Source organism: Macaca mulatta, chromosome 20 (assembly GCF_049350105.2).
Source record: "Macaca mulatta isolate MMU2019108-1 chromosome 20, T2T-MMU8v2.0, whole genome shotgun sequence".
Lineage (NCBI taxonomy): Eukaryota > Metazoa > Chordata > Mammalia > Primates > Cercopithecidae > Macaca > Macaca mulatta.
This window is the reverse complement of record NC_133425.1, coordinates 9,297,294-9,369,382: the sequence shown is the minus strand read 5'-3', so window position 1 is coordinate 9,369,382 and position 72,089 is coordinate 9,297,294. Positions and strand designations below refer to the sequence as shown.

The window sequence follows — 72,089 nt, the reverse complement described above, 5'->3', positions numbered from 1 at the left end:
AGAGGTATTTGTACACCAAATCCATAGCAGTAGGATTCACAGTAACCAAAGTGTGGAACTCTCATGAATGTCCACGGAGAGATGAATGGATAGACAAAGGGTGGTACACACATACAGACACAGATAAATAGTGGAATGTTATTTAACCTTAAAAAGGAGGCAAACCTGGATACATGCTACAACCTGAATGAACCTCGAAGACATTATTATGTTAAGCGAAATAAGCCAGACACAAAAGGACAAATATTGTATGATTCCCCTCCTGTGAGGTATCTAGCATAGTCAAATTCCTGGAGGCAAAAAGTAGAATGGTGGTTATCAAGGACTCAGGGTAGGAGAAAATGGAGAGTTAATTTTTAATGGGTTTTAGTTTCATTTTTGGATGATGAAAAAGTTCTAGAGATAGATAGTGGTGGCTGGGTGCGGTGGCTCACACCTCTAATCCCACCACTTTGGGAGGCTGAGGTGGGTGGATCGCCTGAGGTCGAGAGTTCAAGACCAGCCTGGCCAACACGGTGAAACCTTGTCTCTACTAAAAACAGAAAAAAAAATTATCTGGGCGTGGTGGCAGATGCCTTTAATCCCAGCTACGCGGGAGGCTGAGGCAGGAGAATCGCTTGAACCCAAGAGGCTGAGGTTACAGTGAGCTGAGATTGTGCCACTGCACTGCAGCTTGAGCAACAGAGCAAAAGTCTGTCTAAAAAAAAAAAAAAAAAGAGTGGTGATGGTTGCACCACAACATGAAGACACTTAATGAACTAAACTGTACACACTTAAAAATGGCCACAATGGCAGCTTTTATGTTATGTATATTTTACTATAATTTTTAAAGTCTTGAAAATGAAAGAGGTTAGCACAGAAGGCTCAAAAATGGTTCAAATCGGATTCCATGAAAAAGCAACAAAAATATGAGTCCTAAAGTTGCTAAATAGAAAGTCTCTAAGAAGCCAGAGATCAGAGCAACAGAGTACAGGTGGCAGGTATCCCATGGGGCTCACAGCACTTGCAAACAACTTGTTGGATTTTTACTATTTCCTTTTCTTTTCTTTTTTTTTATTTTTCTTTTCTGGAGTCTTGCTCTGTGGCCCAGGCTGGAGTGCAGCGGCACGATCTTGGCTCACTGCAACCTCTGCCTCCCAATTCAAGCAACTCTCTGCCTCAGTCTCCCGAGTAGCTGGGATTACAGGCGCCCACCACCACGCCCGGCTAATTTTTTGTATTTTTAGTAGAGACAGGGTTTCACCATCTTGGCCAGACTGGTCTTGAACTCTTGACCTCGTGATCCACCCGCCTCAGCCTCCCAAAGTGCTAGGATTACAGGCGTAAGCCACCACGCCCGGCCAAGCATTCTTATGATTTTCTAAGGGGAAAATAATTCTCACCCTGAAACGTGCCCAGAGTTAATATTTTCCTTCTACTCTTTCAACCATCAGCTACCCCTTAGCTCTAATATTCAACAGCTTTTATGATTAAATAGGGACAGGTTGAAAAGATGGCACATTAATTAATGATGAATTACCCTGGACCACTGCAGAGTTCCTCCTATAAGAGTCACATTAATAGCAGAAATCAGTTCTTCATTATTAAGGAGGAAAAGGAGAAGTAAGAACGAGGCCCTCATTTTCTGCTAGATATTATTGCCGAGTCGATTTAACATCTTGGATCCTAAGCTCCACTCGAGTTCACCGAAGCTTCACAACTATTAAAATGCTCAGGATTCAACGGAAACACCGAAAATAAAATGGAAACTAATCTACATAACAAAGGCAGAGAGAAAGCAGGCATCTCATCAGCCATCACCAGATCTTTGCTTTGAACAAGCACTGAAGTCTTATAGGGTGAATATAATACAATAGGCTGCATCATTTGAAGGTAAGTACCTGCTTTGGGCAATCAGGACAAAGTGGTGCACATAGAGATGTAAACACTCTAGGAGTGAGTGTGTGTGTGTGTGTGTGTGTGTTAGGGGGGCACATGGAAAGCAGTGGACTAGATGGTTTCTTTTAAGGTGTTAGTGTGTCTCTGTATTTACCATAGTGTCAGCTGCTCTCTGTTCCACACACGTTCCTTTAAGCCTAAAAAGATGCATTTTCCCGAATCCTTCTTGCCCGTGTAACCAAGTCTCAAATGTAATCTGACCTCTAGGCCAGGAGCTTAAAATTCCAATACTTTTAGGAGCCAGGAATGTCTCATAAATTGGAGAAGTGAGTCAGTTATTATAAAATAGAGAGTGGTGGTAAGTCTGGTACATATTAAGCATCCAGTAAATTTTTTAGGATTGTGATTTGGGCATCATAATTTCATAGAAAGAGAACTCCTTTGGTAATATTGTAGTTTGTATTTAATCTAAATTTAATCTCTACTTTTTTTTTTTTTTTTTTAAATACAGGGTCTGCCGCTATGGCCCAGGCTGGAGTGCGGTGGCATGATCTTGGCTCACTGCAACCTCCACCTCCTGGACTCAAGCCATCCTTCTACCTGAGCCGCCCAAATAGCTGACACTACAGGCACATGCCATCACATCTGACTAATTTTTTGTATTTTTAGTAGAGACGGGGTTTTGCCATGTTGCCCAGGCTGGTCTCAAACTCCTGGACTCAAGCAATCCACCCACCTGGGCCACCGATGTGCTGGGTATACCTGCCTTTTAAAAAAAGCAATGAGTTTATTGTGAAACCACACAGGTCCATAGAATAAAGGCACCTAGGAAGAGATCAATGAAAGGGGTGAACTAACGACTGAATTGGACCATGCATCTCGCTCTGAGCTTCCTGGTAAACAATAGAAAGTAGAAAAGTGATGCAGTAAAGGCTTTCATGGTCTGATTACCAATTTATTTTATCAGGTCTTCAGAAACATCATACCTCTTAACTGAGGTTTGGATATTAAGAAGGGACTAGCTATGTCCCAAAAAAGAGTACCATGGAGCGGGAACAGCAGAATAGAGGTCCATGGGGAGTCACAGTCTTTGAGTGGTGATGATAATGTAGATGTTGATATGTACTTCATAGACAAATTAGTATTTATTCACTCAGCAAAGATTTATTGAGTGCCTAATGTGTACTAGGAAGCATTCTAGATATTAGGGATTAATGAGTGAAGTAAGTAAAAATTTCTGTTCTCATTCTAACAGAAGTAAGAAAATATGCAGCCTATATAATGAACAAGGAGTTTAAGTGTTATGTGAGAAGTGATGTATGCATTAGAAAAAAAATAAAATGTAAAGTGGAGTAAGGAAATTCATGGATGATATGGAAATAGTAATGGACATTCTTCCCTTGATCTCAGGATATCTCTGAGAATCAAATGAAATCAGACAGTGAAAGAGTTCCAGAAACTATTTTGTAAAATAAATTAGTTAAGATAATTGAGAAGGCTGTTTTCAAAGACTTCATCCATCCATGCATGCACACACATACACATTAATATTTAGCTCTTAGAATACCCTGAAAGGACACATCTATCTCACTCTTTCTCCTGGTAAAGGATTATCTATTAGTGGTGAAATATCCTTGGTTCTTGGCCAATAGTAATTAGGAGATGGCATTTCAGAAGATAAGGAACAGAAGTGTGACCCCTTTACCTTGGTTGATACCTCTCTAGTCCCCATGCTACTGGTAATATCACCACAGGCACAAAGCCAGTAAGCCAATCAGAGCCTCTCTGCAGTTCACTGGGGAATGTCACATCTTCTTCCTTTTCTACTTGTTGATGATTGAGAGAAAAACAATCACACCATTTCTTTCCTCCATTGAAACAGACACATAATAGTTAAACACTCAAACTGACTGATATAGTGTTCATTATAACTGAAACCAGTGAGCAAAAACAAGTTTTAGGATCGAGTAGTTGCCAACAGAGTTAACCTAACAACTAAATACATCATGTAAAGTTTCTTTTGAAATCCTTGTTTCCTTACAGAGCTACATAGTCCTCATTCCGTCAAGTTCTGGGTTGGCAAGATGGCAGAACCCATAGGATTTTTGGTGGACTGGATGTGGGGTTCTTAAAAAAGAAAGGAATTAGGATGCGTTTATGGTTTTTTGTTCTGGGCAGTTAAAAGGATGGGATTGTTCTCAGTGGAGATGGGAAAGGCTGTGGATGGAGCAGGATTTGAAGGGTGGATGAAGAGTTTAGCTTTGGATATTTTGAGTTTGAGATGTCAATTGGTCATCCAAATAGAGGTGTTAAAAAGAGAAGTATATTTAAGAGTCTGGCATTTGAGAGAGAGTTCTAGGCTGGGAATCTAAATTGGAGTTATCAGAGAATATATCATGTTGTTTGAGAGCAGATGGCCAATGCTTACTAGGTCACATCATTGTGTGTCTACCAGTGTCAGTCAAGTGGTGGAGGACTAGAAAAGGGAGAAGAAAAACAACAGACAACTCTTTCAAGGTGTCGTCCTGCAAAGGGTAGTTAAGAAATGGAACAAGAGCTGTAACATTAAAATTTATAATTTGCTAAGTACTTACAGTATTTCTGATTCTGGAGTAGACTTCACAGCTTAACCTCAATTATCCTAAGAACCTGTGAGGAGGACTTGTCATCCCAATTTTACCAAAGAAGAAAGGAGTTTAGTGAGATTGGGTGCTGCTCAATGTCATATTGCCTTAAGCGACTGAGCTTGGATTCAAACCCAAGACTCTAACTCTATGCCCAAGTCCTTGTACTGTGGATCTATGCATGTGTCTTCTCAACATTGTCCCCCTTTGCTAACTTTTGGGAAGGGTGGGAGGTAAGGAAAACAGAGATTTGGGAATTTTTCTCATTCATTTTGTGTTTAACAAATTAATTCAGTGTGAAAAGTAAAATGAGCTCAGTGTCATATTGTGTCTGAATTACTGACAACTATTCGTATTCTAACCAGGAAAAAGCATCACTTGGTAAAATCAAAGCCCCTCACTTTCACTCTACCTTTTCTATTATTAAAAAAAAAAAAGCCGCACAATTTGGTACCTATTATTTTACATTGTAAAGTGATGAAGAATTAGAAAATTGTTAGATAGCAGGTGACAAATTGCAATCTGATGGGCCAACATGAACCTATAAAAATGTTATCAAGATGATATTAAACAGTCTATTCCTTACTTAGCATCCAGGCAGGAAATTGGAGCTATTCTTGCTGGGATATCTCACACTTGGATATTTTTCATTTAGATAATGCTATTTAAAATTTAACTGGATTACTGGTAATTTGTCTCTCAAAGTGATGTACCTGAACCCTTGGCTCAGAATATCCTTTGCCTAGTTTTTAGTGAAAGGCCTTTGGAATTTCTGAAACTTTTGTGTGTGTTTTTGGCAATGATGTTTTGTTTGTTTCATCTCCTTCAGGGCTCCTTTTCTTTAAAGGAAAGAAAACCATATTTTCTTTCTTATGCCAATATTTGTGTTATGTGTCAATTAGACAGGAGGTACGATTGGGTTCGTAAGTACCGTATGGCATAACGTGTGTCTATGAAGTTCATCATTAAATCCTAAGAGCTCAGTACAGTCCCTGCTGCGTAGTAGGGACTCAATTCACATTTACTGAATGAACACGTTTCATTCATTTATATTAAACCTGTACTTTACATGGTATCCAGCACAGAATAGGTGCTAAATTTATATCCATTACATTGCACTACTCAGGAATTTGGTAGTTAACAACTCCCCACTGCATGGAATCATCTCAACCCAATTTCACCTCATACCTCTTTTCTCACAGTCATCTTATGGAGGTTGAGGCAGCTCTGTCTCATAAGACTAGGCTGTTTTTCTGCATAAAGGAGAACACCTGTTACTGCCTAAAAGTAGAATTAGAGGTAGTGAAATTTAGGAGGGTGTTTGGAAAGTGGGAGGAGGATCATTGTAGGCATGATCACAAAATTGTACCTGAAGGCCAAAAATAATTCTCAAAAAAAAAAAAAAGCTCTATCTTATGAAAATAATAACATAGAAACCATCTGGGTTTGACTCTCAGATTGTATTTGCAAAGTCTGAGAAGCAAGGAAGACGGGATGAAGAAATTCCTTCCTTTAATAAAAAAAGTTACTGAGCCTGTGTTGGGTGCCATGCTTTTTGCTTGGTGCTGGAGCTGCAGTGGGGACAAGGAAAAGTACCTGATCTCATGAGTCAGGTATATAAGAGTTTATCTATGGGGTACGTCATCAAACAAAAGTCATACATCCTATGGGAAAGACAGATTATAAAAAAGTTAAAATGGACAGGCGAGGTGACTCACATCTGTAATCCCAGCACTTTGGGAGGCCGAGGTGGGTGGATCACGAAGTCAGGAGTTCAAGACCAGCCTGACCAACATGGTGAAATCCCATATCTACTAAAGTACAAAAAAATTAGCTGGGCATGGTGGTGGGCGTCTGTAATCCCAGTTACTCAGAAGGCTGAGGTAGATGATTGCTTGAACCCAGGAGGCAGAGGTTGCAATGAGCTGAGATTGTGCCACTGCACTCTAGTGTGGGCACAGAGCAACATTCCGTCTCAAAAAAAGAAAAAAAAAAAAAAAGAAGAAGAAGAAGTTAAAATGCATATAGTTGTGGAAATGAGTCACACATAACAAAATAGTTTAAACGATGCTGACTTGAGAAAATTAGTATTAGCCAATAATAAGGTAAAGAATAAGAGGTATGCTCTTTACATTATTGGAAAAGGCACATGGTAACCAAAACATATTCCCAGAAAAAAAGTCAGAAACGGAAGCCCTGGCCAGGCACGGTGGCTCATGCCTGTAATCCCAGCACTTTGGGAGGCCGAGGTACGTGGGTTGCATGAGCTCAGGAGTTCAAGACCAGCCTGGACAACATGGCAAAATGTCATATCTACTAAAAGTACAAAAATTAGCCAGGCCTGGTGGCACATGCCTGTGGCCCCAGTTACTCGGGAGGGTAAGGTGGGAGGATCACTTGAGCCCAGGAGGTCAAGACTGCAGTGAGCTAAGGTTGCACCACTGGGTATCAGAGCAAAGCCCTGTCAAAAAAAAAAAAAAAACTAGAAAGAAAAGAAAGGGAAGCCCTAAAAGCAAAACAACAACAAACAGAACAGACAGAAGACAGAAGGTAAACTGAGTGGCTTTTCAGAATAAGTAAAGAAATGAAAATCAAATGCAACTATTTGGAAAGGGAAATGACATAAATAGTTAAAATCAATGGGACAAGCCAAGTTTTACCTGAAGAAAACAAGCAAAAAGCAGAGTTGGAAATTCTACTTTTTGCTAAGGTAAGATGCAAAGCAAAGTTCATGAAATGCAACAAGGATCACTTTACACTGGTAAAACATGCAATCTGCAATAAAAATATAGGCCAGGTGCAGTGGCTCATGCCTGTAATCCCAGCACTTTGGGAGGCTGAGGTAGGTGAATCACCTGAGGTCAGGAGTTCAAAACCAGCCTGGCCAACATAGTGAAACCTCGTTTCTACTAAAAGTACAAAAATAATAATAAAAAATCAAAGCTATGTGCATGTGATATCAAAACTATGACTCTTTTTACTCTTCTTACTTCTATTATCCCTTCCATCGGAAAGACAGAAGATGAAAATGCTACCCATATTACAGAAAAATATGAAAGACAACCAACCTACATGTTTTAAGCACACTTGCAACTTTTAATCCACATGAGCAAATGCTGACCATTTTGTTACAAATCAATCCGATAATTTAAAGCAGGAGTTCTACAGGACTCATATTCAGTCACACATTGTGTTATCCTCTTAATAAATCTTTGTTTTTTGATACTTGTGGGCTAGAGGAGGTACCCAAATGCTGGTAGGACCTTGACCCCAGCTGGTGTCCAAGCTCTTGATGCCATTACAAGAAAGAATTCAAGAACGAGTCAGAAAATAGTGAAAATACAGACATGTATTGCAAAGGGAAAAGCACACACTCAAGAAAGGTGAGTGCAGGAGCATTCAAGAGACAGAGTAGCATCCAACTTTGGGTTTGGGGCTTCTGTCTTTATGGATTTCTCTAATCAAGGGGTAGAATATTCATGAGGATTCCTGGAAAAAGTGAAGATTTCTGGGAACTGTGGTGCCATCCATTGTTATACCAGAAATGGGTGTTCCCAGACCTGTCATGGTGCTGGTGGGTGTGTGGTTTAGTATGTGAATGAGTCTATCATGAGGTCCTAGGTAAGACCTAGGTCAAATCCAGTGCCATGTTGGGTCCAGTTGGTCTTAGCCAGCTTGGCCCACATCCTGATTTTCAGGGTCATTTCGGCCCCTAGATTCTGCAGCTATTTCAACAGTTTCCTTTTTGCTGGTCATGGGCAACTCCTGCCTCGAATTTTCTATTCTGTGACCACCCTCTATTTTTCCTGTCTCATTTCTACTAAAAAGTTGAAACCCTAAATCCTCATCTCTTACAATACTGTGAAAGGAAAATAAATCTTGGGACCCCAAAATCACTGAGCCAACAGAAAAACTCAAGCTGGGAACTGTGTCAGGCAAACCTGCTTCCCATTTTATTCCTAAATAAGATAGCTACAAAGATAGAAAAGCTACATACCTCCCTCACAGTCTTCCCACAAAGAAAGTTTTTTGTGGACAAAGGATGCACGGAACTCAAAGTCATCCCTCTGCTCACCTGAGACAAATGCACATCTGACTGCTTCCTCTGCCCTATTTCACTAAGCCAGACGAAGGTATCAGTGATTATTCCTCTACCCTCCTCTCACATGTAAATTGTGTATTCAGTGAAAGGCTCATCCAGAGACTCCAAAGAATGCAATCGATTCTCTCTTATGTACCTGTGGGATATGATGAAGTTTCTCTTCAAATAACCTGATCAATCTTTTATTCTTTAATTCATAGTACCCCTTCCCCCCTACCTTTTCTCCTTTGTCACCTTTTACCTTTGTTAGATGCCCAGGCATGCCACAGTACCAGGCATTATCCGTACCAGCTCACATTCCTTTCCTTATTTGGAAAGACAACTAACTTTCTAGTTCATTACAGACACCCCTTCCCCTTTCCTCTCCGCTTTCTTTTACATGCCCACCTTATCTAAAAAAAAATCAAACGTTTAGCCAACCAGGATTAGTTTAGATTGTACGAACCGACCCCAACCAATGGGGAAAAGACACAGGGGCAGGACTTGCATCAAGGATAAAGGCTCTTGAGCCCCTCTGTTCAGGTGTGCTTTCATGGCGACTGGCCGAGGAGGCGCCCCTCTGTGCAGACGTAAAACTGCTTTGCTAAGAATCCTTTGTACGAGTGTTCAATTTCCTTAGGATTTTGAGCGTTACTCCCAACATACCTATGACCCGGAAGCTCCCTCCTCTACTTCGAGTTGTTCTGCCTTTCTGGACCAAACCAATGTATATCATTCACAGATTGTCTCATGTCTCCCTAAAATGTATATATCCAAGCTGTGCACCAACCACCTTGAGCACATGTTGTCAGGATCTCCTGAGCCTGTGTCTTGGGCATATCCTTAACTTTGGCTAAGTAAACTGTCTACGTGGATTGAGCTGTTTCAGACGCTTTTGGTTTCACAATACCCTTTGTTGCTTTTGAGTGGCGGGCTAACAAGAGCAGAAAGGCTAGAGCCACACACACATCCCAGGAACCGACCCAAGGAACCCAGTGTCCCATGGCAAGCGATGAACAGGAGGAAGCCCTTTTTCTCCTTTGTCTTTGTTTCCCAGAACACAGTCCAGAAATCCTAAGGTCCCAGGAAGCAAGTATCGGTTGCATAATTTCCTCATGGAAAAGATTATAGCACTTTTTGAGAATGGAGACCAGAGAAGTTTGGCCTTTAGAAATGAGGGCTTCCAGGTAATCTAACCTCTTGAAGTGAATGTTAATATTTACATTATCTTGTTAACATCTTTATGCTTTCTCTTTCTCTGAGATATGAGCCCAAAGGTTCAAATATTTTAAATGTGTGTTCCTTGGAGGGAATCTGGTCTATCACAGCATTTTATAGAGGAAAGAGTATAGCCTCTGTTATCCACCCATCTCAGTTTGAATCCCATCATGGTCATTTATCTATTTATTTAGAGACAAGGTCTCACTCTGTCATGCAGGCTGGAGTGCAGTAGTATGATCTTGGCTCACTGCAACCTCCGCCTCCTGGGTTCAAGCGATTCTCATGCCTCAACCTCTCGAGTAGCTGGGATTACAGGCGTGTGCCAGCAGGCTCAGCTAATTTTTGTATTTTTAGTAAAGACAGGGTTTCACCATGTCAGTCAGGCTGGTCTCAAACTCCTGACCTCAAGTGATCCACCCACCTTTGCCTCCCAAAGTGCTGGGATTACAGGCATGAGCCACTGCACCTATCCATGGTGGTTTTTGCTGGATAATCTTGGGAATATAAGATACTCTGGGCTTGAAGTCTTTCATCTGTAAAATGGGAAAACCGTAGCCTTACTTGCTCAGTTCCTGAGTGACAAACTGGGATCTTTTATTGAAAGTACCTACTGCGTGGCACATAGTGCAAGCTATTATAGTTATTTTTGCTGTTGTTTTCATGGCTTATTCAAAACTGTTGCAGTTAGAAGCAGATCTGCTCTGATTTTCTTCACACTGTCTTTTAAAGATGCCCCAACATTGATAATATGAACACATGATGATACATTTTACTAGCAGCTTGTACTTTTCACAATGACATGGTACCCATTGTGACAGGTAAATCATGTGATGGTCATGAGTTCAGATGCCAGGCCAGACTATCTGTACTCAAATCCTGGTGTCACCACATTCTAATGACCTTGAAAAGATATTTAGCCTCTCTGTGACTCAATAGCCTCATCCTCTAAGTAGCGATAATTGGGGTGTCCACTTTATGGGGTTCTTACTTGACTAAAGTCAGTTATACTTGAATAGTTCTTGATGCCTGGCAAGTAGTAGGTGCTTAATAAACGTTAATGATTATTATTAGTTCATTGAAATGTGGTTGCCTCATGCAAATGACACTCTCATCTGAAACGCAGAGAGACTGAATCACGGAGCAGTTTATAGGAATGGCCACAGTCACACAGTGCATTTGCAGCCAGCAGTCCCATCACCCAGAACAAGGCCCAGGTGCTGGAGCTCCAGGCAGGATTTATTTCAAAGGCAGCTTTCCTGCACACCCTCCCTTCCCCCGCAACTCCCCACCACTGTTGCAGGAAATTATGCTTCGAGCCATGTATCTTCTTTGACACGCTCTGCTCTTGAAGAAACACTCCCAATTACTGTGGCTGTGTTCTCCGTGATTGCAATGTGTCATGACATTTCCAAGATGTAAGTTTCTTTGAAAAAGGCATTAGCACCAGGCGAGTGAAGCGGCTCATTTTTCAAACTTGGAAACTGTCGTTGGCCCCGCTCAGCGCTGGTGAAGCCTGAACACACTGTTTAGTGAGCTCCGTCAGGCGACCAGGGTTCACCCCGTGGGCATGTTCAGCTGCGTTCTTTTGGGGAGGCTTGCTGAGAATGTGCAAACGTGTGTGCACATCCACCCACACCCACCCTCACACATCCACCCCTGCCTTACACTACACACACTCAGTCTATGTCAGGTTCTCCCGAATTCCAGATTCCCTCCTGGATCCTAATCCCCTCCTCCAGCCTGGAGCCACTTGATACTCCACTTACAGACTCCTCTACCCCTGTCCACCACCATGAGAAAGCATTACACTCCTTCACGGTTCTCCATCTGTATCAGCCAGGGTTATTCATTCCAAGCAAAATAAACTATCGTTTGCTGATTTAAGCAGTAATGGAATTTACCAGAAGGCTTTCAGTTGGCCCATAGAATTACCAACCTCAGGAAACAGGCAGGAACAAAGGAAGTTAAGACAGCCAGAACCCTGGGCAAATTCATGCCATAGCACCAGTCCAGTGAGAGCACCACTGAGCACTTGCTGCCCCATTGATTGGCATGACTCTCCCGTTAGAAAGGATGCTGGTGCTGTGCCCCTTTTCTGGTTCAAGTCCTGTTGCATGCATCTGATTGGTTAACCTCAGTCACATGGCACTAGTATAGCTGCAAGGGAGGCTGAGGAAGTGAGGAATGGCTATATTGGTTTCCTACCATAGTTATAACAAAGTACCACCAACTGGGTTGTTTAGAACAATAGAAATGCATTGTCTCACAGTTTTGGCTATACTCCCTCTGAAGGCACTAGGGAAGGGTTGGCTCCACACCTTTCTCCTAGTTTCTGGTAGCCTTGGACATTCTTTGGCTAGTAAATGACTGTATTCTCCCCATGTCTGTTCACATAAATCTTTCCTCTATGTCTGTCTGGCTTTGTCTAAATTTCCCCTTTTGATAAAGACACCATCATTCTGGATTAGGGACCACCCTAGTGACCTCATCTCGACTATATATGACAAGACCCTACTTCCAAATAAAGTCAGATTTTGAGGTTATTGGTGCTAGGATTTCAATGTATCTTTCTTGGGGGACATAATTCAACCCATGCCATTGGCCTTTCAGTTTATTTGATACGAGGCAGGCTATAGTGGCTACCAAGACTTATGCATGGTAGTTAATTTCTTTTACACATACAAAGAGGTTCAGATGCAGAAGCCAAACCCTGCTGACAGAACATCTGAAAAATATCCATTATACCCTCACCCTAATAATTCAGTACTCTAGGATTAGATATTCTCTGGCATGTTATAATGATCCACATACCATTTCCTGAATATTTTGTAGCAGATGAATTGCTAAGAAAAAAACTTTACCAGCTGGACATGGTGGCTCATGCCCTAATCTCAGCACTTTGGGAGGCGAAGGCAGTTAGAACCAGGGTCTAACTTCCCTTACAGTCATACTTCTTTGCAGAATATATGTGGTGGTTGAAAGTGGAAACTGGGTACAAGGCCATGTCTTCTTAGGTCACCATTATTTGCATGGGCCCAGCCTTTTTTTTTTTTCCTGAGACAGAGTCTCACTCTGTCAGGTTGGAGTGCAATGGTGCAATCTCGGCTCACTGCAACCTCTGCTTCCCAGGTTCAAGTGAATCTCATACTCAGCCACCTGAGTAGCTGGAACTACAGGCATGCACTACCACACCTAGCTAATTTTTGTATTTTTTGTAGATACAGGGTTTTGCCCTGTTGCCCAGGCTGGTCTCAAATCTTGACCTCAAGTGATCTGTCCGTCTCCCTTCCCAAAGTGCTGAGATTACAAGTGTGAGCCACTGTACTCAGCTAGGCCCTGCCTTTTTCCTAGAATCACTTCCCCTTATCTTGGCTAATTATTCCCATCCTCCTGGTCCCAGTAGTCTATGCTCACTTCCCCTTCCTGGGATGAATGACTTCTTTCCCAGAACCTGGTGCTCTGTATATATCATGGAACGCCAGGGTTGCACTTACCTCTTTTCTAGTCTGTCTTCCCCACTGCGATCTTCTGGGGCCATCATCACTGTATTTGATTTCTCAATGTCTAGCACAAGGCTAGGTGCATAACTGATGCTCACTCACTGAAAAATGAAGGAAATGATAAAAAACAATGAGATGGTTGCCCCAACCTCCTGGACCTTGGGAATAGGTTGACAATAACTTGTCCAAGGAGGAGACAAGGCCCATCTGTAGCATAAGAACTCCCTGAGGGTCTCAGTTCCAGGCTGGGATTAAAATAGGGTGGTATTGTCCAATATGCCAGAGACCAGCCACGTATGGCTATTTACTTATTTAAAGAGAAGGTCTTGTTCTGTTGTCCAGGTTGGAGTGCAGTGGCATGATCACAGCTCACTGCAGCCTTGAACTCCTGGGCTCAAGTGATACCCTCTTACCTCAGTCTTCTGAGTAGCTGGGATTACATGTACATGCCACCATGCCCAACTAAAGCTTTTTGTTTTGTAGAAATGGGGACTTGCTATGTTGCCTAGGCTATTCTTGAATTCCCGGCCTTCAGTTATCCTCCTGCCTTGGCCTCCCAAATTGCTGGGATTATAGGCATGAGCCACTGCCCCTGGCCCACATACAGCTATTTAAAGTTAAATTTATATTACTTAATATTAAATAAAATTAAAAATTCAGTTTCTCTGTTGCAGTAGCCAGATGCCAATTACTCCATGCGTGAGTAGCTACCATGTTGGATGGCACAGGTATAAAATATTTGTATTGTCACAGAAAGTTCTATTGCACAGTGCTGTTATAGGGTTCCTGCATCTCTGTAAAGGGACTATATTATAATCTTAGTAACTGGTCCATTCCCTCCACTCCGCATTTATTTTTAACTCATATAAAATCGTGCACACACTCACACACACAACTACCCAAACCACTAATCACTTTGATTTTATAAAAAGAACATTTATTGATTTTAACTAAAAAGACACTTGTTGCAAGAGGAATTTTATATGTCATAGTAAAAATGTCCTGTTTGAGGGAAACTTTAAGACAATTGGATTTTAACTGGGCCATTTATTTTGTGCCATTGCCACAAGGATGCCACACGTTTAGCATCTGTTCCCTGGTGCATAACTTTAAAAGGGAGCTGGTTGGATCCTCTGGCCATGAGGTGACAGGTAGCTTGAGTCTCTTGGCTCCAGCAACTATGGCAATTTTTTTTTAGAGTGGATCAGCTTTATAGTTTCTGCAGAACTGGAAGACTGACACTCAACATGACCTCTTGACATGGTATTCATTGGTTGGGCGAAGCATGTGATGTGACAGCTTCTCCAATTGTTTTCAAACCAAGAGTAGATGCTGAAGTTAACGACTAATCAGGCTTTGCACAGAAAGGGAGGCCTGAGGTTTTTGCCATCGGCTGGTATTATAATAACATGTGAGTGTGTGTGTGTGTGTGTGTGTGTGTGTGTGTGTACGTGCACACGAGAGAGAGAAAGAGACAGACTGCATGCAAAGGCACCTGCAATTTCTTTTTTTTTTTCCTTTTGAGACAGAAAGTTTCACTCTTGTCACCCAGGCTGGAGTGCAATGGTACAATCTCGGCTCACTGCAACCTCTGCCTCCAGGGTTCAAGCAATTCTCCTGCCTCAGCCTCCTGAGTAGCTGGGATTACAGGCACCCGCCACCACGCCTGGCTAATTTTTGTAATTTTAGTAGAGATGGGGTTTCACTATGTGTCCAGGCTGGTCTCAAACTCCTGACCTCAGGTGATCCACCCCCCTCGGCCCCCAAAATGCTGAGATTACTAGAGTGAGCCACTGCGACCAGCAGCCACCTCTTATTGCATTAGTGCTTACCTCCTGGAGCCCAAAGGGAGTTACCATCGGTGTTTACACCCCAGCAATGTACTCGCTTAAATGTGATCTGCAGGCCATGCCTTTGGTACCCCAACCTTGGGACGAAGACCTCATCTGACTCCTCTATGATTAGCTTAGCAGATAAACCCAACACCTGCAGAGGCACCCCCATTGTGTCCACCCCTTGAAAATCTGTCCTCTCTGTGAGCTAAGAACACGTTGCCTTATCCTTTCAGGCACTTAGAGAGAGTGTAGGTCAATGCAAAACAACGACTCACAAATTCCAAGCTGTGGCTACAGATTTGATGGAGGAGAAGGAGAAAAAAGAGGGGCTGTGTGAACAGAGAGGAACTTCAAATGTAGACTGATAAAAGAACGGGATGAGGAAGGAAAACTGAGGGGGCACATTTGGGGTTCACAGGGGCCTCCGTCTCAGGTGCGCACACACACCGTATGTTTAACATTAATAATTGCTAAATGATATGAAGTGATCTATCAGTCAAATTAATAAAGCTTATAATATTTAGGGCATTTAGTTTGCTAAAATCACTGGCATCTGTGCCTATTAATAATGACAGATGATTAGGATATCCAAAGTTTGGTAGAATCTGCTAGCTAACAAGGTAGAATTAAAATTTACATCTTGTTCTGGCATAATGAAGATAATTAAAAAGAGTGATAAAACCCTTTGATTAACCCTCATCTCCTCTTGCATAGCATTTTATTATGCAAATGAAACCTCCAACACTGTAAACTTAATACCAGTTAAGAATATGAAGATGTTCTCATTTCCAAAGTACAAAGATATATGCATACATATAAAATATTTGATTGAAATGGGGTCTGTTTTGCAATAAAGTGGAACTCAGGAGTGTGCAGCATGGAACAAAATTATGTCTCTCTTTGCTGCAGGCTTGAGTTCTTGTCCACTATGCCATCCATGCTGTTCCCCATTAGTTTCTGCTTTGTTATTTAATTACCTGCCCTGACACGTGATGGCACTGAGTGCCCAGAACACAAACACAAGAATGTTTGTGTCATCTGATGAAGGGCTCACTCGTAGTCCTGACTTTGCTTTCTTGAGTTAAAGAGTACATCACAGTAACTTTAAAAAGCAGAAAGTCCCTTGTCTGCCCATCTCTGGGGTTTGAAAAGATGTAACCACCCAGTGGGTTCACCTTGTCTGCTGCGTAGACACAGCCCATTTATCAAGATAGGGGAATTGCCATGGAGAAAGAGTAATTCATACAGAGCTGGCTGTGTGGGAGACCAGGGTTTTATTTTCACTCAGATCAGTTTCCCCAAGCATTTGGGAATCAGAGTTTTTAAGGATAATTTTATGAGTGGGGGGCAGCCAGTGAGTTGGGAGTGCCGACTGATCACGTCAGAGAGGAAATCATAGGAAGTCAAAGCTATCTTCTTGCATGAGTCAGTTCCTTGGTGGGGGCCACAAGATCTGATGAACCAGTTTATGATTGGTGCCAGCGGATCCATCAAGTGCAGGGTCTGCAAAATATCTCAAGCACCAGTCTTAGGCTATACAGTAGTGATTTTTCTTTTGAGAAAACAAAACAAAAATAATTTGTTTTGAGAAAGGGCTGTTATCATCTTTGTTTTCAACTATAGACTAAGTTCCTCCCAAAGCTAGTTCAGCCTTCGCCCAGGAATGAACAAGGACAGCTTGGAGGTTAGAAACAAGATGAAGTTGGTTAGGTCAGGTCTCTGTCACTGTCTCAGTCATAATTTTGTAATGGTGGTTTCGAAGAGAGGGATTCGAAAATCAGAGGGATGAGTTTTTGTTGTTGTTGTTGTTTTTTTAAAGGATTGACTCTCTCAATAAGTAATTTCTCTTCTCCCTGAGAAATATTTCTTCTTCAGTTGTGCCAAAGAGAAGTCCAGGATGGCTGAAAGTGGTGCTGAGCTGATTTAATAGATTTTCCCTTGGTCAAGTGAGTTAATTGGCAGGAAAATAACAAAAGTCACCGTGAAAGAAGGAAATCAAATTCCTCTGCCTCTCTTTGCACTCTTCAGCCATTGCTCTCCATCCTCTCTCTTCACAGGGAATGAGCCTTGAGTTATGCCGTGAGAAGCAGCCAGTGTTAGCAAGAGAAATCTGAATTTTCTTCCAAGAACCATGCTTTGAAGATTGTTAAGATTCAGAGTCAACCAGACAGATGATGTGGATTGCAGGGGTGGACACATGAAATGAGATTTACAGCCTAGAGGACTTGGGACATGACGAAGCTGAGAAGCTGGGGGGAGACTAGAAATGCAAGAAGGAATAAAGGTGGAGGGAAAGAAGTTTTGGAAGAACCCACAGAGGAGAATGCAATCTGAGGATGTAGTAGAGAGAGATGGGGCCATAAGCCATGGAATGTTGACAGCTCCCAGAAACTGGAACAGACGAAAGATACATTCTCCCTTAGAACTTTTTGGTAGCCCTGCTGGCACAGCAATATTGACTTCTGACCTCCAACACTTGAGAGAATAAATTTCTGTTGTTTTAAGCTATGGGGTGTGTGGTCAATTTATTACAGCAGCCAGGGGAAACTAACACAGCTTTTAGTATCGGGAAGTGGGAAGTTATATGAAAAGTGTAACCACCCAAGGGGTTCACCTTGCCTGCTGCCTAGACACAGCTAATTTATCAAAACAGGGGAATTGCCATAGGGAAAGAGTTTAATTCATGCAGAGCTGGCTGTTTGGTAGATTTGGGTTTTACTGTGACTCAAATCAGTCTCCCTGACCATTCCAGGATAGGAGTCTTGAAGGACAATTTTGTGGATGAGGGACAGGGAGTGAGTTGGGAGTACTGATTGGTTGGGTAGGAGATGAAATCCTAGGGAGTGGAAGCTGTCTTCTGCTGAGTCAGTTCCTGGGTTGAAGGCCATAAGACCAGATAAGCCAGTTTATCCATCTAGGTGCTACCAGCTGATCCATCAAGTGCGGGGTCTACAAAATATCTCAAGCACTGATCTTAGGTTTTGCAACAGTGTTGCTCTCCCCAGGAGCAATCTGGGGAGGGTCAGAATTTTGTAGCCTCCAGCTACATGACTCCTAAACCAGAATTTCTAATCTTGTGGCTAATTTGTTAGTCCTACAAAGGAAGTCTAGTCCCCAGGCAGGAAGGGGGCTTTGTTTTGGAAAAGGACTATTGTCTTCTTTGTTTCAAAGTTAAACTATGAACTAAGTGCCTCCCAAAGTTAGTTCAGCCTACACCCAGGAACGAACAAGGACAGGTTAGACTCTAACCTAGAAGCAAGATGGAGTTCGTTAGGGCAGATCTCTTTAACTATTATAATTTTCTCAGTTGTAATCTTGCAATGGTGGTTTCAAAAGGTGACTGGAAGAAAGCAGAAGGAATGCCTGCCTCATCTTGCAGACATCAGGTGCATTCCTGAGAAGCTACAGGTAAGCTTGGTCCTTTCCAATATGGTCTGTGTTGTAGCAGTGTTCTCATCTTGAAAATGGGAACTATAATAACACCCACCTTGTAGCATTGTCGAGAGGATTAAGTAAACTCCTAAATGTAAATGGCTTCGAAGAGCATCTGGCATAGAAGCTGTACTACAGAAGTGTTAGCTTGTAGTTCTGCTACTGTTGCTACTGTTATTTATTATGTTTATTATATTTGCGGCAATTTGCATGCCTTCCTGATTATTGCAGGGCCTCTTTGAATAATTTCATTTACCTAAGTATTTATATAAAAAAAAAACACTTGAAGTTTGTTTTCCAAAATATTATAAAGTTACTTCTGAGTGATGGGTTGGCCATAGAATTTTATTTGCCTGTCTTTGCTTCTATTTCCTAAATTTTTAGCAGTCAACACATATTACTTTGGTAATAAAAACATTAAAGTTTTGTTTTTATTTTCATTTTTAAAGACTGTTTTGTTTTAATTCTTAACAAAAGTGAAGAAGCTCAAAGCCAGGCAATGAGTTGATAGAGAACACTATCTATACACATACATATATACACACACACACATGTTTTAGAGATAGAGTCTTGCTTTGTTGCCAGGCTGGAGTGCAGAGGCACAATCTTGGCTCACTGCAACCTCTGCCTCCTGGGTTCAAGCGATTCTCCTGCCTCAGCTTCCCAAGTAGCTGGGACTACAGGCATGCACCAGCACGTTCAACTAATTTTTGTATTTTTCTAGTAGAGACAGGGTTTCACTATATGTTGACCAGGATGGTCTCGAACTCCTCATCTTAGGTGATCTGCCCACCTCGGCTTCCCAAAGTCCTGGGATTACAGGCATGAGCCACCACGCCCAGCCAGAGAACACTATATAATATTTTTGATGAAACCTTAAGATTTGTAAGAATTTTCAACTAGTAACTGGGGAAAGAGATGGGATTGGGTGGGTGGGTACAGGAAACAGATTGGGAAGCCAGTTTCAAAAGGTTGCAAGTGGCCGGGCACGATGGCTCACGCCTATAATCCCGGAACTTTGGGAGGCTGAGGCAGGCGGATCACAAGGTCAGGAGATCGAGACCATCCTGGCTAACACGGTGAAACCCTGTCTCTACTAAAAATACAAAAAAATTAGCTGGGCGTGGTGGCTGGCACCTGTAGTCCCAGCTTGGGAGGCTGAGGCAGGAGAATGGCATGAACCCTGGAGGCAGAGTTTGCAGTGAGCCGAGATCGCACCACTGCACTCCAGCTTGGGCGACAGAGCGAGACATCGTCTCAAAAAAAAAAAAAAAAAATGTTGCAAGCGATTCAGAGTAAGATTTTTATATCCCCAAATATCACCCTAAATATTTGCCTGAAATGCCACCATTGTGGATTGAGTCCTCTCCTCTCCAGGGGGATTATTTCTGGGAAGAGAAAAACATCTGGTCACTAAAGACCAGGATTTATCAGCCTGGACACCATCGACACTGTGGGCTGCATCATTCTTTTTTGTTGACGGATATCCTGATCACTGTAAAATGTTCAGCATCATCCCTGACTTCTTCCCACTGGATACCACTAGCACTCCCGACCCCTCTGTTGTGATAATGTTACAGGAAAGGGGGTCCCGATCCAGACGCCAAGAGAGTGTTCTTGGATCTCGCACGAGAAAGAATTCAGGACGAGTCCACAGTGCAAAGTAAAAGCAAGTTTATTAAGAAAGTCAAGTGGTGAAAGAACAGCTACTCTATAGACAGAGTAGGGCGTTTCCGAAAGTAACAGGAGAACCTGTCCGCCTTAGGTGCAACGCTTGAATATATGGGGAGATGTGCTCTCCTACAAGGGTTTGTGATAAAGGATTAATTTTCTTAATTACTATATTTTGCAAGAATCGATATTATTTTTAAAGCAAAATGAGGAATGTCTCTGTTCTCCAGATACTGGGATATCTGGACACTCCCAAGTCTGGGTCTGTTTAGTAAACCTTATTAATTGGTTCCCTTAACCTTACACATCTAGAGGCTCGGAATGTCTAACTTTCTGGGAAAGCTGCCCAGCAAGTCCCCGCCTCATTTTCCAGCCCTCACGCAAAATGGAGTCACTCTGGTTCAAAGGCCTCTGACAATAAGAGAAAGCATTTCCAGACATTGTCAAGTATCTCCTGGGAGTTGAGTAGGGACAACAATCACACCACCGCCGCCTCTCCTTTTAGTTGAAAGTCACCGCATAGACCAAGGTCCAGCATTGCTTCCTTCAGATTCTGTTCAGGGAAATTCTGTTGATGGGAAGTCCTGGCTCAGATTCTAGACCAAGCTTGTTCAACCTGCAGCCTGTGGGCCGCATGTAGTCCAGGATGGCTTTGAATGTGGCCCAACACAAATTCCCAAACTTTCTTTTTTTTTTTTTTTTTTTCCGAGATGGAGTCTTTCTCTGTCGCCCAGGCTGGAGTGCAATGGCGCAATCTCAGCTCACTGCAACCTCTGTCTCCCGAGTTCAAGCAATTCTCTTACCTCAGCCTCCCAAGTAGCTGGGATTACAGGTTCCCGCCACCACGCCTAGCTAATTTTTGCATTTTTAGTAGAGACGGGGTTTCACCACATTGGCCAGGCTGGTCTCGAACTCCCGACCTCAGGTGAGCTGCCCGCCTCTGCCTCCCAAACTGCTGTGATTACAGGTGTGAGCCACTGCGCCTGGCCACAAATTCGCAAACTTTCTTAAAACATGACTGTAACTGCCCAAGGGTTCACCGTGCCGGCTGCGTAGACAGAGCCCATTGATTAAAACGGGGCAATTGCAATAGAGAAAGAGTAATCCACGCAGAGCCAGCTGTGCAGGAGACCAGAGTTTTTTTTATTACCCAAATCAGTCTTTCTGAAAACTTGAGAATCAGAGTTTTTAAGGATAATTTGGTGGGTAGGCGGACCAGCGAATCAGGAGTATACCGATTGGTTGGCTTGGGGATGAACTCACAGGGAGTCGAAACTGTTCTCGTCTGGGCTGCTGAGCCCATTCCTGGGTAAGGGCCACAGAACTGGTTGGCAGGTTCAGGTGGGGCCATCTGGTCATCAGAAATGCAAAAGTCTGAAAAGACATCTCAAAAAGTCAATCTTAGGTTCACAAGAGCGATGTACCTTCAAGAATAATTGGGGAAGTTGCACATCTTATGGCCTCTGCAATAATGGTTGGTAATACTTAGAATTCCTGTCCCTCTCATCTTGACTTGGTGGGTGGTGGCCTTTCATTTGTTTTACAAGAACAGTTTAGCCTTTTGGGAAGGGCTATTATATAAACTATATACTAAATTCCTTCCCAAAGCTAGTTTGGTTGATGCCCAGGAATGAACCAGGACAGTTTAGAGGTTAGAAGCAAGATGAAGTCACTTAGGTCTGATCTCTTTCACTGTCATAATGTGTTCAGGTATGATTTTTGCAAAGGCAGTTTCATTAGGAAACTTTTTTGTGATTTTTTTTTTAGATCATCAGCTGTCATTAGTGTTAGTGTATTTTCTGTGTGGCCCATTCTTCTTCTTCCAATGTGGCCCAGGGAAGTCAAAAGATTGACCACTGATGTTCCAGATCATGGAGGCAGCAAGTGGATGAAATCCTTTGAACTGTGGATTCAGAATGCTTGGATTGCTTTAGGGGTTTTGTTTGTTTGTTGGATTTTGAGACAGGCTTCTTGCTTTGTCACCCAGGCTGCAGTGCAGTGGTGCAATCATAGCTCCCTGCAGCCTCAATCTTCTGGGCTCAAGAGACCATCCCACCTCAGCCTCCTGAGTAGCCTGGGCCACAGGCGTGCACCACCATACCCAGCTAAGTTTTTATTTTCTGTAGAGATGGAATCTCACTCTGTTCCCCAGGCTGGTCTTAAATTCCTGTGCTCAAGCAATCCTCTGCCTCAGGCTCCTAAAGTGCTGGGATTACAGGCCTGAGCCACTGCGCCTGGCTGCTTTATCAGTTCTGTCACTCACTAGCCATATGACCTTGGGCAAGGCATTAAACTCCTGCAGTGTGCAGTTTCCTCACCATAAAATAGGGGTTAATAACATCAAACTTTACGTCATTTTCATGTGAATAAGAGGTAACATATAGGCCACAGTGCACTGTGCCTGGCACACAGTACGACTTAATAAATACCTGGTCCCTTCCCTGCAAGTTGGTTGGTGTGTCTCAAAATTAAGAGCGATTAACTAACAATACTGTATAATTGACTCCCCCCATCAAAAAGCCATCAAACAAATTAGGTACCTGCTTCTTTTATCAAACCCAATTTTCCAAGCCTGCTTTGTCTCCACCCCAAAACCTCAGTAAAAATACAGAACCCAACTTGATACAAAATTATGATTTTTTTTTTCTTTTTGTAGTTTAGGAGGGTCTGAACAGAAAGCCCTTATCACTGAGCCTCAGCTGCAGAAGGAATCCTTTAATCGTGACCATCCTCCTGGAAGAATAATACAGATTTAGGGCCAGAAGTGGGTTACTGAGCAAAGAGGAAATACTGCTAGCGGCAACCCTACCCTTCCTGTTGGCTGGGATTGGCTTTAATCTGCTTCCATTGTCGTTCTGAAGTCTGGAGATATTTGAGTATAGCCTAATTAAGTAGTTGTGGGCCCAGAGAGAATTTATTTTTGTCAGACCCATGTCATACGGAGGGGAATGTGTCAAGGATGCTTGTAAAACAAGCTGGCTCTCTTGAGACCTGTAGTTCCCCAAGCTGCCCTGGGTCTTGATCGTGGTGATTCTCCCTTAGAATCCTTTCGGAGGTGATTAATGAGTTATGAGGAAATCACTTAAACGGATAGTAAGGGTATGGGAGTCCTCTGTAAGGCTTTTCTCTTTAATGAAAAGCAGCCTCAAATCATTTTCTCACAAAGAGCAGCCTGTAAAGTTGAGCTGGAGACATACACAAACACTGGGGGAGTTCGCCCGGGTGAATGCGGGCAGTTACTAGGAACTAGACACGTTCAAGATGGTTGCACCATCTTCCCTTCTCTTTGTCAGCCACGTGTACAGTAAAGAGCAGACAAGACGGCACCAATCAACTGGAAAGACCATTTGCATAAGAAGATCAGGGTGAGGCGAACAGCCTTCCGCACACGCTGTGTCAAAGTCATACTTGATCGAACCAATCTGTGAGCCCTACGCAAATCAGACACCACCTTCTCCAGCCTGCCTATAAAATCCGCTATAAAATCCGCTGGGGGCCGGGCGCGGTGGCTCACGCCTGTAATCCTAGCACTTTGGGAGGCCGAGGTGGGCGGATCACAAGGTCATCCTGGCTAACACAGTGAAACCCCATCTCTACTAAAATGCAAAAAATTAGCCGGGCGTGGCGGCGGGCGCCTATAGTCCCAGCTACTTGGGAGACTGAGGCAGGATAAGGGCGTGAACCCAGGAGGCAGAGCTTGCAGTGAGCCAAGATCGCGCCACTGCACTCCAGCCTGGGCGACACAGGGAGACTCCATCTCAAAAATAAATAAATAAATAAATAAATAAAATCTGCTGTGGTCTGAAGCCTCCCTCCTTTTTCAGACTTCTCTCTCCTCTCAGAGCTGCTCACCTCTCTTCTTTCTTCTATTACACTTTCCACTCCTTAACCCACCCACATGGGTCCATGTCCTGAATTATTTCTTGGTGCCAACAAAGAGGTACTTTCGCTTCAGTCTCTGGTTGCTTGCTTTTCACAACCAATCAGACTGATGGCGAGCCACGGCTTCATTTACCTGAGGTGAGCTCCAAGTGGCCAGTGGGAAACCTCTAGCGGGTATTTGGACCAGAGAAGGTTCTGTGTGCGGGCTCTTGAGCCCCTACGCTTGGACCTGCTCCCACCCTGTGGAGTGTACTTTCGTTTTCAGTACATCTCTGCTTTTATTGCTTCATTCTTTCCTTGCTTTGTGTGTTTTTGCCCAATTCTTTGTTCAAAATGCCAAGAACCTAGACATCCTCCAGTGGTAACACTTTGGCAAGTGACAACATCTCTGAGCCTCCGTTTTCTGAGTTAAAAATGAGGATATTAAGCAAACCTGATTAATGAATTTAACATTTATGAAACATCTGTTTTGTGCAAGGCACTGTGGAGAATTGCTTGAGCACAGGAGTTTTTTACCCCTAGTTGCGAGGGTTAAAAAAACCTGCAAATAGTGTCACTGTCTTCATGGAACTTACATTTAGTGGTGTGCTGTTAAGGTTTAATACGTGGATTTAAAAAAAAAAAAAAAAAAAAAGAAGGACCTAGTTTGTAATATTTGCCAATTTCTGTGGTGTAAATATTTCCACCATGGCTGACTTTCCTTTTTTTGAGATGGAATCTCACTCTGTTGCTCAGGCTTGAGTGCAGTGGCGTGATCTCAGCTCACTGCAACCTCCACCTCCTGGATTCAAGTGATTCTCCAGCCTCAGCCTCCCGAGGGGTTCGGATTACAGGCACCTGCCACCACGCCCCGCTAATTTTTGTATTTTTAGTAGAGATGGGATTTCACCATGTTGGCCAGGCTGGTCTTGAACTTGTGACCTCAGGTGGTCCACCTTCGGCCTCCCAAAGAGCTGGGATTACAGGCATGAGTCACCATGCCCAAACACCATGATTTAAGTTACCAGTGTAATATTGGTGAATGCAAAGATAGGAGGCAATGTGCAACGTCAGCTCCAATGAGCTGATGCACACTGGCTCCAACTCATAATTTCTATTAAAACACTGAAACCTCAGGAAGGTATCATGAGGATTCAGTGAGGTAATAACCAGCAGGTATTTTGCACATAGTAAGGAATGAATACGTGCGAGCCATTATTATCACTTGAGCAGCAGGAGCCTTAAATGCCCCCATAGCAGGGACTGCAGAGCTGACCTTCCTCTTTCTCACTCCTACAAGCAGGTCTTTGCCAAGTTCTGTGAGTTCTTCCTCTGTCAAATCATTCTGTGGCTTCCTGCTGCTGCTGGTCTCCTCCTATTGTTACTATAGGTACAGCTCTGATTTTAGTTTTCTCAGTGTCTCAGAATCAACTAGCCTGATGGTGCATGCAGATTCTAGCGTCCCATCCAGAGAATGTAATTCAGAAGATTTGGAGCATGTCTCAGAGACCGTGCGTTTTCACAGGTAACCCTGGGTGACAGAGTGTGACTTTGTCTCAAAAATACCAAATTTTTTTTAGATGCAATTAACATTTACAATCAGTTAATTTTAAGTAAAGCAGAGTACCCTTCGTTACTCGGGTGGAACTCATCAAATCCGTCCAAGGCCTTAAAGGCAGTAATGCTCTGTTCAGTTTAGTGATGTCGTCAGGTTTATAATGTGCATCTTTAACATTACTGTCTACCTTTATTTATTTTGTTTTTTATTTTTATTGAGTTGGAGTCTTGCTTTGTTGCCCAGGCTGGAGTACAGTGGCACAATCTTGGCTCACTGCAGCCTCCACTTCACAGGTTCAAGCAATTCTCCTGCCTCAGCCTCCTGAGTAGCTGGGACTGCAGAACCCGCCACCACAACCGGCTAATAGTGCAACTTTGTCTCTAGTAAAAATACCATCTACCTTTAAATGCTATAATGCCCCTACACAAACACTAAAAGGACTTTCCAATCATGCTGTTAGCGGTGGTAGTAGTTACCCATAAGGGTCTGCAGCAACCTCAATTCAATTGTTGTCTCCTCAGAAGAAATAATTCTCCTGAGGGTCAAAAGGCAGAAGGAGAGACCAAGCAAGTTTTAGAGCAGGAGGGAAAGTGTATTAAAAGGCTTGAGAGCAGGAATGAAAGGAAGGAAAGTCCACTTGAAAGAGGGCCAAGCAGGCCACTGGAGCGACCAAGTGCACGGCTCGACCTCTTGCTTGGGGGTTTTCTACACTGGCATACTTACAGGACATTGCCTGGAAATCCGCCTTACTTGCGTTACTTCTTCCCACTCCTGAGATCTTATCAGGAAGCTGCTGGTCACCAGTTTCAGATGTTTTCTATCAACTAGGAGCCCGCCTTCTCCTGACACCAGCTGTGACCAATGATTACTTTAGCGAGACAGTGTAACAGCCATCCGACCATCACCTGATCGCTGCCCGACAGTCCTGGTATGTATAGGAGGGAGCCCTCTCCTGCCGTGCTGCTACCTGACCAGCTACCTACTGTAGCAATACTACTCCATCTGTACCTTGCTCTTGCACGATTGTGTTCATACCCGCTGTTTCTAAATGGGTTGTCAACCCACAAGACCTTAGAATCATGCTTCATTTAGGTTGTTAATTCAATATTTTAAAATAAAAATTCACTTGAGCTTTAAAAAATAAAAATATAAGAATAAAAATAAATCGTTGTTTGTATTTACCAACATGTTTACTTTTTTGCACTTCTATCTGTAGATATATATGAGCCTCCACCATTCAACCTTCCCCGTTTCTTCTGCTGTGCATCTGCTGAAGCCAAAATTTCTTACCTCTTGTTAATGGAAAATATTCTCAATTTTCTTTCATTTTTAAAGACATTTTTGCAGTGTAGAAAATTTGAGGTTGATAGATGTGTTAATTAATTAATTAAATTCTACAACTTCAAAGATGTTATTCAAATGTCTTTTGACTTGCCTTGTCTCTGATTAAGTATCTATCAGCCAACTCTCGTTGTTCTCTTGCTGTAAGACGTATTTTTTTTCTGGGATACTTTTAAGGTTTTTCACTACGTCTTTTGTGTTCTGGAATTGGAGGGCAATGTGTCTACGTGTAATTTGCTTTTTATTTATCTTGCTAAATGTTTGTTAAGCTTCTGGGTTTTGTGGATTGACACTGTATTTTGAATTGGATAATTCTCCTCTTTTATCTTCCAATTTTTCTTCTGTACTATTTTTCTTTCATTTTTCTATGGGGACTCTCTCTCTCGCTCGCTCTCTCTCTCTCTCTCTCTCTCTCTCTCTCTCTCTCTCTCTATATATATATATATATATATAAAATTTTGTTTTTTGAGATAAAGTCACACTGTGTCTCCCAGGCTGGAGTGGAGTGGCACAATCTTGGCTCACTGCAACCTCCCCCTCCTGGGTTCAAGCGATTCTCTTGCCTCAGTCTCTCAAGTAGCTGAGACTACAGGCACACACCACCACTTCCAGCTGGTCTCGAACTCGTGACCTCAAACGATCTGCCTACCTAGGCCTCCCAAAGTGCTGGAATTACAGGTGTGAGCCACCACACCTGCCCCAGTTATACATAAATTATACTGTTTGATTTTGTCCTGCAGGTCTCTGATGCTCCTTTTCTTTTTCTTGATGAATCAGTATAGATAATTTTACTGACTTTTACTTTTTATTATATTTTTATTCTATTTCAGGCTACAGTTAAGCTCATTTGATGGATTTTTTTTTTTTTTAATTTTACTTTAAGTTCAGGGATACATGTGCAGAACGTGCAGGTTTGTTACATAGGTGTACATGTGCCATGGTGGTTTGCTGCACCTGTCAACCCGTCATCTAGGTTTTAAGTCCCGCATGCATTAAGTATTTGTCCTAATGCTCTCCCTCCCTTTGCCCCCCACCCCCTGACAGACCCCGGTGTGTGATGGTCCCCTCCCTGTGACTATGTGTTCTCATTGTTCAACTCCCACTTATGAGTGAGAACATGTGGTGTCTGGTTCTCCATTCCTGTGTTAGTTTGCTGAGGATGATGGTTTCCACCTCCATCCATGTCCCTGCAAAGGACGTGAACTCATTCTTTTTTATGGCTGCATAGTATTCCATGGTGTATATGTGCCACATTTTATTTATCGAGTCCATCATTGATGGGCATTTGGGTTTGGATTCTTTCTTAGAGCTATTATATTTTTCAGTTCTAACATTTCCAGTTGTTTCTTTTGTAGTATTTTAACATTTCTGTTTTAATTCCCCTTCTATTTATGCATATTGTTCAATTTTCCCACTAGATTCTTTAACATATTGATAGTAGTTATCTTAAAGTGTTTTTTGCTAATTCTAACATTTAGGTCATTTGTGTGTTTATCAATCAGTTTTTTTTCTAGCTAATTTGAGCACATTTGCCTACTTTTTAAATATCTTAGAATTGTATTTGAAAAGCATTGTGGGCTGGATGTGGTGGCTCTCACCTGTAATTCCAGCATTTTGGAAGGCCAAGCAGGCAGATCACTTGAGATCAGGAGTTCGAGACCAGCCTGGCCAACGTGGTGAAATGCTGTCTGTACCTAAAATACAAAAATTAGCCAGAGGTAGTGGTGAACACCTGCAATCCCATCCCAGCTACTTGAGAGGCTGAGATGGGAGAATTACTTGAACCTGGGAAGTGGAAATTGCAGGGAGCTGAGATTGTGCCACTGTACTCCAGCCTGGGGGACAGAGTGAGACTCCATCTCAAAAAAGAAAAAAAAGAAAAAAGAAAGACATTGTATATACAAGATGACTAGAGCCTGAGTCAAGAAATACTACCCCAGAAAATGGTTTATTCTGTCCCTTCTCAGACATCCACATTAGAGTGGAAGGGTTCATTCCCTTTAATCTCATCCTAATTTTACTGGGTTTGGGTTGGGTTGCAGCTTCAGTGTCCTTCAGTTCACCATTGGTTTTAAATGATTTGAACGTAAGATCAAGATTCTTCCTTCAGCAGGGCTTGGGATCTGAGTCCTAGCATGACTTCTTCGATCTCTGTCTCTCCTTCGCTACCAAGGCTCCAGCTCTTTGGACCTTGGAGAACTCTTTCTGCTCTACAGCCCACCTGCATATTTTCACTTCTTCTTCTTTTTTTTTTTTTTTTTTTTTTTTTTTTTGAGTCAGAGTCTCACACTGTTGCCCAGGCTGGAATGCAATAGCTCATTCTCAGCTCACTACAACCTCAACCTCCCAAGTTCAAGTGATTCTTGTGCCTCAGCCTCCCGAGTAGCTGGGATTACATACACAGGCCAGCATGCCTGTCTAATTTTTGTATTTTTGGTAGACATGGGGTTTTACCATGTTGGTCAGGCTGGTCTTGAACTCCTGACTTCAGGTGATCCACCTGTCTCATCCTCCCAAAGTGCTGGGATTACAGGTGTGAGCCACCGTGCCCAGTTATTTTCAGATTTTTTGAAGCTGTCTCTTAGTCCTTATGCCCCCCTAGCCTTCAGTGAGCTGCACTATGTACTCATGGAGGTTCAGATACAAATAATTAGCAGGTGAGTGTGCCTCTGAGGACTCCGCCTGCTCTTCTGCCCTGCCCCCAGCCTTCTGCGTGCAGTTCTGCAGCTCAAAAATCAATGGGAGTGCTGGAAAGGAAAGTGTCTGAAAGTGAATGAAGGAGCAGTTGCTAACATAGGGGAGAAACAGATGCTAAAAAGTCAGTGATTTTTCACTACATTATTGCACACATGCTCGCAACGTGACTTCAATTAATCTGGCCAGGTTTACTTCTCTAACTTCTTCTTTTTGGTGGATACTCCCTGGTTTCCATCCTGTACCACAATTGCACCAAATCCCATGCCATTCCCAGATTTTTTTCTTGTAAATTTGCTCTACCAGAAACATCTTTAACATTTTCCATTCTTCACTGCATCGATGAGTCCTATTTATCAGCAAAATTCCATTTCAAGTTTCCTTCTCCAAGCAAGCCTTCCCTCAGTCTGATTCAAAAACCACCCCGTAAGTTTGTATGTGCTCTCCTTTCTTCTAGCCCTTATTCTACTTTATTTTGATTACTTGTCTACTAATACATTTGTCTCCCACACTAGAATCTGTGTTCCTTATGGAGTGAAGCAATGCCCAATTTCAGTTAGCATCCCCAGAATCTAACAGAGCAACAGGAACTCAATGATTTGTGTTAAGGAACATTGAGCACCCAGGTCCCCCTTTTCAACAGCTTCATCTTAGTTTCTGCTTCTTTCATAGTAAACATAACCACAGTTCTCATCTCTTCACATAGACCCCACTACTTTAAGTGATTATGCTATTGTTTATGAGTACTTACTGCTTCCCAAAGCTTTCCAATTATTATTGTATGCAGTCCCCCACAACTCTGCAATTTTGGTGTGCATTAGCCTATTCTCACACTGCCATAAAGAACTACTTGAGACTGGGCAGTTTATTAAAAAAAAAAAAAAAAAAAAAAAAGTTTAATGGATTCACAGTTCTACATGGCTGGGGAGGCCCCAAGGAACTTACAATCATGGCTGAAGGCAAAGGGGCAGCAAGGCACGTCTTACTGGAGAGAGAGAGAGAAGGGGGAAGAGCCACACACTTGTCAAACAACCACATCTCGTGAGAACGCTATCATGAGAACAGCACAGGGGAAACCACCCCCGTGATCCAATCACCTCCCACCAGGCCTCTCCCCCAGCATGTGGGGATTACAGTTTGAGATGAGATTTGGGTGGGGACACAGAGCCAAACCATATTATAGTGCTATTACCATACTTTTCATTGACAGATGATGAAACTGAGGCTTAGAGTATTCCAGCAATGTTCCAGAAAGACCTGGGATTCCAACCGAGGTCCGTGTCAATCGAGAGCCCACACTGCTGTGACTACAGCTAAGCCTTTTGTGTCTTCTTCCCTCCCTTTTATTTCTCTATTCTCCTCCCTTTCTGCCTCTGGCTCCACACTCCATGATTGGTTGATCAGCAGAGCTAATCCATCTGGTGGTTGACACGCGGTGCCTCGGAGCTCTGGTTTTCCCGTTTCTGCTTCTGTATCATCCAGCAACTTCTGTTTTCCTCTGAGGTCACCCTTAAAGGTTTATGTGTCGTGTTTCTCATTTCTGCCTTGTCAAGGAAATCTTGCCAGTGCATCTATCAAAGTAATCATCACAGGCCTGATGTAAGAGTATGGTTCCTCTCACATTTTTCATTACTAGATAATTTATTAATATCCTTCCAGAGCAGCACTAGATTTATCTTGATAAAACTGCTATCAGCGGCGACATAAGAGATGCCCCTGGGATGCACCAGGAAGAGCCGTGCACTCACCTCTTTCACCCCTTAATACCTCAGGAAGCCCAACCCAGAGTCAGCCCAGGGGGGCTGCCAAGACCCAAAACATTTTATCATTTTGATAAAGTTGACCCGGGGTAGCCTCGAAGGGATTGCAATCTATCTCTCCTTTCTTTTCTGCTTGTGGCAAACACAGGCTTGTCTGTGTATCTGGGAAGGCAGGTAGTGAGGGGTGGATAAATTACCTTCAAAGAGTTCACTATTTATCTCATTTTCATGTGCGCATCTGCAGGGAACAACTTCACCTCTCAGCTCAAGTGGGCTTCCTGTGAGGCCTCGCGTCTGTGAGTGGTGACAGACCTTTGCATTATTTTTGTGGCAGCTTCCGGTCATGGACTTCTTAGAAATGTGAGTGGAATGTATTGTCCTTGCCTTCTGTTCTCCTTCATGTCCTCTTCTCTCCAGGAAGAAAGTGGAGAGACCAGACGCAGTTCCCTCCATCCCTGCTGAATATTTGCAAAAATAAAAAGGCAAGAGGCCTTTTCGGTGAGGCAGCTGCCTCCATAGGCTCCCCACAGACGTCATTGCAGGGGTGCATTTGAGATGCAAGTATCCCTGCATTTGCCGCAATTGAGCGTAGCTCTTTTATAAATTGGGTTTCATGGTTCATTTATCTTGACAGCATTTCCGCCCCCAACCCCTCAACAAAACCAAAAGACAAAACATAAATAAAAATATACATAGATACTATGGGCAAATGCTCAGGAAGGGAAAAGTAAAATCTCTTGGTGCTGCTATGTGTAAACAGATACCTGGATACATTGTTGCTGGAAGGGCCGATCGGTTTGTCAAACTGGGAATAAATGTGTCTGTATCATACTCAGCCAGGCTTTTATCCCACCATTTGCTATATGTGCACAAAGAATGATTTTTATAATATGTTTGTTTTTGCTGCATTGTTTATAATAACAAAAGACTTGTTACGGAAGAACAAACTGATACAATAAATAATGGTACATTCATAAGATGGAATACTGCACAGTCAGGCAAAGGTGGAGACAGATATACACGTTAGGATAAGGAACAAGAGATACTTAGTGATAAAAAGCGAAGTAAAAAGTACCTTTTATAGAATGCTCCTCTTGTCCACACATTGATTGTTACTTGAAGGATATACAGGAAACTAGCAACAGTGGTTTCATTGGAGAGGGAGACCTGGTAGTCTGAGGAAGGGAGAGAGAAGATTTATTTATTTATTATGGCTTTATATTTATTTATTTGTTTATTTTTTGAGATGAAGCCTCGCTCTGTCGCCCAGGCTGGAGTGTAGTGGCGCGATCTCAGCTCACTGCAACCTCCGCCTCCTGAGTTCAAGCAATTTTCCTGCCTCAGCCTCCTGAGTAGCTGGGACTACAGGTGCACGCTGCCATGCTCGGCTAATTTTTTGTATTTTAGTAGAGATGGGATTTTACCATGTTGCCCAGGCTGGTCACGAACTCCTGAGCTCAGGCAATCCGCCTGCCTCAGCCTCCCAAAGTGCTGGGATTATAGGTGCTACTTAAATTTTCCCTGATTATGTGCCACGCTTTCAATTAAAAGTAAAGGACCATTGGGAGGCCGAGGAACGTGGATCACCTGAGGTCAGGAGTTTGAGACCAGCCTGGCCAACATGGTGAAATTTTGTCTCTGCTAAAAATACAAAAATTAGCCGGGTGTGGTGGTGGGTGCCTGTAATCACAGCTACTCAGGAGGCTGAGGCATGAGAACTGCTTGAATCCGGGAGGTGGACATTGCAGTGAGTCAAAATTACACCACTGCACTCCAGCCTGGGTGACAGAAAGATACTCTATCTTAAAAAAAAAATAAATGAAAACAAAAATAAATAAAAGTAAAGGATCTTCATTTGGCTCTTTTTTCCGTCAACATTTCTGAGGCATATATATATATATATTTATATTGCTTTTTTCCTAAAATGAGCTTGAGCCACACCATCTGGTTCTTCCCCCCCTCATTTCCCTCCATAAATAATAAAATCTATGTTGTGCAGGTGGGCCATAGCTGACCAAACCGAGGAAACAGTGCTAACCACAGTACATTGTTCTCTAATGGACAAAGCCAATTTTCATGTCAGTAATTCCCACAATGGTCCGAGTAGCAGGAAAAAAAAGGAGTCTATTGCTATTTTCCAGTTGAAGAAATTGTTCAACTGGAAAATAGTGTGACATGTTCAAGGTCGCACATCCTGCAGGGAATAGAGCAAATACATTCAAATTTGACTGAAGCCACGAACCACGCCCTCTGCCTTTTGCCCCAGTCACTCTGGGAATCATTTCTCTTGGGCACTTTCAGAGGTAATGGCTGTGCACTCCCATTTATTTTGCACAACCCCGTTCTTCTACCTGCTGCTGAACTGGGGACCTTCCCAGTCCTGTTCAGTTGCTGGTGAGGCTGTGCCTGCAAGCTTTGGGCTCCAGGTGCCTGCTGGAGGAGAGCTGGCTCTTTCCATTGCTATTTCAATGCTGAGGATGGCTCCAGCCTCCTGGACAGATGGCCAATTGCACTTGAACTCTCAGAGTGCACATACGTCAACAGTGATAGAGAGCTTCAGCTGTGACCAGAGCTGGGACAGCCATCCAAATGCAGAGCCATTCGTCACTGTGGTTGATTCCATAAAATCAGCAATGAGGGGATAGATGAGGGGGGAGGATGCAGCCTCTGCTCTCTGTAGCTTGGCAATGCTGGGAAGACCCAGCACACACCTGACTTCACCAGAGTCAAGACCGTCGATCTCTTAGAGGTTAAAAATCCTCAAGGAAGTGCCTTTCTTAAGGTTACCACACCCAATGATTGTTGTAAAAAATATGCTACTATGACTGCTAGACACACAAAATAATAGTATACTTTTTTTTTTTTTTTGATGACTTACCCAACAGAGCTCTTGGAGAAGGAAGTTCTTTATCTTTTATTCTGTTCCAATCCCTATCTCCTCTGACGGTTTATCTTTTTCTTTCTTTGGGGTGCCACTTCATCTTCTAATACTGGCTTCTCTAGTGTCTAAAAGAGAAGTGCCAGCAGAGCAAAGAGCAATGCAGAGTATTCAAATCTCCTATTCACGGTTTCTTAGTGGGGTAGCCTGGGGGAAGTTGCTGGCTATGCCTAAGCCTCAATTTCCTTTCTCCCATACTCGGGCTGAGCTGCATTTTTAAAACCCTGATTAGCTTTGAGGAAGACCTTCAGCATCAAATGTGTAGGATTCAGAGGTTCCATAGAAAAGGCAGAAAGAAAAGAGCCAGATGACAGGAGGATTCTGGAGCAGGTGCAGAGAGGCTGGTTGGAGAACCCAAGGAACACTGGGTCCTAATGCTCTCTGTGAGTGACTACGAAGTGCCGATAACATTTTTAACTCCTGTGCTCTAATTACCAGAGGAAACTCTCTGGAGGCAGGCAGGAGCAACCAATATGGCCTGAGAAACACAAAGATGGGGGAAAGATGTGTCTGTTTGTAGAGGAGGAGTTAGTGGGGCCCAGTTTGTAGAAGTTCACTTATTCAGTGTGATGGTTGATTTTATGTGTCCACTTGATTGGGCCATAGAGTGCCCAGATGTTTGGTGAAACATTATTCTGAGCATTCTTGTGAGGGTGCTTTTGGGTGAGGTTAATATGTAAGTCATTAGACTGAGTCAAGAAGATGGCACTCCTTAATGTGAGGGGACTTCATCCAATCTGTTGAAGGCTTGAATAGCACAAAAAGGCTGACCCTCCCCCAGATTTCTCCTGCCTGACTGCCTTTGAACTGGGAAATTGACTTTTTCCTGCCTCCAAACTGAAACTTAGACATTGGCTGCTTTTTTGGGGTTTCAGGCCTGGTGGCCTTTGGACTGAAATGACACTCTTGTCTCTCCTGGGTCTCCAGCTTGCTGACTCACTCTGCAGATATTGGCACTTGTCAGCCTCCAAAATTGCATCAACTCAATACCTTATAATAAATCTGTTTATATATCTCTATCTAACTATCTATCTACCTATATATCTGTCTCTATCTGTTTATCTATCAACATATCTATCTATCTATCTATATCTGTCTATCTATCTATCTATCTATCTATCTATCTATCTATCTATCTATCTATCATCATCTATACATATATCCTATTGGTTTTGTTTCTCTGGAGAAACCTGAGTAATACATTCAGTGATAAGTTCCTGTTCCCACTATTTGTAACACTAGGCTTAATTTTGTGCATAATGAAAGTAGAAGTTGCCAGGTTCTCTAAGATAGGGATGGATAAACATCTGTGGAAGTTCAGAGGTGACGGGTGAGACAGTTTGCTATACTAGAAACAATGAATATTTGACACTATTCTGTGAGAAGCAGAGACCCAACAATTATTGAGCATCTATTTAAAAATAGTAGTTCACTTACTTCCCAACAAATCTCCAGAAACTAAACACTATAGTTCTCATTTTCCAGACTAGAGAAGACAAGCTACAAATCCAGACTCATTGGCTCCAGGGTCTATTTACTTTAGGCTCCTAATGCTTCCTGGGCTCAAGATCATTAGCAGACTCAATAGCAGAATCATCATTCAAATTAATCTCAACAAACTTGAACCCTAATCTCTTTTTTTTTCTTTCTTTCTTCTTCTTTTTTCTTTTTGAGACAAACTTTTGCTGTGTTGCCCAGGCTGGAGTGCAGTTGCCAGTCTCACCTCACTGCAACCTCCGCCTCCCAGATTCAAGCAATTCTCCTGTCTCAGCCTCCCAAGTAGCTGGGATGACAGGCACATGTCACCATGCTCAGATAATTTTTGTATTTTTAGTAGAGACGGGGTTTCACCATGTTGGCCAGGCTGGTCTCAAACTCCTGACCTCAAGTGATCGGCCTGCCTTGGCCTCCCAAAGTGCTGGGATTACAGGCATGAACCACCACACCCAGCCTAACTTGAACCCTAACCTCAAGTTCATCTCCTGGCACACAAAAAGTAAAAAGTCAAGCCTCACACTCAGGATCTAAAAAAACAAAGACATATACAACTGTATGAGATTCATTTTTGGCATCTGTAGAATGGGTGGAAGATATTTATTCATGGAGAAATTGCAAGAAATAATTGTAGCATGATTTTTACAAGTACAAAAATGATTATTACAGTAAATATTACAGTAAATATCCACACTTTGGATATTTACTTATGGTCACATTGCTGTTCCATGCCAGCATAATCTTGCCGAATGCAACATACCTTTGTCCTGCTTCAGTGACTTCCCTGATGCCTTGCACCTTCTTCTTGTACACCCAGCTCACTCTCAACTGTGACACTTCTGGGGAGAAATGGTGGGTTGATGGTCGAATGTGCTGTGGTTCACAGGCTCCCATGTGATCCCTAGATGAATGAAGACATAGTTCCCCTCCTGTCTCACCTGTAGGGTAGCATAAAGCCTGAGAAAGTCTTTAAATCCATACTTATATCAATCTATTTTTTTCAAGGCATGGTGTTCTTAAACCATAGTGATTCACAGAGTAATCTCAAGGAGCTTAATGGAGGATGAGGGATTTAAGAACTAGAGCCTGGAACCATGTATCTATTTTCCAGACTCTGAAAGAGGGCAAACAAAATGTCATCTATATGCATGTAAGGGTGGAGGGGGCAGGCACATACTAGGTGGATTGGGAGCATGCACTCCAGACTTGAACAGGTTTAAATGACAAGGACATAACAAGGTCAATCAGAAACTCCAATTTATTCTGTCATTAAATGAATGCTTTATGTCAACCATGGAGCGAAACTCTCAAGTTCTAGTTGATGTCAGAAACATAAACTCCCCCCAGAGACTGGCTGGGAAGGTGGAGAGATGAGTCAGGGAGTCAGTAACTAAACTCTTTTCTCAAGGTTATTTAGCAGATGGAAAATTTACCATAAAGCTCCAATGATCCCCTCTGGAACCTTCTAACAGGGCTGATACTTACAATAAGTCTTAAGCTCCAGGGGAGGCCATAAAAGAAACCAATAATAATGACAGAAGAGGCTCAACACAGTTAGCCAAAGATTCATCCCCACAAGAGAGGTGGAAGCCTTCCACCTATGAGTGTCAACAGGCCTTTACTGCTCACGCTGGGGAAAAGCAATTGGCTGAGAGAGGTAGAAGGGCTTAGAGAATTTCCAGGTTGACAGTTAAGTTTCTAACTGCTCCGCTGCCTTCTTGGGTAGCGAGGGAATCTTGTTAGGGGTCAGGACCGGACTAGGCATTATAGAACTTGATTTGGTGCCTCCAAATGGTGATATGGGCTTTATTTGTCCTGGGTTCCTTCTCCTGTGAGGTAGAGGCTGATACCACTGGGACAATACCTATATGAGACCAGGTATGGCCTAGATCCCTGGCTTCAAAAGGCGAGATGACCTAGTAGACTAAAAAGAGCATCTTTACGCTCAGACATACTGAAATTGAACTCACATTTTGATTCTCAAAGGCCTTCTCTGAGCTTCGGTGTCCTTTTCTGAGCAGCGTGCTTAATAATACATCCTTCACAGGGTCACTTGGTGAATAAATGAAATGCTGTCATCAAATTACCTAACACTGTGCTGGGCATAGATTAAACATTCACACAATGGTAATTTTCTGACCCATCCCTTTATAGAACTGGAGACCGTATATCGCTGAACAGACTTGGATCTTGACTCAAACCTTAGGAACTCTACAGATGGATCTAGGCTTGTTCACCTCTCTCACCTTCAATTTAATTTCCTGGCTTTCCAGCTTCCTTCCTGCCTCCTTTATTTCCACTTAAAGTGTGCCTATCTCCTGATACTGCTTTCTCTACACTCTGACATTCCCAAACCAGGCTTTGCTTTATCATAAACCCTCACCCTGCTATTCCTGTGATAGAATCGATCCTTTCCTTTTTCTGTACTCCTTAGCATACGTCTCTGTAGACAACAATAAGCAGTTGCTCTGCTCAGAATCACTTAAGACAGTGCTCATTAACGTGTGTTTGGTGGGATGTCAAGAATGCCTGTACTACCTTAACCCCAGCTCCATGCAGGCTAGACACCTAAATTCAGGAAAGAAAGTTTCAGCCACTGTCTTTTGATGGAGGAGAAAAAAGTGTACCTCATTTATTAGAGCTTCCTAGAGCACAAGAAACAAAGAACAGACTCACATCTCAATAGATTATTTCAGGGCGAGAAAAATGTCCTCTGAGTCATCAGGCATTATGGTGAAGGGAAGTTTCTTTCTGATTGCTGAGGACGAGTTTTCCTGGTGCAAAAAGAGAGAAAGGTCATCCCATTTGGAAAGGATGGGATGTGCAGACACAAAGAGACAGGTTCCAAACAGTTTTCTGCGGTTAAAGCACAAAATATGTTGAAGGAGATGAGCCTGGGGAAGACAGTGGTGCCAGATGTTGAACAGAATAGGTTGGAAGAACAGAGGCAAAAAAAAAAAAAAAAAAAAAAAAAGTATATATAATATATACATATACCCAGTAGGAAACTGCAGTGAATATTCACTGTGCCCTTTTGCAGGAATTCAAAAGGGACATCAAGAACATTCCTTAATTATTCCAGGATCAGGGACTAGAACTCCTCCTAAGATAAACCTATTATAGACCCCATTGCTACAGAGCAGGGCTCCCTCAGGTTACTCTGAATGAAGGGGAGAAAAAAATTCTTGGAACAAGTATTTTTGACTAAGGGTGAACCAAGCTGAACTACTCCCATTGTTACGGTCCTATTTAAAAGGCACAATTCACCATGAGTTCAAAGCATATCTTCATTCAAGGTGACAGCTCAGCGATGAATTCTGAGAGACGTTAACAGGAGGAGTTACGAGGAACATAGCGAAGGAGTTAAAATTTGAAGGAAAAAAGGACTGGGGATTATATGGTCTTGAACTATGGAAAAGGTTGAAATGCATTCAAGAAAGCAATAAAGACTAGTGAACCAGAAACTCCCTGCTCACTTATGATAAAATATCTAGTTAATACCAAATAAAAGATTCAAATAGACTTGTTATGGTTCTTTAGAAAGTCTCTCTAAAATAATGCCTATATCCCCCACACTTTTTTTTTTTTTTTTTTTAAAGCACTTTCACAAATAAAGTGTTGCCTTTAGGAAGGAAGATTGGCTATGGGGAGTAAGCCGCTTAGCTAGAATGAAAAAGATATGAGAGGAACATAATTCCTGAATTTGGAATTGTTCTTAGACACTGCACTAAGCATCCTGCCTTGCAAACAAGACCCGCTGTTTATTTTCTGTAGGAATTCATGGGCCACCCTGAGCACAAATAAATGCACACTGGTTTAGTGGAAGAGATGAAAAATCATATTTACATTTGCAGTAAAGGGTGAATAGTGCTCTAAAAGAACAGGCACTTCAAGAGCACAGAAGAGGGAGTGAGTGCTCAATGACTGGGAAAAATCAGGAAGGCGTCTTAGGAGAGATGACATTTGGGCTAGTTCTTGAAGGGTCAATCGGAGTTCACCAGGTTGGAGAAAGACTTTCTGCTTGGGACGTATGGCTCAGTCCACTGCAGAGGGCAGGTGACGAGAAAGCATCCATGAAGTAGGTCTTAGAGTAAACGAGAGTTTATAGGCTGTGAAAAATACCAGGGGTCTACCAAACTGAACACCAACGAGCATTTATCTTCTTTCTTTGTCTATGATCCAACCACTGTTGCTTGCAAGAAGTACATATCTGAAAGGGGATTCGAGGAATGTGGATAATTTCCAAATCATAAACACAAGCATGAATCAAAGCAAGCCCAGTTCCTCTCTCATTAGAAAAAAGAAAGAAAGAAAGAAAGATAGAAAGAAAGAAAGATAGAAAGAAAGATAGAAAGAAAGAAAGAAAGATAGAAAGAAAGATAGAAAGAAAGAAAGAAAGAAAGAAAGAAAGAAAGAAAGAAAGAAAGAAAGAAAGAAAAAAAGAAAACCTGTAAATGTTCATCCTCTCTGTATTTGTTTCCAGGGTTGCCATAACAGATTACCATACACCAGGCAGCTTAAGGCAACAGAAACCTATTCTCTCACAGTTCTAGAATCTAGGAGTCTGAAACCACAGTGTCACCAGGTTGGTTCCTTCTGAAGACTCTGTGGGAGAATCTATCTCCTGCCTCTCTCCTACTTCGTGGTGCCTGCTGCAGTTCTTAGAGTTTCTCCACCTGTGGCTGCACAGGCCCCTTGCTCTCTGTGTCTCTCTCTGTATTTTCTCCTTTTCTGTTTCATAAAGACACCCATCATTGGATTTAGGGCTCACCCTAAACCCAGCATTATCAGGTCTTGAGATCCTTAATTCCACCTGCAGAGTCTCTATTTCAGATATGGCCATATTCACAGGTACTGAGGATCAGCACCTATCTTTCTTTACAGCCACCATTCAACTTACTACACTCTATTTTATTTTTTCCCAAAGTTCTCTCTTCTGGAAAGAAGTTGTCCCTACCACTTAAAAGAGTGAAAAGGGACAGTACCAATAATTACGATGCCCAAAGTAGAAGAGGGCATTTCTAGAAAGCAGAGATTGAGGCAAGGATTACAGTAATGATACTCTGAGAGTTGAAAGCCTAGGACAACGACGGTTGTTGGGGGAAACGAAGGGAAGGCAGGGAAAGATATGAGGTAATGCTGTGCATTGCATTTCACTGCTGAGCACTACTTTGTAAGTGCTGCACAGAGGCAAATCAGGTATGCTGAGCAAGCCTGGTGGCCAGCAGAAGGGATGTTCACAGAAGAGTGTTGCAAGAAAGATCTACAATTAGGAGAAGGGTCTATAAAAGAGAAACGAGGAGGAATTTATTACTCTAGCTTCTTCTATCCCCTGTTTCCCTTTGGTCAAGTTTCACTCCATGGAGGACCGATCTTCCACACTTCAAGGTTATATCATCTGCCCTTGAACTTCCCTCAGGTAGCCGGATCCCATACCTCACAATATTGCAGTCCATTCAAGATCAGAAGTAGACAGCTGACTCAACGTGGTTCAGCCTACTGGAAGTGAGGATCATCCAGGTCCAGGGCTTCAACCTTGACCCCAGACAACTCAGGGAAACTAGCTAGGGCACCAGCAAAGATGACAGTCAAGAGGTCCAGAATGTGGGTGGTAATTTTCCAGGGAAGGAGGCTGTAGGGAGAAATCCAAGAAGGCTAATGTTTTGTGCCTGATATTAGTATTAAGACCGGGAAAAATATCAGGGCTCTACCAAACTGAACACCAAAGAGCATTAATCTTCTTTCTTTGTCTATGATCTAACCACTTGGCTTCAACTGTTGGTGAGTTCACATAGACACTTTTTATGTCAGGAATTTGCTGTAAATACTCAGTATGTTTTACTTTTAAAGGTGGTGTGAGAGCTGTAGTAATATGGAGAAAAAAGGGAGTTAAGAGATTTAATTAGCTAACAGTTTCCTTTCATAGCATAGATGCAAATCTAAAAAAAGAAAAATAAATACCCTTGACTAATTGGTTTGAGGAAATGCATAATAATTTGTTTTGTAAAGCAAAAAGTAAGCAATGAAATGATATGTATATTGTTCACCTGAATTATTTACTTTTATTTTTTTAAATATTTTTTGCTTAACTAGCAGAGAGGGAAGAAAGAAAAATAGCATCTACCCAACCCACGCTTTTTATTATATTTTTTAATGGTGAATCTTGCTAGAACCATAATGAAGCTCTGGAAGAAATAAAAACTTATGATCAGAACAAGCATTATAGACATTTATGTAAAACTGGAAGTGAATAGTATTTTCCCATCTGTTACTAATTCATAACCGGATTCTCTCTGGTATTGTGACTGAAGTACATTTTTATAATTCATTTCTTGGCTTCAACTGTTGGGGAGTTCTCGACTTTGTTAATTTCACAACATCAGATGTTCATGAGGAAGTTACCATTATGACTCACAGTCAACATGTTATCAATTCCAAGAGGGAAGGATGTTAGCCAGATAAAGTGGTGAATCAGAGGTTTTAAAATAGAGCTTTATTTCTAAACACCCTATGTTCCAGGAAACTATTGGGGAAACTAGGAAATGGCTCTGGGGCTGGATTTAAGGATCCCATAGGCACAATCACAGCACACCAGGCCATCCCATGATCCAACAGCCCTGTCAATCCCTGTGGGTCACACGATGCCAAAACCCATTAGCTACTCATTAGCAAAGGTGAATGAACGTTTGACAGAATAGAAGCAATCTGCCTGGGAAGTGGGGAGATAGGAAAGGAGAGAAAGAGAGAGAGATAGAGGAGAGAGAAAGGGAGAAGGTTGGGGGGAAGAGAGAGAGGGAGAGAGAGACTGAAAGGATGGTGGAGGGAATTCCAAGCTTAGACAGTCCCACACTTTGGCATTCTAATCTAGAACAACTTCATAACTAAGACTAAAGGGAAATCACTATTTCTTAATAATAACAACCACAAGCAAAGATTTCTGTAAGCCCAAAAGTTTAAAAGCAGAATGTTATTTTAAGCAATCTGCTGTTCGGCTAACATTTGTGAGATACATAAAGGAAGACAAAATTAGACTGAACCTAATCAAGATTTATTGTATTTTTGCTCAGTCCGTTGAGTTTTTAGCACAGCAAATGTTCTTTTTGTTTTTTCCCCTATCATAATTTCATTTTCCAGATTAATTTCTGTATCTTTGCTTATATGTTGCTAAGTAGAAGCTACAATACTTTTACCATGGAAACATTTGTTTGGTTATTTGATATACAAACATAGTCTGAAACAACAAATATAAAAGAAGACATATGCACCTATGACATTTCCCAGAACATGAATCTTGTCTTATTGAAATGAACTGAATTCATTATTTTTGGACGCTCTATCCTCTTTCCTCTAGTTATTACTGAACCAAAAAAGGTTTAGCTGGTGTAAGAAAATTGGTACAGCACTTTAGAAAAGCACAGTTATTCCCAATGCAGAAACTTTAGAAAAGCATAATTTCAAAATGAGTCAAATTTAAATTGTCTGACACAGTTATTCCAAATGTAAAAACTCGTCCTGAGGAAATAATCCTCCTTTGAAGGAAATATTTTTTACTCAAAATTATTGACCGCAAAATTGTTAACAATGGGGAAAACTTCAAAACCACCTCAGTGAATCACCATGATTATGAAAAATGAGGGAAGCTCATTCATTAGGCCAGTCGCCATTTATTTTTAAATTATTTATTTATTTGTTTTTTGAGATGGAGTCTTGCTCTGTCACCCAGGCTGGAGTGCAGTGGTGCAATCTTGGCTCACTGCAATCTCTGCCTCCCGGGTTCAAGTGATTCTCCTGCCTCAGCCTCCCGAGTAGGTGGGACTACAGGCACGTGCCATCACGCCCAGCTAATTTTTTGTATTTTTAGTAGAGACGGGGTTTCACCATGTTAGCCAGGATGGTCTCAATCTCCTGACCTCATGATCCGCCCATGAGGCCTTGGCCTCCCAAAGTGCTGGGATTACAGGCGTGAGGCACCACGCCTGGCCTTAAAATTTATTTTTATGAATATTGTGTGGTATTAGGGAAAGACTTCTCAGAGGAAGATTAGTATGGCCAGTTAGATGAGGATACCCTAAAATTGATCTTTTGCCAGCAGAGTGCTCTCTGGTTATGAAAATGGAAATTGGAAAGAAAACAAGCAAACAAATAAACCAAACCAAAAAAGCAAACAAAAAAATTCTGTTACAGTTTTCAGACCTGGTCCTGTTTTTTCTGAGTTCAACTTTTGCAGGCTATTCAAACAAAATACAGTAATAACAAAAATATTAAGAGTAGCAACAAAAGTTTTCTTCAAGTACTCTATAATAAACCTATGACGTCTGTACGATTCTCATTTTGCAGGTGAGAACACTGAAACCTAGAAATAGTCAATCACACTTCTGAGTTCTCACAGTTATTAACTGGTTGGATAAAGCATTGGAGTTCAGGTTGGTTTGACCCCAGACCTGCGTGCTTGTGCCAGCAGTATTTAATATGCTCCTTAAGGTTAAAGTTAGAGAGGAGACGATTACAAAATATTAAGAAAGATGATCCGTAAGTGTGAAAACCATGAAAAAAAATGAAAACAGAAACTAAGGACACTATGAGTTCTGAGATAATCAAATACTCTTTGGAAAAGGGAAAAATTGATGAAAATTTTCAGTAAGACCTTCTATATTCAGCATCTTTTATTAGGGTTTGTAACATTATCTCCAATGACAGCAATGGCAACAAAAACATAGAAATAATAAAAATGTCCCTCCATAGGGGATGGATGGACTCAGTGTTGTTTTATCAACGTGATAGGAAATTATGCAGATATTAAAAATTATCATATAACTGTGTGGAAATACGAAAAATATTTTTGATCAACTATGAAATGAATAAAGCAGAACATAAAATGATATGGGCAATATTAATGCCATCTTCTAAAAATGTGGGCCTATGCTCAGGGACTGGGGTAAGGCATTTAGAAGTGAAAATAATTATGTTTTGGATAATATTTCTGTATTACAATATAATTGGGCTATTATATCTTTCTTTCAATAATAGACATAAACACACACATCTTTTAGGTATCATGAGTTTCATATCTTTGCTCATTTTAATATGTAGAGCTCAACAGAATAAAAGAATAAATTCTATGCATCCATGCAAATGGAATAGAATAATGAACCCATTGTATTCATTATACAGCTTCAAAAATTATTAACTTTTTTTTGCATAAGGCATTTTTATTATTGCAAAACTAATATGAAGTTTGGGAAAAAAAATAATCCTGGAGATCATCACTAAACCTGGGGAAGAGTGTTGTGTTAGAAATTGAAAATCTATTGACTGATTCCACTTGGAAGTTGTCACTCATCTTGGCCCTCCATTTGAGCCAAAATAGGTAGGTGTTAAGGGTTGAGTTCAAAAAAAAAAATAGAAGAACGACAAGAGAAAAACACTAGAAATCTGTGCCTGGTTGTCAGAGGGAGATAATTAAGTGTAACATGAATCAGGGAAAATGATGTCCACCACCAGGCCCTCGAGGCCTCCCAGAGGCTGATCCAAGATGACAGGTTAAAACCATGAGTGAAGTTAAACATCACCAAAGGGCATAACTACCTCAGCACCTGGTGAGTAAATATGATTCAGACACATGCATGTGTCTGAGATGCAAGTAGAGAATGATTTAGACTAAAGGAAAGTATTTTAAGGACTATAACTAAATACCCCTATGAAATAAATTGGGAGTTCATTCATTAACTGATCTGTTTATCCATCTCTCCAGCTATTCATCCATCCACCCACCCATCCATCCATCTACCCATCCATCCCTCCGTCTGGCCAGTCAGTCAATAAATCATAATTTTGCAGAAAACGAAAGACCTTCAGAATGTTTGGAACATGTAGTACAGTGTTAGTGTAGAAAGAGTCTTAAGTGTTAAGAAGAGGCTTTGTCTAAAAGTTTAGACTTTACCCTGAGCCTGATGGAAAACAAATTAAAAAGTTTTGAGCAGCCAAGTGACAAGATAAGATCTGCCTTTTAGAAGCAAGTGGCTAGTAATTAGCATATGGTCATCAAAGGGCTGCAGACTTTAATTTCCCAGAGAGGCAAATAGAAAAGGGGAGTGTCTGAGCTGTCTGACCAAGCCTGGAAAGAAACATTCTAGCAGATTTTCTGTCAGTGGGGCTTCAGGGCCTCCAATTATTCCAGGAAACCACGCCTTTCTTTTTTAATAATAAATAACCATCATCTATCAATCAGGCATTTAATCTAAAAGGTTCAGTTGAGCTGAGCCACTATTTTCCATAGTCAATTTTAACTACTATTTTAGATTCACATCAAACGTGTCACTAGGGTTGACACAACAGCATAGAAGAGCTAGAACAATGCTAAAGAACAATCAAATCCCTATTTTTCCCACAATGATGACACTATCACACCCTTCCATGGTGTATCTGTTTAAGAAATAAGTAGGACAAATGACAACGGACTGCTTTCCAAGGTGGAGCCAAGTCACCTGATTTCAACTCTGCAGACTTTTTGCAGATTTTCAAGAAAAGTGTAGAAAATTCACACTGCCACAGGTTCTTTCCTCTCCACTCACCAAACTCTCCCTAGCAGTAACCCAAAAATATGACAGCCAAATATCATCTATGTTAAATTACTTTTTCAATAGTAGATGATTTATCGTTGATTAGGTAATTAAATCAAATACAAGTGGCTGAAAGTAAATCTATTTTTATCATCCCTGTAAATTAAAAGTTCCGCATCATAAAAAATCATGACCATCTTGAAAATGACTAGTCAAGCGCCTTTTAGAGGCAAGCAGGATTTATTGTCAATTAACGTATTGAACTGTATAGTCAGCATAACCCTGTGTTCAAGACTTTTAAAATTATTGGCTTCCGCTTCCGAGCTGCTCCTATCATGGTAATGAAATGTATCTAGCTATTCTCATATTGAACAATTCCGTAGGTTGGGTTTATATCTCACTATAACAACATTTCATTTTATTATTTTCTTCAATCCTCTGTAATGAATACAAATACATCCTTTTTTCCATCACGAGTTTATCAATTTTCATTGATTTGCCTATAATGAATACAGTCAGAAAAAGAAAGGCAGACAGATCATATCCATTAAAGAGTCTTTAGCTTCAAAAGTTTATCTGTGGCATTGTTTAATCTAAAAAGAAAAAGAAAGTCATCAGGAAACTAATTAAAAAGAAACATTACTTTCAGGCCTGCTTATACACAAGAAGTCAATAATTATTGCATAAAGGGACTGAGGAGCTATTACCCTTCTAGAAATTTTGCATTTGCATCCAGCCCACTTGAAAAAAATAAAATTATTATTCCTATCAAATATTTAGGGCATATGGATAATCACATTATCTATTATAATGTTGTACCTCTTTCAAAGTTAATAAAGGTCAACTGGAACTGTAAAAGCTAAGATGCACTTATAACAAGTTCAATTTTTATAACTAGTTACATTTGACAGCTTGTGCACATACATTTTTTTTGTGGCAAAACTCTATAAACCCACACTGGCTCTGTGTCAGTGAAAAATTCATGTGTGTTTCTCGTTGTACATATCTTTATCTGAAACATGATTTTGTCTGAGGTTCTTCCCATAAGGAATGATTTTCTGTTCTATTAGTTCTATTATAGTCTATTAGTCCATTTTGCATTGCTATCAAGGAGTACCTGAGACTGGGTAATTGAAAAAGAAAAGAGATTTATTTGGCTCACAGTTCTGTAGGCTGTACAAGCATGGCTCCAATCTGCTCAGATTCTGATGAGGCCTCAGGAAGCTTTTACTCATGGTAGAAGCTGAAGTGTGAGCAGGTGTGTCATATGCCGAGAGGGAGCAAGACAGGAGGAGGTATCAGACTCCTCTAAACAACCAGCTCTTGCATGAGCTAACAGAGAACTCACCTATTACCATGGGGAGGGCACCAAGCCTTTCATGAGGGATCCACTCCCATGACCCAAGCATCTCCGACATTAGGGATCTCCTATCAACATGAGATTTGGAGGGGACAAATATCCAAACCATAACATCTAGATGCCACTGAATTGGGAGCTCAGCAAGGCAAGTGGCTTTCCCAAGATCACATTGCTCATGTGAGGTAGTCTGGAAGCTGAGTTCAGATATTGGACTCCAAGCCAAGTGTTCATCCCGCTTCCTTGCAAGGCAAGGAGCAGGATTTTGCCAGAGCGAGGGCACGTATCCCCGCTTTCCTGCAGATGAGGACTTGAAGTGAAGGCTACAAGATGCCCACATTTATTTTTTTCTCGAATTGCTTTCTCCTTTAGCTTGGAGAAGCACATCTCAAAGTTAAAGAAGGGTTAGCTGGGAGTGAAAAAAATCACTCATTTTCCTGGGGTATGCAAAGAAAGCAGCCATAGCAGGGCGGAGGATATTAGAGATGTGTCTGCAGTCTCTTCAAAACTGTTTAATCTAATCCTGTTATAATCAAAATCCAAATGACGATGCCTTCAGTGACATTTCATGGCCCTGTAACCATTGCATCTGTTTGGGCTTAGCGTTTGCATCCCCATGTGGTAGTGTTTTTTGGTATAAATCAAGTAATTCCATAGCATTTTAGGAAGGAGAAAAGTTTATGAAATACCAAAGTATTCCAGATTTTCTTCTTGCTCTTTCATTATTTGGAGTTGATAGGAGTACCTTCCCGAGAAGAACAGCTGGAGCTCCCAATTTCTTGTGCAGGGGCACAAGAGGCTGAACCTGAAGCCAGTTCAGATATTAGAATTTCTTGCATGCAGTAGAGAGTTTACCTTTGACCAAGCTACTGATTGCTTAAGGTTTCCTAGTTAGAGCATAAGACACATAAACTGTCTCATTTAGGATGACTATGAAGTTGGTCACTCAAACAGGGCCATGAAGAGTCCAGGCATAAACTGGGACTATCCCAGACAAAACTGGATGCATGTTCACCCTTCTTATTCTTCCCCATATATTTTGCCCTTAACCCATAATAAGTGCTTAGTACACTTTGTTGAGAATAAGTTTTAATTTTTGTTCGGGTAGAACTTGATAGTCATTATATGGCCTGTGGAACGCCGGCATTGACATTATCTGGGAGCTTGTTAGAAATACAGAACCTCACACCCCACTCCAGAGGTATTGAATCAGAACCCGCATTTTAACAAGATCCCAAGGAATGTCATTTGAAAGTTGAAGCTTGACAAACAATGAAATATGACGTATTGGAGTCGGCGTAGTTTCTAGTGAACTTTGGTTAAATGTCTTTAACTTGGCTACCCATTACAATAATCTGAGCCATTTTGAAAAACATACAGATTCACCATTCCATACGACCCAGTATTTCCACCCCTTGGAGTACGATTTTTTTTTTTTTTAAATACTATCATGCCTGTGCACAAGGAGATATGTTCAAAAATGTCCACTGCAACATTGCAAAAGTCAAAACTTGGGAATATCTTAGATGCCCATCAATAAAAATGTGGATAAATAAACTGATAAATTCAAACAAGAGAATATTATATATCTGTGCAAACAAAGGACCTGGTACTATCTTCATCAATATGATTATATCTCAAAAGATACAGTTGTAAGAGTAGAAAATGTGGAAAACTATGTAAAGTTATATCATGTATACAACATTAAAATACTCAGAACATTGCTGTATGTTACATGTGGACATACATCTTTGTAGTAATCATACTCAAGCATAGATGGAAATAGCAAACATAAAATTCAGAATAAAAGTCACCATCGCCGGGGAGGGAAAGGTGTAATGAAATCAGAGAGGGGTAGAATGGAGACTTCCATCATCCAGGATACATTTTATTTTTAAACTTGGTGGTAAATACATAAGCATTTGTTTCATTTTCTATGAATATTGCTTGCTTGTAACAGTTTATAGTAGTAGCTAGAATACAGATTTGCATGCAGATCTTTCTCAACACATATTAAATGAAAGTAACCAGGAACAAGGCCCAGGAGTCAGTGTGAGCACCCAAGTTGATTTTTATGGGCAACCAGATCTGTGGTGCTGATGATCTCCAAGATGATTTGAGAAGAAAAACATGCATAGTTCTATAGTAAGATATACCACCTCGATTACTTTTAGAGGCAGTGCGTTGCCAAGGAAAAACATGGATTTTGGATCCAGATAAGAATGGAGTTTGAATCTTACTCCAGTTCAGTATGGCTCCAGACAAGTGACTGGATGACTCTAAGCCTCACTTAAGTCATCACAATGTGGAATTGTTTGAAGGACTAAATGAGAACAAATCCTGGCTTACAAGGCAGTCTGCAAATGGTTACTAATTCTCTTATTACAAAATTACAAAACTAAGCTTCTATTGGTGAAGATTTAAACACCTATTCATCCAGCATTCATTTATAGGGTGTCTTCCATGTGCCAAAGACAAAAACCAGGACTGACTCTTGTTCTCAACAGCCACCACCTCAAAGATCATCTACACCAGGGAATTTCAAATCTATGTTCCTGTCTACTGTGGACGACAGACAGGTTCTAAAGAGTGAACACTGTGGTTTTTGAATAAACCCACGTCTTTGAGTAAGGCATCCCTTTGGGGCATACTTCATCTACCGTTATCCGTTTAACTTTATGTTTGATGTGATTCCAGAGGGGCTGCTAAACATGATATTCTGTCTCCTGACCACATGGGCTAGCATGTGACCAAGACTGCACAGTTACCATACTCACCCCTACCAATTGGTGGGCTTGTGATCCTCACTGACCAATCAGAGCTCTTCTCTGGGATTTTTCTGCATGGACACTGGCAGAGAAAAATAATATATTTCCTCTGGGTTCCAAATGAAAATATTCTAGGCCTTAGCTGTTTTAGCTACAGCTTCCTATTTTCCAGTAACGTGGAAAAGGCATTTGCATAGGAAGCGAGAAAGACCAAAGGTAATGACTATTTGATTCCTTGGATCCAATACCATTCTTCCCAGTTACAAGTACAAATACATGCTCTTTTTTTTTTTTTTTTCTTGGCTTAAATACATAAATGTTAGAATTCTTATTTGGCACCAACCAACATTGTCTTGATTAAGACATATTCTAAGATAACTTCTCTCATAACACAATCTGTTTAGTGCCTCATTTAAGGTCAATTATCATTAATTTGCAAAATCATATGACAAAAATCTAATGTTTATTTTATTTAATAGTCCCAAAGTGTTTCTCACTTCTCACTCTATTTGATTAAATAATCTAAGACTTGTGCCCTTCTTTTCTTTTCTTTCTTTCTTTCCTTCCTTCCTTCCTTCATTCCTTCCTTCCTTCCTTTTCTTCCTTTTTTCTTTTCTTTCTCTTTCTTTCTTTCTTTCTTTTCTCTCTCTCTCTCTCTGTCCGTCCTTCCTTCCTTCCTTCCTTCCTTCCTTCCTTCCTTCCTTCCCTCTTTCTTTCTCTTTTCTTTTTTGGAGTTTCACTCTTTTTGCCCAGGCTGGAGTGCATGGGTGCAATCTTGGCTTACCACAACCTCCGCCTCCCGGGTTCAAGTGATTCTCATGCCTCAGCCTCCCGAGTAGCTGTGATTACAGACGTGCACCACCATGCATGGCTAATTTTGTATTTTTAGTAGAGACAGGGTTTCTCCATGTCGGTCAGGCTGGTCTTGAGCTCCCGATCTCAGGTGATCCATTCACGTCATACTCCCTAAGTGCTGGGATTACAGGTGTGAGCCACTGCGCCCAGCAGAATTGTGTCTTTTCACCTATTTAGGAGATGCATTTCATTGCTAGGAATAGAGATTCATCTATAGTGGTTTGATCACACAAGAATTTATTCATTAACATAAGAGTAGTCTGAGGATAGGTAATTAGAACACTTACAGTGGCTTCACAGGGTCAGCTTAGATCCAGGGTAGCTTTCATATTTTTACTTTGTTAATCCTAACACTGATTTCCATACACAAATTCTCCTCACAGTCCAGAATGACTGCTGATGTTCCAGCCATCACATCTATATTGTTAGAAGCAAAAGGAAGGAAGAGTGGTTATGAGAGAAGGAGTGATTGCTAAGCTGAGACAGCTTTCAATAGTTAACCTTTTGGTTTTGTTTTGTTTTTTGAGACAGAGTCTCTCTCTGTCACCCAGGCTGAAATGCACTGGTGCGATCTCGGCTCACTGCAACCTCCGCCTCCCAGGCTTAAGTGATTCCCTTGCCTCAGCCTCCCTAGTAGGTTGGATTATAGGAGCCCACCACCACGCCCAGCTAATTTTTGTATTTTTAGTAGAGATGGGGTTTCACCATGTTGGCCAGCCTGGTCTCAAACTTCTGGCCTCAAGTGACCTACCCGCCTCGGCCTTCCAAATTGCTGGGATTACAGATACAAGCCAACGTGCCTGGACAGCTTTTAAAAAATCCTACACAACACTTCCACTTAGATCTTATTGACCAGAATTGTCCATGAGGTTAAAAAATGGAATCTTTGAACTTATGCAGTGTTGTTCTCTACAAAATCACATTCCTTTGCTAAATAAAAAAGATGGACCAGAGATGAGGCAGTCAGCTAGCCATATCCGTCAACCTTTCCAAATCAGTGTGGATCGTTTTAGCTTTCGAGTGTTTATCCCTGGTCAAATCACACCAACATCCTTGCATCCTCCTCAAAGGAGGGTAAATTAATATGATCTATGTGGCCCAATTGGAGGGAAGTTTCGAGAAATTTTTTTTTTATTTTTCCATAATAAAAGAAGGGGGGTTCGCATGGGAGTGTGGGAGGACAGAGGGGTGGCCCTAGTTATAAAATGATGAGGAGGTCCCAGGGAGTGCTTTCTGGGGGAGGACACACCTGTGTTAAATCTCAAAGGAGAAATCTGGACTGGGAGGACATTCCTAGACACTGCAAAGTGTATAATGGGAAGTGAACGGAGCTAAGTTTTGGAGCACCTTACTTTTAAAGACTTTCCTTCAGAGGCCATCACACTAGAGTTGGCAAACTTTTTATGCAAAAGACCAGATAGTAAATATTTTAGGCTTTATGGGCATACATTCCCTACTGCAAGAACTCAATTCTGTCTCATTGTAGCAAAAAAGCAGCCACAGACAATAGGTAAATCAATAGGCATGACTTTGTTCTAATAAAACTTTATTCACAAAAACGGCACTTGGCCTCACCCTCCAGTTTACCAACCTCTGCCCTTGAGGAAATTCTAAACGATCCTTCTATTCTCCTTGTAGAAGATGATATTACACAATTTTTGGCATATGAAGAAGCAATCGATAAATAGAAACACAAAAATATGTAGGAAAATCATATTATCTATGCCAAACAGAAAATTGCAGAAATATTTCCTTTTTGCAGATTTTTGTGAATTTTACTAGCTTTTTAAGACTTGCAATATGCCATCTTTTTAGTATTTGAAATAAGTGTCACTTTAATATATAAATTTTCCTTAGTGCTTTACTTTTGCCTTCTTTTTTCTCGTAGAGGGACTCCAAAACTGTATACGCTTTCAGCCCTACAAAAACCAGATCCATTCCTGCCCAGAGTCATGAGAAAACTGCACACTGGGGGAATTGCAAGTAATTTGGTATTGCTCACGTGAAATAGGGAGGTGATTAAAATCACAGTTGGAAGGCCTGAGTCGAAATCCGGGTATTACCACGTATTAGCTGTAAGACTTGGGAAAGTTATTCCCCTTCCGTGTATATAAATATGTATGCGTATTTTTTTTCTGTAGAATAAAGATAAGAACACTTTTGGCCTCAAAGGGTTACTGGGGCGTTGAGATGACACGATCCAAGCACAGGGTTCAGTGTAATGTGTAGTACACAGTGAGGGCTTAATAAATGCTGCTGGTAAAGTGCTGGTAAAGATGAGGACAGTGAGTGGAATAGCGAAGGCTGTGCAAGGGGTCAATGTGCAAATGCCTGATTTAGAGGACCCTTTACACCACAGCAGGAATTTGGACTCTGTCCCGCAGATGATGGGGATACAGGAGTTTCGGTCCAAGCCTGGCTTGCCCAGATTTTCATGAGCTCCTGAAACTGAATCACAACTCTAAGAAAGGAGGTCCAGGGAGCCCAGTTCAGTCAATACCTGCAACATCAGCAGAGTTGGAGGTTTAGGTTTCAAAATCCCTCCTAGGAATGTCTTCCGCTGAGTTATATCACCAGGCATCAGGGGCCCATAGCAGAAGGAAATGAAATGCATCAGTGAAGGCCTGGAAGAGTTCTAAAGCTGGTGTAATTAAAGCTATCTATCATGTCGCTGAGCATGGGAAGGCGGGTTTGGCGATTTGGATCCAAGAGCAGTATCCAGACTAAATCCGCAGGTGTTCCCCAGAACCCCATGTAGAGCTATTCATACCTGCAGCAACAGGACAGGAGACTCCAAGCATACACTGCCCATCTCGTCATTCTTTTACTAAAAGTTCAGTTGGTTTGTGAGAAGGTGAAGCCAGGAAACGTTCCTAGAAAATGTCCAGACACATGGGTGGTATTAGGCATGAAAATTACCAGACCTTGGGGGCCTTGTCTGGATGAGACAAGCAATATCCTTATACTCTCTTGGTGCTTCCGATATTGTAACGTTTAATACAATTGAAATAATAATAATAAACCTTTCTGTGAAACGCTTTGTTAAATATTAGACTATCACCTTGAGCAATTAGCTATATGATAAAGAAGAATATTCCTGTTTTATTCACTTTTCTATCCCCAGTGCCTAGCATTGTGAAGACACACAACAGACTTGTTGATATCTGTTTTATCAATAAGTCAATAATTTTGGAGGCATTGTTTTGGGAGGTATAGGGAGTTAAGTGAGGGAGAATTTTTACCTCGTATTAGTCCATTCTTACATTGCTGTAAGAACTACCCAAGAATGGGTAATTTATTAAAAAAAAAAAAGTTTAATTGGCTCATGGTTCTGTTGGCTGTACAGGAAGCGTGACTAGGGAGGCCTCAGGAAACTTACAATCATGGCAGAAGGCAAAAGGAAAGCAGGCATGTCTTACTTGGCTGGAGCAGGAGGAAGAGAGAAGACGGAGATGCTATACACTTTTAAACAACGAGATATTGTGAGAAGTCACGCGCTATCACAAGATCAGCAAAGGGAAAGTCTACCCCCCACGATTGAATCACCTCTCACCATGCCCTTCCTCCAACATTGGGGATTACCATTTGACATGAGATTTGGGTGGGGACACAAATTCAAATGATACTATACTTCTACCTTAACGAATGTCCCATTAGCCTGTATTATTCATGATTCACTCCTTCACTCATTTATTCACACTATTTTCAAAACTTAAAAAATTTCATTAAGATATAATTTACATGCCAGACAAATTCACTTATCTAAAATGTACAATTCAATGGCATTTAGTATATTTACAGAGTTGTGCATTCATCACCACATTGATTTGAATGTTTCCATTTCCTGAAAAGAAAGTAGGCACTCCTTAGCCTCTACTCCCCTAATCCTTTCAGCCCTAGGAACTCAATGATCTATTTTCTGTCTTTATTAATTTCCCTATTCTGGACACTTCATATAAATACAATTATATAATATGTGGTCCTTCTTGATTGGCTTTTTAAATTTAATGTTATGTTTTCAAGATTCATCAGCATTGCAGAACGTATCAGTACTTAATTTCTTTTTTTGGGGGGGATGGAGTCTGGAATTCGGTGGCAGGATCTCGACTCTCTGCAACCTCTGCCTCCTGGGTTCAAGCAATTCTCATGCCTCAGTCCCCTCAGTAGTTGGGATTACAGTTGGTGCCACCCCACCAGGCTAGTTTTTGTATTTTCACTAGAGACAAGGTTTTGCCATATGGCCAGGCTGGCCTCTAACTCCTGACCTCAAGTGATCCACCAGACTTGGCCTCTCAAAGTGCTGGGATAACAGGCATGAACCATCGTGCTTGGCCAGCACTTAATTTCTTCTTAGCACTGGATAACACTTCTTTGAATGTATATATCCTGCATTTTATTTATACAATCAGCAGTTAATGAACATTTGGGCTGTCTCCACTTATTTAGTATAATGAAACTTTTAAATTTTTTTTGTTTTGTTTTGTTTTGTTTTTGAGACGGAGTCTCGCTCTGTCACCCAGGCTGGAGTGCGGTGGCCGGATCTCAGCTCACTGCAAGCTCCGCCTCCCGGGTTCACGCCATTCTCCTGCCTCAGCCTCCCGAGTAGCTGGGACTACAGGCGCCCGCCACCTCGCCCGGCTAGTTTTTGTATTTTTTAGTAGAGACGGGGTTTCATCGTGTTAGCCAGGATGGTCTCGATCTCCTGACCTCGTGATCCGCCCATCTCGGCCTCCCAAAGTGCTGGGATTACAGGCGTGAGCCACCGCGCCCGGCCAAAACTTTTAAATTCTTAAACGTTGATTGGCATCCACTGTTTTCTGGGTACTCTTCTGGTCTCCTTATGTGAAGATGAGTAAGAGTTGGTCTCTGTCCAGGTAAAAAAATGGCAATCTTCAGTCATGGTTAAGAAGTAGATACTTTGGGAGGTTGAAGAAATCTAGAGAAAGGAGCAAGTATGTTTGCAACTAAAATAATGGAGTCAGATATTAAAGCTAGGTGAGTGGGAGTTTAGTGGGAGGGCTGGGAAGGTGATCAGAGGTAGAGGAGACAGAGTGAGTACATGTTTCCTGCTGTGGTCAACCCCTGTGTTTTTAGCACAGAGCAAGTAGGTCGGGGTGGCCGGAGGTCAGGTAGCATGGTGGGAAGGGGATTCAGCCTGACTGGAGCTTCCCTACTCTAGAATTTGTGGGGAAAACAATACAAAGCAAGTTTCTCACCCACTCGAGAGCCTTTATCATCCAGGTTCTATTCTTTGATACATTAAGCAACTATTTATTGACACTTATTATGCCTACATACTGAAGATAGAGCAGGGAGTAAGAGGATGAAGACAATGTCCTTGCACTCATGGAGGTCACATTTCAGTGTGGAAAAAAAAAACAGATAAAACATGCATGAAAAAGTATATAACATACTTTCCTGTCACATTTTTTCAACATATAAATGATTAGATTATCCTATGTACACTTTTTTTGTTGTTGTTGTTTAGATAGAGTCTTGCTCTGTCACCCAGGAAGGAGTGCAGCAATGTGATCTTGGCTCACTGAAACCTCTGCCTCCCGGATTCAAGTGATTCTCTTGCCTCAGTCTCCTGAGTAGCTGGGATTACAGCCATGTACCACCACACCTGGCTAATTTTTGTAGTTTTAGTGGAGATGGGGTTTCACCATGTTGACCAGGTTAGTCTCGAATTCCTGACATCAAGTGATCTGCCTGTCTTGGCCTCCCCAGTTGTTGGAATTACAGGTATGAGCCATTGTGTCCAGCCTAGAACTTGTTTTTTAATTTGATTTTTTTTTTGCTTGAAGAATATCTTGGCAATTAAACCATAAAAGCATTTAAGCATCCATCTCTTGTTTTTTTGTTGTTGTTGTTTCTGTTTTTGCTAAGCCACATGGCATTCCTGCTAGAGTAAGCATAATTTATTTAAACAGCATTAAGTAACAATCATTTAGTTTTTTTTTTAACCAGGGTTTGTGGTGAGCAATGTTGTAACAAATATACTTGACTACTACCTCTGAAGGTAAGTCAGGAAAATTGGAATCTCAGGATAAAGAATATGTGCATTTTTAATAGTTTACATTGCCAAATTTTGTTTTAGGGAAACTGCAGTGAGCTTACACTCACACCAATAAAGTAAAAGAGCACTGCATATAATACTGAAACATTTTAGATTGAGAGATGAACATGACTTAAGTGTGTATTTTAGGAATATTACATAGAAGTTGCTTCAATTTTAAGGAATGGGTTTGAGGTGGTATCTAAATCCATGTGTGTTGCTATAACAAAACACTATAAACTTGGTAATTTATAAAGAACAGAAATCCATTTACTCACAATTCTGGAGGCTGGGAAGTCCAAGAGCAAGGAGCTGGCAGGTTTGGTGTCTGCAGAGGGCTGTCCTCTGCTTCCAAGATGGCGTGTTGTTGCTGCATCCTCTTGAGAGAAGAAATGCTAGATCCTCACATGGCCGGTGGCAGAAGGGCAAGAAAATTGAACCCTGCATAAAGATTTTTTTTACAATGGCTCCAATCTCTTTATAAAGGAGGAGCCCTCATAGCCTGATCACCTCTTCAAGGTCTCATCTCTTAATCCTATTACACTGGCCATTAAGCTTCAACACCTGAATTTTGGAGGGGACACATTCAAACCATAGCATGCAGAAAGACGGAATGAAGGAGAAACCAGTTTGCAGTTACCTAGAGTGAGAGATGTGGCAGAAGCAGAGGGTGTAGGGAGTGCAGAATCTAGGCATGAGAACTCAGACAGGTTGACTGCTGAAAGGAGGGAATGGAATTTTCAAATGTCATCTTAGGGGTGAAAGGGTTTAGACAAGGGCCCACATTGGAAAGATGGGGAAACCAAGGCCTTGAGAGAGGAATCTACTCTTGACTCCCAGCATCCAGTGTTGTTTCAAGCTTTGCATTCAAATGACAGACTTCAAAACTGCTCGGAGAGCTTACCTTAAATGACTTATATGAAAGCCTAAAGAAACAACAATAAAAAAAAAAATCCCAAACTCTCAGTGTGGGAAATTATACTTGCTTTTGGAAAGAGGCCCTGGACAGAGCTTCCCGTCTGGGGGAACATATGGAACTAGGCGTTCTTTCTGAAGAGGGAATGTAGGTGTGAAGCTGCCAAGGGACCAGACGGCATTCTTGAAAATCACAGGCTTCCTCTGGGTTTCCATCCTTGTAGCAAAATGGGGGTTCATTTGAGGGGTACCCAAGTGAAACCACAAGACCTAGAAGAAAATTGCCTTCAGGTTTCTGGGGCTCAGTTTGAAGACACAGATAATTGTGGCTTCTCTAGAAATTAGATTCTAACAAATTCCACAGCTTGAAGTATGGAACCAAATATCCAATTCTGAAAAACACATTTGTATTAGATCAACACTTTCACCAGGAACATAAAAAAAAAAACGCTTAATATAATAAAAGGCATTTGATAGTTATCAAATCAGCTATACATTGAAGTTGGGGGAGGTTCTGGAGAGAAGGAAAACCTACTGAGTTAGCCCAGCAAACTGGAGAATCTGAGTGGAACGCATCTTCTAAGAGCCAGAGAAATAGACTTGAATGTTTTTCAGTCTTAAAGCATTGTGGAGGCCAAAGAGAAAAGCAAATATGGAGTTCGGAATTATCCAGACATTCTGAGATTCATGTGGTCAAGATTTCAGGAAGAGAGGAAGTTCAAGAACAGAGCCTGATAATCTATGTTAATTTTTCTCTTTAATTATTGGCTAATTTATGAGAGGAGAACAGAATAAGTGGCAGAATCACTGTGCAGAAACTTGCTGCTGGGAGGCTATGTATCTAGCCAAAGGTAAAGAGGAGGTGAGGATTAAGTTTAGGATTCGTTAGAGTGCAGAGCTCTATATGCATGGCAGGCATTTAGTTAGGACAATGGAAAGACCACATCCTAGGGGGAGAGCTGAAGTAAAAATAGAAATGTTCTTAAAACATTACAACATACTTTGGATAATCTTGATTCTTAATTGCATGAAGGTGATCCATTCTTAATTAAACTTTCTGCTAGAAGCAAATAAATACCTCCAAGAGAAAGATAATGCAAATCCTTTATACTTTTCAAAAATTTATGTTGTATGGTATTCATCCAGAAATGATCAGGCATACCAAGAGATGAAGCTGATAGAAAAAAATGGACAACAGAAACAAAACCAGAGTGATTCAGATATTGGATAGTATGTCAAATATGGACTGAAAAACAACTCTGATTAAGATATTCAGAAAATGATATGAGATAGAGAATTTAGAAAATTAATGGGAATATGGAAAAGTTAACTGCAGTCAAACTCTAGAATTGTAAAAATCATTATAATAATTAAATCACAAATTGAGCATATATGAAGAGAGTATTAATGAAATAGAGGGTGTTAGTAGAAGGCATTCAGACAAAAGTTCTAGGAAAAAGGTATTTATTACAAAAAAATAAAAAATAAAAAAGCCCAGAAAAGTGGTAAATGGAGCACAGTGTTTGCTCTAACAACATGTATGTATCTGAGGTATCAGAATTGGATGAAACAAGAAATATTTGAAGAAACAATTACTGAGATGTTCCCCAAATTGTTGAAAGGCATAAACCCACAGATTCAGGAAGCACTACAAACTAAAGTAAGATAAATACAAATACAACCACTCTATATTATATTATAGTCATATTGTTGAAAAATAAAGACAGAAAATTATAAAAACAGAGAAAAAAATCCACATCATATTCAGAGAAATAGTAATAAATATGATAGCCGATTCTTAGGGAAAAAATGCAAATCTGAATGAAACACAGGGAAAAAGCAAATTTCAACCTTGAATTCTATATATACTATATGTTACTATATATATACATGTATATATACATAAAGAAATAAAGAAGGATTTAAAAAATCTGAATATATTTGAATATGTATGTATATAAAATATGTATCTATTTGCTATATGGAAAAATAATATTATCTTATGTGATTTAAACTATATATAGACTGAAAATATATGATAATATGACAAAAGGCAGGAGAGACAGTAAATGGAGATAAAGTATACTAAGGTTCTAACATCAGGAAAGCAATTAAAGCAGTAGCTTATATTTGACTATAGTCAAGGATGCATCCTATAATCTCTAGGGCAACTATTAAAAGAGCAGTAAATGGCGAGGTGTGGTGTCTTATGCCTATAATCCCAGCACTTTGGGAGGCTGAGGCAGGTGGATCACCTGAGGTCAGGAGTTCAAGACCACCCTGGGCAACATGGCAAAACCCAGTCTCTACTAAAAATACAAAAATTAGCCAGGCGTGGTGGCAGACATCTGTAATCCCAGCTACTCAGGAGATTGAGGCAGGAGAATCACTTGAACCTGGGAGGTGGAGGTTGCAGTGAGCCAAGATCGTGCTGCTGCACTTCAGAGCAAGACCCCATCTCAAAAAAAAAAAAAAAGGTAAGGCTCTGTCTCAAAAAAAAAGAGTAGTAAAAGTATGCATAATTATTATGTCAACAGAAGCTGAGATAGAGTAACAAAAATACTCCAACAGAAGTCAAGAGAAATGAGAAAAAGGGACATAGAAGAAATGGGACAAATAGGAAAATTAGTAAGGGGATGTTAAACCTAAATATATCACAAATTATGTTAAATGTAAATCGATGAAATAATGTAATTTAAAGACAAAGATTGTCAGAATTGAATAGATAGAAAGATAGAGATGGGGAGATGTTTCCTGCTTACAAAAACGTTCTTTAGACATGAGGATAAACTGATTTTGAAAATAAAGGCATGGAAAAGATATGCCATGCAAACAGTATCCAAAAGAAAGCAGATATAGCTATGTTAATAGAATTGTGGACCCAAGTGGGATTGTAGCTGGACACAATGGATAGCATCAGCCCAAGGAGAATCTGGGATTTACTTGCTTATTCAACACATGGTTGCTGCATGTCTACTATTTGCCAAGAAGGAAAGCTGTCAGAGACAGGAATTTCAGTCAATAGGAAAACGAGTTGGGAAACATATGTTGAAATAGGGTGGGAGTTATGACTTTTTTTCTTTTTAACTTTTTGAGAAAAGTTCTTTTAAGCTTTTTATTGCTAATTCAGATTAATGATATGGGAACGGGGTGAATTTAAAACCTCTTAAATGTCTTTGCTTGCACTTGTATTTTTAATAGGATGATATTAAAAGGGGGAAGGTGTATTTGTGTTCTTTCAAGACACTTATCTACATTGTCATGAATAAAGCATAGACCAGTGCACTGAAACCTTTCTCTGCTGCCACTGAATTGCTATTTCTCTCTGAACAAGACATTTCTTCTTTCTGGGCTAATTGAGGTGACATAGGATGATCAGACTGTAAGTTCCCAGAAGTTTCTGGGATTCTATTATTTTAAGATATTAGAGGGCTACCTCAGACATCCAACATGAACCACTCGAGAATGGTTGAGTTCTTCTCTGTAAGTTGTACACTTTAAAAATAATAATTCTTATAATGAATACATAATTTATTATTGTTATATTATTTTATATCCTCTAACACTTGTCAAGGGCTTACCACCAGGCATCCTCATCAGAACTTTATACTTACCCCATTTTATAACTGAAGAAGGAACTCGCCAGGTGACCTAGCTTGTAAATGTTGAAGGTCTGTGTGGAAGACACATCTTTATGGTTGTTATGGACTGAATGTTTACGTCCCATCAAAATTCATATGTTGAAGCTTTAACTCCCTGATATGGTTTGGCTGTGTCCCCACCCAAATCTCATCTTGAACTGTAGTTCCCATTATCGTCACGTGTCATGGGAGGGACCTAGTAGGAGGTAATTGAATCATGGGGACAGTTACCTCCATGCTGTTCTTGTGATAGTGAGTGAGTTCTCACAAGATCTGATAGTTTTATAATAGGTTTTCCTCACCTTTGCTCTGCATTTCTCCTTGTTGCCACCATGTAAAGAAGGAAGTGTTTGCTTCCCCTTCCACCGTGAGTGTAAGTTTCCTGAGGCTTCCCAAGCCCTGTGGAACTGAGTCAATTAAACCTTTTTCCTTTATAAATAACCCAATCTCAGGTATATCCTTATAGCAGCCTGAGAATGGACTAATACACCCCCGATACAGTGGTATTTAGATGTGAGGCCTTGGGAAAGCAATTAGATTTAGGAGAGGTTATGCAGGTGTAGCCCCTATAATGAGATTAGTGTCATAAGAAGAGGGAGAGACACTATGGTTCTCTCTCTCTCTCTTTCTCTCTCTCCCTCTCTCCTTTTCTTTCTCTCTCTCTCTCTCTCTGTCTCTCTCTTTCCGCCATGCGAGGACACAGCAAGAAGGCAGCCTTTGGCAAGTCAGGAAGAGAGCCCTCACCAGGAACCAAATCAGCTGGCACTTTTATCTTGGATTTCCCAGCCTCCAGAACAGTGAATAATAAATGTCTGCTGCTTAAGTCATTCAGCCTACAATATTTATTTTGTTATAGCAGCCCAAGCTGACTAGGATAATTGTCCTCTTCTCTTCTCATCTATGCCAATTTCTTCTTCAAAGACCACTAGTAAATTATGAACTCACCCTTATTCCCAGTCCCAATCATTCTGCACGTAAGCAAGACTGAGTTTTAGGGGTCTGAGTCCCTGCCTCAATGTGAGATTATAGTTTATTCTCTAATTAATTATGCAGCAGCATCTTTGGCTAATAAAGCCTAAACAAAGAACATTTAATCCAATTCATCGTTTTTTCCTCCATTATGAGCAGCCTGTCAAACACAATCAGTTTCCGCAAGCAAAGTGGAGAGGAGGCAGGCATCAGCCACACCTGCTTAGCAGGGTTGCTAGCAGGAAACTCACAGTCAGAGAACAGTTGGCTGTGCAGATGGCAGAGATAGGACAATTTGAAGGGAAATCCACTCGCTGACTGGAGCTCAGTGCAGGAAAAGGGTCATTTGACAGTTGCAGGCAGAGAAACACCTCCTTCTGCCTCTGACTTAGTCCAGCCAATGGGTGAGAACTCAGAAAAACAAAAGCACAAACATTTACAACGAGCTTCCTATGTGTTCGAAATTTAACACATGCAATCTCTCAAACAATCATCAGGCTAGAGATTGACTTTCCTACTTTCCAGATGAGAAAAATGAAGACACAACAGGTAAAATGACTGACTTAAGGTCATACAGCCAGTAAGTAGAGTTGTGGGGATTTGAATCCATGTCTTCCAGATTCTCTTCTCTGTTCTGGGCTTGTTGAAGAATGTTCAATGAGCATCCACTGAACAATTGTTCCATGCCCACTTCTGGAAGAAATGCTGGGTAGAAATGCCAGAAATGTGGACGGCATCATCCTTACTTTGAAGAGATTCGTGATACAAATAGGAAGAGAAGAATTAATACATCGGGACTAATTTTAAAACAGTGATATGTTGAACTGTGTTGCTATGACTCTGGGTAGGTTACAAAGGAACAGATTATCACAGTTTGGTCTAGCTAGAGTAGTTGCTAGCTCTTAACATCTCAGAATTGCAAAGGGCCATGATAACTATGTGCAAATACACTCTTGGGAACCCTTCAGGGTGAAGACCATGTCTAATTCATTGGTCTGCCCAAAGTTTTGATCACTGTCAGGAAATAATTGTTGAAGATGTAAATAAAAATTAACCTTAATGTATAAAGAAACTCAGACATCATCTTCTCTATATATAATTTTTATTTTGTTATACTTTCTCATTTTATTTTATTTATTTATTTTTATTTTTTGAGACAGAGTCTTGCTCTGTTGCTCAGGCTGCAGTGCAGTGGCACGATCTCGGCTTACTGCAACCTCCACCTCCCAGGCTCAAGTGATTCCTGTGTCTTAGCCTCCCAAGTAGGTGGAAATACAGGCATGCCACCACGCCTAGCTAATTTTTTCTGTTTTTAGTAGAGATGGGGTTTCTACACGTTGGCCCGGCTGGTCTCAAACTCCTGACCTCAGGTGATCCGCCAGCCTCAGCCTCCCAGAGTGCTGGGATAACAGGCATGAACCACCACGCCTGGTCATCTTCTATATATTTTAGATGAGGGGTGTCATGAACTCCTTTCAGAAATTTATAAGAACAATGGGAAAAGATGCACATACAATTTTTGATGGTCCAGGTCTCCATAGAAGCTCTTCTGTTATTATAACATGCAACATAAGAGGCTGATTCAGGAAACTGTGACACATTTGTTCAATTCAAAGGACACTGTTTATTTGTTTGTTTTGAGACAGTCTCGCTCTGAGCTCAGGCTGAAGTGCAGTGACACGATCTCAGCTCACTGCAACCTCAACCTCCCAGGTTCAAGTGATTCTTCTGCCTTAGCCTCCTGAGTAGCTGGGACCACAGGCGCCCGCCACCATGCCCAGTTAATTTTTGTATTTTTAGTAGAGGTGGGGTTTCACCATGTTGGCCGAGTGCGGTGGCTCATGCCTGCGATCCCAACACTTTGGGAGGTCAAGGTGGGTGGATCATTTGAGGTCAGGAGTTTGAGGAAATAGCTTTTAAAAATAATGTTTATGATAATGTCGAAGAGAACTACTTGGTTATAAAGTTAAAGGACATGAAACCATGATGCAAAGTGTTTACATGTCTTATGGTCTCTACTAACTATAAAATTTTGATTAAGAGTTTTGGCTATAGCAAGACTACCTGGGTCCATTCCTAGATTTTCTACTTGTCAACAGTGTGGCCTTGGGTAAGCTACTTGATCCCTTGCTCCCTCAGTATCTTTATATCTAAAAATGGTACTTTAAAAAGGGAACCCTTTTGCACTATTGGTGGGAATATAAATTGGTACCACTGCTATGAAGAACAGTTTGGAGGGTCTTCAAGAAAAAAAAAAAAACTAAAAATTGAGCTGCCATATGATCCAACATTCCCACTGCTGGGTATGTACTCAAAAGAAAGAAAATCGGTATATTGAAGAGCTATCTGCACTCCTATGCTTGTTGCAGCACTGTTTACAATAGCCAAGATTTGAAAGTTACCTAAGTGTCCATCAACAGATGAATGGATAAAGAGAATGTGGTACATGTACATAATGGAATATTATTCAGCCCTAAAAAAGAATGTGATCCTGTCATTTGCAACAACATGGCTGCAACTGGAGATCATTACGTTAAGTGAAATAAACCAGACACAGAAAGACAAACATCACATGTTCTCGCTTATTTGTGGGATCTAAAAATCAAATCAATTGAACTCATGGACATTGTAGAAGTATGGTTACCAAAGGCTGGGAAAGGTAATGGATGGTTGGGAGGAAGGTGGGGATGGTTAATGGGTATCAAAAAAAAAAATATAGAGCAAATAAGACCTACACTTTGGTAGCACAATAGGGGGACCATAGTCAATAATAACTTCATTGTATATGTTAAAATAAAGAATGTAATTGGATTGTTTGTAACTCAAAGAATAAATACTCCATTCCCCATAATGTACTTATTTCACATTGCATGCTTGTATCAAAACATCTCATGTAACCCACAAACATATACATCTACTATGTACCCACAAAAAATTTTTGAAAATTAAAAATTAAAAAAATGATACTTTCTGCATAGTGTAATTGTGAGAATTAAGTGATAAAATATACTGTAGATAAAGCACTTTGCACAGTGCCTGGCATTGAGAAAAATTTTCATAAACACTGATAAACACCGCCTATTACTATTATTCTTATATTTTGTTTACTTCAGAAATTACTCTGGGAGGCTGATGTGGGAGGGATCTCTTGAGCCTAGGAGGTTGAGGCTGCTGTAAGCCATGTTGGTGTCACTGCACTCTAGCCTGAGTGACAGAACATGACCATATTTCAATAAAATTTACTCTGTAATTTAGTCTTATTTTACATATCACACACCCTCACATGCACACACACACGCACACACATACACACTATATTAACTGTAGAATTTACCTCTGAGAAAAGAATAGGATTGTTTACGGAAAGTGATGGAACCCTTCAAATATACCCTTCACACATTTTTCCAATAGGCATGTATACGCATGCATTACTGCAAATCAAAAGAAGAGAGCGCACTGCAAATTTGTAGTATTAGGGCAAATGTAAGCCATTCTCTCCTCTGCACTTTATTCACAGAATGGAATATCTTCTGCATACTGAAATTGTAGCCTTTGTAGGATAGAGTGTCTCAGTTGAGACTCACTGTTTAACTTCTCCAAGGAAAGAGAAGAAACATGCAAAGGTTCCGTTGAATATTGCAAAAACCTCACTGGAGAACAGATGCCTGATGGACTAGTTCACTACCTTGCATATTTTCATCTGTGCCATTGATATCCTGAAATGAATAGCCCCATCCATTCCCAGAGGGTCAAATCACCCAAATGGAAATACTCTGCTGCCATCTAATTAAGCAATGGAACTGAAAACAGAAGCTATTAAATATCTCCTTGAAATGTTAAGTTTTCAATCCTAGAAGTGTGCTTCACCATTCAAACAATAATATTTAGGCATGAAATATTTCTGTCTACTTTCCTCCATAGAGACTTGGCCAGGGGCAATTAGCAAGCGCTGGCAGGCTGCCGTTCAAAAGAGAATGAGATGAAGCTGGATATTCTAGGAACCAAGTAGAAGTTATTCTGAGGAGTACATGTTAGATAATTCACTTAAGCAAAATTTCAAAGACATTCACAGAGTTTAAATTATCCAAACAACAGAACTCCTATGACAGTTTTGTGGCCAATGAACTCAAGATAATATCAGCAGAGGGGAAAGCATATATTTCCTGATGAACAGGAAATTTCAGTACGATCAGGAGAAAAGTAGGGGAAAGGTATCTGTGGTCAGTAAACAGCCACTGTTGCTGTCTCAGGTGATGAGAAGAAGTAATTTGGGTGTTAATGTAAAAAAAAAAATCTTACCAATTACTTAATTTTTTTGGTAGAATATTCCCAGAGTCCTCTGTCAAAGGTGGGGCAAATAATGATCCACCCTTTGGCAATAATAGGAAAGAAAATATGTTTTATATTCTTATATTTATTAAATAAATATGTATTGAGTGTCTTCTTTCTGCCATCTCTGTTCTAGGCATCTTTTTCTAGCAGTGAACAAAATAGGCAAAGAGATGTTTAGAAGGAAATGCAGATAATTAGCAAGCAAACATATATACAAATAATACAAATCCAGTTAGTACTAAATGCTATGAAAGGCAAAACCAAAGTAAAATAATACATGGTGCCTGGGTTGACCAGAGAGGCCTTGATCCGGACTGATCTGAGGAGGTGGAAAGGCAGTGGAGGTTGAACATTATGAAATGTTATGTTTCCCATCTGAAATATTTTTTCAGGTCCTGCATACCAGTAAAACTATTGATGTCAGCTGGTCTGAAGGACACCATGAGAAGCTAACAGGAGTCACCTACATGAATATTTGAAGATAACGTGCTTCTGCCAAAGGGACCAGCAAGTACAAAGGGCCAGAGGAGGGGCTGGGATATCAGAATATTGTAGGACTACCAGGTGTGTATGCCACTGCACAGTAACAGACCAATACACTGATACAGCAGGGTTTGCAGCAGAGAAAGAGTTTAATGATGGTGGGGCACCAAGGGAGGAGATGGGAGGGCACCTTCAGTCTATCACCCTGAGGAGTTCTGGGCTGGGAATTTTTTTTTTTTTTTTTGAGACGGAGTCTCACTCTGTCTCCCAGGCTGGAGTTCAGTGGCACGATCTTGACTTACTGCAACCTCTGCCTCCCAGATTCAAGTGTTTCTCCTGCCTCAGCCTCCTGAGTAGCTGGGACTACAGGCGCCTGCTGCCACGGCTGGCTAATTATTTGTATTTTTAGTAGAGGCACGGTTTCACCGTGTTAGCCAGGATGGTCTCAATCTCCTGACCTCATGATCTGCCCACCTCGGCCTCCCAGAGTGCTGGGATTACAGGCGTGAGCTACTGTGCCTGGCCCGGGCTGGGGTTTTTAACAGAATCATGGAGGATGAAGGGTTGGAAAATTGAGGTCATTGATTGGTAAGGTAAGGAGTTTGAAATCATCAGAATGTGGTGACTCCATTCCTTGATGAGTTAGCTTCTCATGGGGTCCTTCAGACCAGCTGACATGAATAATTTCACTGGTATGCAGGAACTGAAAGAATATTTCAGATGGGAAACATAACATTTCATAATGTTCAAGTTGTTAGCTGTGTGAAGGGGCACTGTGATCTAGTGTCTACATGATTCTAGGACAATAGGCACCAAATGACTATGTGGAAACAGGTCAGAGACCGAGCTGGCCTCATGATGAATGCTGCATGTGCCACAAACTTGGCTCATTTTCACTTCTCCCCCTCCCTTCTTCCCTGATTAAATTCATACAGTGAGTAGGGACTATCAAGAAGAACAAGAAGCCCAGAGTGATGGCAATGTTAAAGAAGAAGAATGGTAGGCATTTTATTTAACAAGTCTCTGATAGGCAGATACTAGGCAGGGACCTGACTTTACTTTTTTCCCCCTAAATAAGAGGTAATGTGGCTGGGTGCAGAGGCTCACAAATGAGGCCTAGGTGGATGGATCCCCTGAGATTAGGAGTTCCAGACCAGCCTGGGCAACATGGTGAAACATGGTCTCCACTAAAAATACAAAAATTAGATGGGCGTGGTGGTATGTGCCTGTAATCCCAACTACTGGGGAGGCTGAGGCAAGAGAATCTCTTCAGCCCGGGAGGCAGAGTTTGCAGTGAGACGAGAGTATGCCACCATTGCACTCCAGCCTGGGCAACAGAGTGAGACTCTCTCTTGAAAATAAAAAAAACCAAAAACACAAGAGCTGACTGGGCACGGTGGCTCACACCTGTAATCCCAGCACTTTGGCCAAGGTGGGAGGACCGCTTGAAGTCAGGCGTTTGAGACCAGCCTGGCCAACATAGTGAAACCCCGTCTCTACTACAAATACAATGAAAAAAAAAATTAGCTGGGTGTGGTGGTAAGCACCTGTAATGCCAGCTGCTTGGGAGGCTGAAACAGGAGAATCTCTTGAACCCAGGAGGCGGAGGTTGCAGTGAGCCGAGATTGCGCCACTGCACTCCAGCCTGGGTGACAAAGTGAGACTCCATCTCAAAACAATAATAATAATAATAATTAGACCGAATGTTATTATTATCCTTACAGATTCAAAATGTGTGATTTCTCTATTTATAGACAACCTCACAGGAACATGCTGTGCCATCTCTCTTTTCCTGAAATGCAAGGTGCAGGAATGAGTGCCTGGCTTAGCAAGAAGGCTCAGCCTCCCCTACATAGCCTATCACAGTTGTTCACAGCCCGTCATCCTATCACGAGAACCATCAGAAAGTGACCACAACTTGTTACTTTGTGAAATAAATGTTCTCTACAGGAAACCCCACGGCTTGTCCTGGAAATGGAAATGATAAGAAGTAGCAGGGATTTACGGAAGTGGTGATTCTGAGACAGAAACACATTTCATGTGGGAATTTAGTTTTATACTTACAGACTCATTGTTTTTCTGAAGGAGTAATTTGCACTTCTTCCGTCATGCTTTATGCATTCATGAGGAATATTGAATGTTGCTCTGGTGGTATTTAGAAATTTAAGGATTAGTGAAGGTCTTGGGTCTTCTCCCTCATAGATAGAGACAGCTTCCCTGAAGAGAGTACACTGTATTTCAGGAAGCATGAACCTTCGGGTTGAACAGACTTAGGTTAGAGTCCTGGTTCTAATGTTTTTGTTTTGCTTTTAAACCGTGTGATCCTGTGAACATCATTTAACTTCTCTTATCCTAATTTTGTGCAACTGTGAAAAACATGGACTTAGAGAATTCTTGAAGTAAAAAAATACAAGCAGGCAGACAAAGTACTTAGCATAGGTAGTTATGTTAGGTACTTGCTTCTCATCATCCAGGATACATGTGACGCGCTGGATCCCATCATCATCATTGTCATTGTCATCATCATCAAAGTGAGGAAATATTGAATAGTGTATAGAGTCTGGGCTTGGGAACCTGCTCATTTTGGGTTGAATCCCGTCTGTATTTTTCTAGATATGTGACTTCACGCAAGGCTTTATATTCCCTGCCTCAGTTTCCCCATGACTGAGGGATAAAAATAGCACTTCCCTGATAGGATTGTTGCGAAGATTAACTGCACACATAAATGGAAAGTGCCTGGAACGAGGGACAGTCATTGTGATTGTTTCCATATGGGAAAGAAGGTGTACTTATTTGTCATGTATACAAAGGTGGATTTCATGTGTTTTAATTACCCAATCCTGCTCCTGAGACATGAAGTCAGATGTATGTGGATAATAATCTATTAATGTCTTGCTTCTTGCCATCGAGGATAAATGTGATGCCCTGGATTTTCAGCTGCCCCTGGCCTGATGCCATTCTGCCCTTCCTGTCTAGACCCAGGAGTCAGCTTGCAGAGGAGATACTGAATCCAGAGCCCAGCTGGTGTCTGAAACAGGGAAGGTAACAGGATTCCAGCTGCAGCCTCCAGCCCCACCCTTCCAGTGAACATTCCTCTCAGCGAACCCTCCAGAATCTCAATAATTCACCGCAGTCACCATGCTCAGACAGGTTGCTTGGAAAAGTGAGTTCTGAGCCAAGGGTTTTGGCAGGTCTTAAAATATTTCCTTCTGTGCAACTGCAATCACATCTCCATCATGGGCACCTGGGAGCGCAGCAAGGCGTAAAGGGGAGAGGAATGAGGAACAAATGCAGCTCTTGGTTTATAATTTACCCTTGTCACAGAGATCCAGGCACGACCGATCTGGCTTGTAGTGTGAAATCTGGGACAATTGGAGTGATGCCTTTTTCATTACATGTATTTTAATTTTCCCAGATAAAGAAAATGCAGGTCTAATCCCATAGGTAGCTACCAATCGCTTCTGCAATTCCAATGACCGAAACTTAGGAAAAAAAAATGCATGCATCAGTCTCCGCACTCCACTGGCTCCCACAAGGTTTATTACCTCCCTTTTTCCCCCAGAAATTGCGGGAAAAGGAGGGGAAAACATTGATGACACAGACAAGCACTTGACAAGAGCTCAGTGTGAATTCTCCGTAGAGAGATACATGTGGTGGTTGCAGGGAAAATCATCATAAAGACCACGTTAAATATTAAGGTCCATGAGGGAAAGGTTTAGGTGTACGATGTTGCTATTTTATACTTCATTCTTAGAAAAGGTTTGGCACATTGTATATGTTAATACATTATTGAAGCAAAGGAGAAAAAAAAGACGAAAAGTGAGAAAGATCTTATCAATCAAATGATCCCTCAATGAGATGTGATTCAATCTGTGCATTCAGAATCCACTGAATATGGCTCTCTGTCTCTCTCTCTGTGTCTCACACACACACACACACACACACACACACACACACACACACACTGCATTGATGGCCAGGCTTATGCATGTCACATCTGTTGGATGGATTCCCAAAGACCTAGTAAGGTAATAAAATTAGCCTATGTGTATTGAGATTCACTATATACTAGACATTATGCCAAATACTTTACTTGCTATTTTCATCTCTAATTTATAGATGAAGAATCTGAAAGATGGAATTTTCTTTTCCTTCAATCCAAGGTCACTCAAATCCTACATGGAAGAGCCAAGTTTTGGTATTGTTCTGCCTGACCACAATCCCCACTATTAGCACCCACTTCTCTATTTACAAGTAAAGGATG

The 72,089-nt window shown here is 41.3% G+C and overlaps 2 long non-coding RNA genes across 2 annotated transcripts; both read right to left on the bottom strand.

Annotated features, from left to right (window-relative positions):
• Positions 1-30,608: 30,608 nt before the first annotated feature.
• LOC106994939 (uncharacterized) lies at positions 30,609-37,445 on the bottom strand. The gene is made up of 4 exons (XR_013411600.1): positions 36,649-37,445; positions 34,335-34,462; positions 31,654-32,631; positions 30,609-31,267 (listed from the first exon to the last, which is right to left on the bottom strand). It is a non-coding gene; the product is annotated as an uncharacterized LOC106994939 (long non-coding RNA).
• Positions 37,446-37,866: 421 nt separating this feature from the next.
• Positions 37,867-58,390, bottom strand: LOC144337943 (uncharacterized). Its single transcript, XR_013411599.1, has 6 exons — positions 57,764-58,390; positions 54,198-54,300; positions 51,715-51,844; positions 41,325-41,520; positions 38,565-38,662; positions 37,867-37,940 (listed from the first exon to the last, which is right to left on the bottom strand). It is a non-coding gene; the product is annotated as an uncharacterized LOC144337943 (long non-coding RNA).
• Positions 58,391-72,089: the final 13,699 nt, after the last annotated feature.